The 72,089-nt window shown below is 36.9% G+C and overlaps 2 protein-coding genes, 1 non-coding gene and 1 pseudogene across 5 annotated transcripts; 1 reads left to right on the plus strand and 3 right to left on the minus strand.

Moving 5' to 3' along the window:
* Nucleotides 1–16,270: 16,270 nt before the first annotated feature.
* On the minus strand, nucleotides 16,271–16,430 carry LOC113300950 (annotated as a pseudogene).
* Nucleotides 16,431–17,831: 1,401 nt separating this feature from the next.
* On the plus strand, nucleotides 17,832–21,573 carry LOC113299745. Of its 3 annotated transcripts, none has more exons than XR_003335170.1 (8): nucleotides 17,832–18,225; nucleotides 18,786–18,915; nucleotides 19,577–19,658; nucleotides 19,892–19,938; nucleotides 20,109–20,197; nucleotides 20,452–20,538; nucleotides 20,635–20,690; nucleotides 21,113–21,573. XR_003335170.1 is itself a non-coding variant. In XM_026548820.1 (6 exons), exons 1-5 carry the CDS (start codon nucleotides 19,619–19,621, stop codon nucleotides 20,682–20,684), a joined length of 309 nt encoding a protein of 102 aa, XP_026404605.1. In that variant the 5' UTR covers nucleotides 18,922–19,618; the 3' UTR covers nucleotides 20,685–20,690; nucleotides 21,113–21,573. The 3 variants fall into 3 exon arrangements, 1 of the variants encoding a protein (XP_026404605.1); XR_003335171.1 differs by lacking the exon at nucleotides 17,832–18,225 and adding an exon at nucleotides 18,245–18,658; XM_026548820.1 differs by lacking the exons at nucleotides 17,832–18,225; nucleotides 18,786–18,915 and having other exon boundaries at nucleotides 18,922–19,658; nucleotides 19,896–19,938.
* A 3,209-nt stretch (nucleotides 21,574–24,782) lies between these two features.
* Nucleotides 24,783–24,980, minus strand: LOC113300877. Its single transcript, XR_003335983.1, has one exon. It is a non-coding gene; the product is annotated as a U2 spliceosomal RNA (small nuclear RNA).
* Nucleotides 24,981–25,520: 540 nt separating this feature from the next.
* On the minus strand, nucleotides 25,521–29,144 carry LOC113299746 (nudix hydrolase 20, chloroplastic-like). Its single transcript, XM_026548821.1, has 9 exons — nucleotides 28,743–29,144; nucleotides 28,603–28,667; nucleotides 28,317–28,506; nucleotides 27,959–28,039; nucleotides 27,435–27,560; nucleotides 26,450–26,529; nucleotides 26,178–26,293; nucleotides 25,863–25,983; nucleotides 25,521–25,766 (listed from the first exon to the last, which is right to left on the minus strand). The coding sequence occupies exons 1-9, from the start codon at nucleotides 28,995–28,997 to the stop codon at nucleotides 25,697–25,699; spliced, it is 1,104 nt and encodes a 367-aa protein (XP_026404606.1). The 5' UTR covers nucleotides 28,998–29,144; the 3' UTR covers nucleotides 25,521–25,696.
* Between the last annotated feature and the right edge of the window lie 42,945 nt (nucleotides 29,145–72,089).

Raw genomic sequence — 72,089 nt, forward strand, 5'->3', positions numbered from 1 at the left:
TACTTTTGAGTTGAAATTTCATCCTGATTTCTACAGTGTTTACATATCAGTTACTCAGGTAAATTTTTGGATATGAAGAATAAAATCCAGGTAATGAAAAGTATGTTGGAAAACCACCGGTTTTATGTGAATTAAAATTTAGTATAAAACGGTTTTTCAAAATAATTAAAATACGTTCCAAATTTATCTCTTAGATTTTTACGGGATAAATTTACCTTATATATTTTGGATTTGTGTTAGGGTTTTGTATGAAGAAAAACCCCTCTTGTATCCGTGTGTCTTGAGAACTTTTTCTTCTTCGTTTTTCTATGATTGATACAAGGGTTTAAGTGCTAACAATTCCATGAGTTTTCCGCTGCCAAGTTCTAAAAGGACAAGTTTGAATGTGCTATTCAAACTTGTTAAGATTGTTGTATCTTGGAGGCAGATGTACCCGTAGCGCTATAGCATCATCTTTTCAGAGTGTATCCGGGCATTCTTGTCTTAAGGACAGTATGTTGAACATGCGCCTCAATCTACCATTACAAGTTTCTTCTCTCTATGTTGTTTAACAGGGATATTCATTACATCAACAATTGCAGGAGATGACACAAAAATCAGATAAGTGCCTCTTATATTAATTACTTGTTTGATTTATTGAATTTTAATTTTTATTCCCCGATAATCTTAAGACAAGAAATTTTTTTATAATAATAGTTAAAATTGGGAATTAGGTTTAATAACTAAGACCAGTAAAGCTAAGTGTCGGACTTGTTTTTTTTTTTACAAATCTAAAGATGTTTTTTTTAAACCCTAAGAAGAACATATCATTGCCATGTACCTGCATACAGTGGGTGATTATCATCTCATTATTAATTGAAGTTTAATATATATCGAGTATTTTTTGCATCGTTGTTTGGACAATATTATCATACATGTTACGTAGGTGATAAGTTACCAAAACTTGTGTCAAGTAGTTGTTCGATCCCTTTCCTATGAGAAATTGTTTAGTCATACCAATTTGAAACCATAAAATTTATTTTTGGATGGCTTAATTGGTATGTCATAAAATTTCTGACCAGTTTTCATGATATTATTTGTCAGTCCGTTCAATCAAATAATGTACTTGCATCTGTCGGTCGATTAGGTGCTCGATTCCTTGGTTAGCAAAAAGTGACAAGATGTCTGCTACCGTCAAAAGTGTATCAACATTTCGAATTGATACTTGAGAGAGAGCTGACGGTATCAAAGGAATCAGCTGGCGTTTGCAGTAGCAAGGGTCTTTCTTTTTTTCCTTCACTTCTATAGGCTTTATTCAGAACGTTTTTAATGTTTTATTTTGGAGTTACATCGAAGACAATCATAGGGTCGTGATTGATGTGGGGGATTTATGTTAAATATATGTCGGGATGAATCAGAGGTTGTAACCTTATCAGCTGGGCAAGCATTCTGATGTAGATCTACTGGTAGAGATGAAGTAGTAGTTCGGAAGTTGGCTGTGTAACCTTATTAAAAAACATCTTAAATTCTGGATTTTATACTGGCGATCATTTCTTTTTCTCCTTCATTGATTTAGTTCAGCAGTTGGTTGTGTGGCGATACTACTGGTAACTATTTAGGAGAATGTGTTCGTAGTTGGTTTATTGAATTTAAGAGTTTTCTCTAAACAGTGAATGGGAAAGCTAGAGATGAAGTGTATAGGATGCTATTGGATAGTTTAGCTTTCACGGCAGGGATCTCCATACAGGACCTAATGACGTGCATATAAGGATGGTTAATGGCAGTGAAGCTCTGGTAGTATAAGTTCGAGCTAAAAGGCTTGTTGGCTGTTAGCAACGAAGAAAGGAGGAAATTGTTGTTTGGCAGTGACAGAAAGCTAAGCTATGACCAGAGTTAGAGACAGAGATAGAAAATGCAGAGCTGGACTGAGTTTAAAACTCAGAAGAAAATAGTTCTCACGGCAACCAGACTGTCCGCAGAAGTATTTGGGGAGTTGAGCAAGACAGAAATAAGTAATGATACTTGATGTTGCCGGTGTTTGAGATGGAGTTCAAGTAAGAGGAAAACCTCGGAAACATTTAGTTTTCACGGAGAGCCTGGTATTTGTGGGTTTGGACATACCTTAAAATGTGAGGCATTTTTTGATTTTGTAGCATATTCTTGTTTTTTATCACTAACTTTGGTTATGAGTATAAGTTAATCAGGTAAACAACTATATGTACATGCATATATGAGGTGGTGGATGCGGGAATAGCAACACCAGATTGTGCGAATCAAAAATTGCATTCTACCTCAACAATATCTTGCAAAGGTACCGCGGAGCTCGACGACATGAGTAAGTTAATATGCAAATGTACAGTGGAACTTGTTTCAGGTACCAACCCCATCTAAAGAGATGTCTTTGATGGCATTTTTATTTTGAGACTATGTGAATCTTTTCTTGAAGTAATAATTGATAACGTAGTGTTAATAGTCCTAATGCAAGTCTTGTTTGTGGCCTTTATAACAATACTCCTTAGAACAATAACATTCTAAGTTGTACTGAGATTTTCAACTGGACAAGGGATGAGCGTCATCTTGCCATGATTAGTTATTGTAGTTGCTCTTTTTCAAAGCAAGAACTAAGTTTTAAATAGTTTTTAAGACATTTTTTCAGATGTGGGGATAAGATCTTTTGAAAAGATGATCTCTAGGGTGTCTATCTTACTAGAGAAACCTAGATGTTTCCCAAGGAAAACGCTGTTTTAGCTCTCTTTGTATTTTTGAAGAAGAGAGGAAGTCGGTATTGAGACTTGACTTAAAGAGTATCGTTGAAGTCGAACTTTAGACTAATTTTGAGACTCCATTAACTCAGGTAGAGTGAGTTCTGGACAGTAAAGCATATTATCATAATTCCTTAAAATCACATTACTTTAATTATGTGTAACTGTGTAATGATACATAACTAGATGTTGAGAAAGTATCCTTTAATTATGTGTAACTGTGTAATGATACATAACTAGGTTAATCAGATTTGAGACAAACTAAAAGGTTTGGGGAAAATGAAGTGTACCTGATATAATTTGATTTTACATATATATTTGTATATATTTAGATACTAATCTTATTGATTGCCTCCATTGTGATATATCTTTTGATATGATAAACATGTTTTACATCTACTAATAAATCGATGTTACTTAAGATTTGACATGAAACTAATATGCAGATGACGTGGTCTAAAGTATCAATAGGTAACCAAAAGAAATTTTGAGGATATAGTTTCCATCTAACGTGTTTAGTACGTGTTGTAAAACAGATATGCATGTCCGCGTTTACCCTGGGAAATCACAGGGATACTCTGACTAAAGGATCAGAGATTGGAATGCATGAGGTACATATTTAATTTCACATATGTGATATATATTGCACTAACCTTAATCTTGAGGAAGATGTAAAGAATGTACTACTGAATAGTACATGCATTTTTTATATGCTTTACAACCACCTATGAAATATGTGATATTTATGATTTGACTGAAAGACCAAGTTAGTTGATATGATCTAGAGGATCGAAGGGAACCAGAAGATATTCTGAAGGAAATGGTCTTTGTCAAACTCGATGCATTTAACGTGTGTTGTAAACGTGCAGTATATCAAATGTATACAAATACCCTTGTATCGTGTCTCAAGAGAAGTATTGGGATGATCTGATTAAAGATTTGCCATACTTGAGGTACATCTTAAATTGTGTATGTAATACATAATGTACTGACCTTAAGAGATGTTGTTGTTTCAGGCTATGTAAAAATCTTAGCCTATGTGTGTATCCTCTTAAGGAGTGTCTGTCTAAGGAAGTCCTTAAAACAGACAAGATGAACTTGTATATTGAAGAAATCAAAGTTCGTGTGCTTTAATTCAAGCATAAGAGAAAGACGAATGATTACTAAGATGCTTCTTAGAAGATATTCCTCTGTGACCGAAGCCTGTGGCCATCATTGCAGAAACTCAATTGACTATGTGAGTCTAAAGTAAATGAGCAATGACAAAGTCTAGACATACTCGGAGAAGGCTAATTCGGTAAGACAACTATACTCTTTAATGAAGTAATTTTAGTTGATTCTTGAAGTCAAAAAGAGGTCTCAGTAGACATGTAAAGTCAAAAGAGAACCTCATAGACTTAGGGAAGTCAACAGAAAAATTAGTGGTCCTTTGACGAAAGGATTTTCTAAAGAGATAGTTCGTAATTATACATCGAGGGGGAATGGGATTTAAGCTCATATAAAATAAACTTTCCATGAAGGATACTCAACCTTGCTGACTGGAGATCCCAAGATCAAGGTTTCGAATGAGACAACTAATTTATGGCGGGTAAAGGTAAACACTATCATAGAATTATATTCTCTGTCCCTTCCCTATGGTGTAGATGTGATAATGTGACTGCATGTGAAGGATGACTTTTAATAAGTCTTAATGAGTTCTATAGTTTCAATTTAAGATTGAAGTGGGGTGTAGCAGTGAACAATCTTAATGGAACTCACCTATCTGAATGAGGAAGTGGGTCGCTTCCTATGAGAATATGAGCTGATTCTCTAGAGCATTCCGAGAAACAAGACGTCCAGGGCCAAAATGGACACAACGGCGGAGCTTGGCAGCAACCTTGGAGATATCATGCGTGGTTGTTATCGCGAATTACACCAAATGTTAGACAGTTCAAGACCTTATGGACACTGGCTAATAAGTAGTTCATGTAACCTCTCACTAAGCAAAGGTTCAAGACCTCATGGCCACCTATGCATATTCGTGATATTTCCTGTTTTCCATGTTTTATCGTATTTTCATTCATGTGGGGGATTGTTGGAAAACCACCGGTTTTATGTGAATTAAAATTTAGTATAAAACGGTTTTTCAAAATAATTAAAATACGTTCCAAATTTATCTCTTAGATTTTTACGGGATAAATTTACCTTATATATTTTGGATTTGTGTTAGGGTTTTGTATGAAGAAAAACCCCTCTTGTATCCGTGTGTTTTGAGAACTTTTTCTTCTTCGTTTTTCTATGATTGATACAAGGGTTTAAGTGCTAACAATTCCATGAGTTTTCCGCTGCCAAGTTCTAAAAGGACAAGTTTGAATGTGATATTCAAACTTGTTAAGATTGTTGTATCTTGGAGGCAGATGTACCCGTAGGGCTATAGCATCATTTTTTCAGAGTGTAGCCGGGCATTCTTGTCTTAAGGACAGTATGTTGAACATGCGCCTCAATCTACCATTACAAGTTTCTTCTCTCTATGTTGTTTAACATGGATGTTCATTACATCAACAATTGCAGGAGACGACACAAAAATCAGATAAGTGTCTCTTATATTAATTAGTTGTTTGATTTATTGAATTTTAATTGTTATTCCCCAACAAAGTATGGTGAAATCTAATTATAACTAAAATTCTTTGTAAATACACTGCTAACTACTTGCAGGTATACTAAAAAAACAAGAATGTCTGATTAATTTTTTTTTCTTAAATTGACTGTATAGTTCTGGTTTCATTTTAGTAAAACTCTAAACCGAAAAAGGATTGATACAAAACATCCAAAGAGATACTTACTGGTGGATTAAGAGAGTGGGTGTACAGGTGTGTTTTGATTAATTACATGAAACAATTTGATTTGTTAAATTTTTTCCTTTCGAACATTTTGTTTTTGCTGAATGGTATTTTTCTTTTGCTATGTTTTATGACAAATCTCAGACAAGCAGCGATATACCAACCACTTATGGCTCCAAAAGAACCATTAACGATGATTATTTTTCTGTCCTTGCAATCTAATTCGAAGTTCTGGGGTACCTACTGGAGTAATACAACATGAAATCAATATGGACTAGCCGAATATACAGTATCGTCCGTAACGTACAAACTGTACAGTCTGCGCTTGGTTAGCGAGCATTTTCTGTTGCTTTATAATTTTCATGACTCATGGACTACTAAGTCACTTACAGTGCAGATAATGAAGGGTAATGTAATTTACATACCAAGGGGGAAAAATCCTAATTATGTGATTCAATTTTGTTTTTGTTCTACTGAATAATACTTTTTTTTTGTTAACTGTTGTTTCTGGATGAACCTTTAAAAACCTGGCGTTTTTAGGGGCCATCCCAAAGGATTTAGGGGCCATCAATTTATACCCAGCCAAAGACTCTAGTTAAGGGGTACCCTATATGATATTGAAGTTACATAAATGCCCTTCTGGTAAAACTGTATAAAAACCAAATTAAAAACAATTCTACTCATTTCAACTCTTCTTCTTCCAGTTTCATATTATCTTCCGATTGTGGAAGAAAAAAAGATTTTCCTCGTTCAACCGAAACATCGCCGCGAATCGTAAAATCAAAACATCGTCGATTCGATTATAAAACAATGGATAAGAGAAATGAAACCCACAGACCTAGAACCAAAAATGTTGCTCGGGGTATCGATCCAAACATTGGAATTTTAGCAAGAAATAAAGAAATTCTTGCTGCAAATGAAGAAGAACGCGAAGAACGCGAAGAACAAGTACCCGGCAATGTAGTCGGTGGTGGCGATTCCGAGACTCAAACACTTCGTCAACTTCAAATGGCCCCAATTAGGTAAGAATCTATCATTTTTGGGGTTTATTTCGCTTTAATTCGTCGAATCGAGAAAAAAAATTTCTAGGGTTTTCGGTTATTTATCCAGATTCGGACGATATGCACGCTCATTTACTTCCGAATGTAGTCGTGTTCTTCATTTTTCAAGAACATCGACAGTATTCGGGAGAAAGATTTGATGATTATCTGCCGAATATTGGTGGCCATATCTTCCTGGATACAAACTGCTAATAATCGGTAGTTTAATGAATTTTTTGGCTACCGAATATATTTAAGTAGACACAAAGTATTCGGAAGAACACTCACTACCGAATGTATATATTGAAAAAATCTCAAAATTTATGATATAGGAAAAATCCCATTTTGGGGCCAGTATTTATTCGGAAGACAATATAATGTTTTATACCTCCGATTGTGTAGGATAAAATTTTAGAGTTTCTGAACTCCAGTTGATGAATATTCGGTTGTAAACGTGTTTAGTTATATTCCGATTGTTTTTCATTCGAAAAAAATATGTGTCTTCTTACTTCCGAATTTGTACATTCGGGTTATAGAGGTGCACTTTTTCTTCCGATTGTGTAGGATGAAAAATTTACAGCTTCTGAACTCCAATTGATGTATATTCGGTTGCAAATATGTTTAGTTAGCTTCCGATTGTTTTGTATTCGGGAACAATATGTGTATTCGTAGGTCCGAATGTGTACATTCGGGTTATATTTCCATACTTTGTCTTCCGATTGTATAGTTTGTAAATATTGTTCCTTTCTTTATTGTTTAGACAAAGTCGAGAAGGGAGGAAGAAAGTGACAGCTAGTGCTAGGAGGGAAAGGAGTGCCAAAGATAATTCAGGTGCTCAACAAAGCGAACAAGAACAAAGAAGTCAACAAGGAGTGCAACCAACTGTTGAACAACAAGGCAGTGAACAAGGGGTGCGACCAAGTGTTGAACAAGCCGCTCAACAAAGTGCAGGACCAAGTGTTGAACCAGTTGATCCAGTGGCAAGAGTAGAAGAAGAAGGACAACCAAGTGGTACCCAAAAAGCCAAAAAAGGAAAAGATGTTGTAAGGAAGGATATTGCTAAGAAAGCATCACATCTTGTCCCTCAGCACTTGAAGAAGAAGGGTATTCCAGCAGGCACAATCCTTGGACTACCAGCGGATGGAGGAAAATTGCTATTTGGATACAAAGACTCATGGGCCAGAGAAATATATGAAACCGAGGTAATAAAATTACTATTTTTTATTAATGTATTGTCTATGTGTTATATCGTAATACTTGTATTAAGGATTTTTTTATGTACTTTAATAGGATCATCAAGATGCGGTCCGTCTACTCAAACCTACCGCCGCACCAACAAAAATGCTTGCGTGGCCTTTATCCGGTGAATGTGAAAGGTTCAAGACAATTGTTGCCAACTCGGGGTTAGCTAATGCCGCCGAGAATTCATTGTTGGAACATGATCGTGTGGCCATATCGGCGTTCGTGGAGAGAATGTATCCTGAGACCGATACTTTCCATATGCCGTTTGGGGAGATGACGATCACCCCGGATGATGTTGTGCAGATTCTTAACCTTCCCGACCAAGGCACAGCTGTGAAGTTTAACTACACAAAGCAGTTAAGTTGGGCACAACTTTATTCTCTAACTAACAAGTGCTTAGGTTGGGATGAAGAGACAACAACACAGAGTTTAGGAGGCATGCCAGTTATAGAACAAGACAGATCAACATTACAGCTTTGATGAATATGTTCCGAGGCACCTTGGAGAAGGAAAAGAATGGAACGTTAACTGATGAGCAAGTGAACCACGCTGCCACTGCATATCTCCTTGTGTATTGGGATGTGTCATATTCCCCAATACTTCTGGCAACCGGATCGACGCCAACCTTATACAACTTTTGGATCCTCTCCATGAAGTCGGTGACTATTCTTGGGGCACGGCATGCCTAGCATTCTTGATGGAAGAGTTGAGAAAGGGTCGAGGCTAGGAACCTGCCAAGTTGCCGGGAACGTGGCTCTATTGCAGGTTTTTTCTTTAACTCTATAACTCACTCTATAGTTATTCGGTAGACAATACATATGATGCATATCATAACTCCAAAGGACGCATATTCATAACTCCAAAGACGCATATTCGGTAGGAATTGATCCATCTTATTTTCGAATGTTTGTTATTCGGTGGCTAGGTACTTAGTTTTATTTCCGATTATATATAATCGGAAATATGTTTTTGATATTACTACCGAATATACAGGCCAGAAAAACTAGAGGTTACTGAACTCCAAAGGACGCATATTCGGTAGGAATTGATCCATCTTATTTTCCGAATGTTTGTTATTCGGTGGCTAGGTACTTAGTTTATTTCCGATTATATATAATCGGAAATATTTTTTGATATTACTACCGAATATACAGGCCAAAAACTATAGGTTACTGAACTCCAAATGACGCATATTCGGTAGGAAATGATCCATATCTATTTCGAATTTGGTATTCGGTGGATAGGTACTCAGTTTTGTTTCCGATTATATATAATCGGAAATTATGTTTGGAAATTACTACCGAATATACACAATCTATTTACTAAAACTTGGTTTCTTATGTATATAGGCATGGATCTATGACCACTTCCCTATCCTGAAGTTGGCCGGAGAGAACCCGGGGTGGTGCAAAGGTACTCCTAGAGGAACAAAGTATATATTTGAAGACAACCGTTCTAGGACAAAAGAGCAGCAGTTGATTCGCATGAGGGAGATTTTGGACCAATTGAAGGCCTCGGACGTATGCTTTGATCCATACAAGGAAGATCGAGCCAGTGGGCATATAAATGTTCGGTCGGACTTGTCCCTTTATTTTGGACCATTGTGGCACCCCACAGGATATGTGATGTATAACCCCTCTAGGGTGATGCGACAACACGGGTATATACAACACAACCTCTGGAGAAAATGGGGGATTACTACAAATTGGAGTTGGAGTTGTGCTCTTCTAGTGGTGATAATCTCAATTGTTCACACAGGCCCACCTACTGTTCTTGATAACTGGGATAAGAGGAATGACTTCATTATCGACACTGGTAGACGAACCACCGAGGTGATGAAAATTCTCCAGACTATATGAGTTGGTATAACAAGGTATCACATCCTTTGGTTATCCGTGAAAAAATCCAACACTACTGCGGCGGGTTCAAGTTATAATTGTATCATCAAAGACAAACCAGCTGGTTATGATAGACTGGTGCGTGTTCTTTATTTTTGTTCATTTTATATTATTCCTATAAATCTTAGGTAATTACCGTTTGATGTTATGTCATTACGTATAAAAAACAGGTGAATAGGTTCAAGCGTGTTTCCAAAATGTTAACTGCATGCTGAAGAGCGGAGATCCCATGCCAGCTGAGAAGATCAAAGAGGCTAGAGATCTAGTTGATAATATGGATAACGAAGATTATGCTGCCCAGTTTGGGGAGAAAGTCACGAAGAGGCATCAGCCCAAGGTGGCAGTATCAAAGACGGGTAAAAGAACTCGAGCTTCATCGAGCGCTGAAGCTCCTGAAGCTGCTCCAACTGAAGGTGCTCAACTGAAGGTGCTCAAACCCGTGGTCGTGCAGGACTGGGAGGTAGTCACGGTCGTAAAGTAAAGAAGAGCAGATAAATGACAATGATTTTTGTTGTACATTCGGAAATTTGTTTGGGTAACTAAGTTAGACAAGTTCAAATGACAATGATTTGTGTGGTATATTCGGAAGTTTTGGTAACTAATTTAACTTCCGATTATTTCAAAGACAAAATTTGAAAAGTATAAGTTTTTCCAAATTCTGATTTTTGGGCCATCGTACATTCGGAACTTTATAAAAAACCTATCCTCCGAATATCACAAGTTCAAAACAAACCACGCCATGGCTCCAGGTGGTTCCAAGGGCCAATATTGAAGGTTAGACATCCCATATTCGGAAGTTTTGGTAACTAATTTAACGTCCGATTATTTCAAAGACAAAATTTGAAAAGTATAAGTTTTTCCAAATTCTGATTTTTGGGCCATCGTACATTCGGAACTTTATAAAAAACCTATCCTCCGAATATCACAAGTTCAAAACAAACCACGCCATGGCTCCAGGTGGTTCCAAGGCCAATATTGAAGGTTAGACATCCCATATTCGGAAGTTTTGGTAACTAATTTAACTTCGATTATTTCAAAGACAAAATTTGAAAAGTATAAGTTTTTCCAAATTCTGATTTTTGGGCCATCGTACATTCGGAACTTTATAAAAAAACCTATCCTCCGAATATCACAAGTTCAAAACAAACCACGCCATGGCTCCAGGTGGTTCCAAGGGCCAATATTGAAGGTTAGACACCCATATTCGGAAGTTTTGGTAACTAATTTAACTTCCGATTATTTCAAAGACAAAATTTGAAAAGTATAAGTTTTTCCAAATTCTGATTTTTGGGCCATCGTACATTCGGAACTTTAAAAAAACCTATCCTCCGAATATCACAAGTTCAAAACAAACCACGCCATGGCTCCAGGTGGTTCCAAGGGCCAATATTGAAGGTTAGACATCCCATATTCGGAAGTTTTGGTAACTAATTTAACTTCCGATTATTTCAAAGACAAAATTTGAAAAGTATAAGTTTTTCCAAATTCTGATTTTTGGGCCATCGTACATTCGGAACTTTATAAAAAAACCTATCCTCCGAATATCACAAGTTCAAAACAAACCACGCCATGGCTCCAGGTGGTTCCAAGGGCCAATATTGAAGGTTAGACATCCCATATTCGGAAGTTTTGGTAACTAATTTAACTTCCGATTATTTCAAAGAAAAATTTGAAAAGTATAAGTTTTTCCAAATTCTGATTTTTGGGCCATCGTACATTCGGAACTTTAAAAAAACCTATCCTCCGAATATCACAAGTTCAAAACAAACCACGCCATGGCTCCAGGTGGTTCCAAGGGCCAATATTGAAGGTTAGACATCCCATATTCGGAAGTTTTGGTAACTAATTTAACGTCCGATTATTTCAAAGACAAAATTTGAAAAGTATAAGTTTTTCCAAATTCTGATTTTTGGGCCATCGTACATTCGGAACTTTAAAAACCTATCCTCCGAATATCACAAGTTCAAAACAAACCACGCCATGGCTCCAGGTGGTTCCAAGGGCCAATATTGAAGGTTAGACATCCCATATTCGGAAGTTTTGGTAACTAATTTAACGTCCGATTATTTCAAAGACAAAATTTGAAAAGTATAAGTTTTTCCAAATTTTGATTTTTGGGTCATCGTACATTCGGAACTTTATAAAAAACCTATCCTCCGAATATCACAAGTTCAAAACAAACCACGCCATGGCTCCAGGTGGTTCCAAGGGCCAATATTGAAGGTTAGACATCCCATATTCGGAAGTTTTGGCAACTAATTTAACGTCCGATTATTTCAAAGACAAAATTTGAAAAGTATAAGTTTTTCCAAATTCTGATTTTTGGGCCATCGTACATTCGGAACTTTATAAAAAACCTATCCTCCGAATATCACAAGTTCAAAACAAACCACGCCATGGCTCCAGGTGGTTCCAAGGGCCAATATTGAAGGTTAGACATCCCATATTCGGAAGTTTTGGTAACTAATTTAACGTCCGATTATTTCAAAGACAAAATTTGAAAAGTATAAGTTTTTCCAAATTCTGATTTTTGGGCCATCGTACATTCGGAACTTTATAAAAAACCTATCCTCCGAATATCACAAGTTCAAAACAAACCACGCCATGGCTCCAGGTGGTTCCAAGGGCCCATATTGAAGGTTAGACATCCCATATTCGGAAGTTTTGGTAATTAATTTAACTTCCGATTATTTCAAAGACAAAATTTGAAAAGTATAAGTTTTTCCAAATTCTGATTTTTGGGCCATCGTACATTCGGAACTTTATAAAAAACCTATCCTCCGAATATCACAAGTTCAAAACAAACCACGCCATGGCTCCAGGTGGTTCCAAGGGCCAATATTGAAGGTTAGACATCCCATATTCGGAAGTTTTGGTAACTAATTTAACGCCCGATTATTTCAAAGACAAAATTTGAAAAGTATAAGTTTTCCCAAATTCTGATTTTTGGGCCATCGTACATTCAGAACTTTATAAAAAACCTATCCTCCGAATATCACAAGTTCAAAACAAACCACGCCATGGCTCCAGGTGGTTCCAAGGGCCAATATTGAAGGTTAGAAATCCCATATTCGGAAGTTTTGGTAACTAATTTAACGTCCGATTATTTCAAAGACAAAATTTGAAAAGTATAAGTTTTTCCAAATTCTGATTTTTGGGCCATCGTACATTCGGAACTTTATAAAAAACCTATCCTCCGAATATCACAAGTTCAAAACAAACCACGCCATGGATCCAGGTGGTTCCAAGGGCCCATATTGAAGGTTAGACAGCCCAAATTCGGAAGTTTTGGTAACTAATTTAACGTCCGATTAATTCAAAGACAAAATTTGAAAAGTATAAGTTTTTCCAAATTCTGATTTTTGGGCCATCGTACATTCGGAACTTTATAAAAAACCTATCCTCCGAATATCACAAGTTCAAAACAAACCACGCCATGGCTCCAGGTGGTTCCAAGGGACCATATTGAAGGTTAGACATCCCATATTCGGAAGTTTTGGTAACTAATTTAACGTCCGATTATTTCAAAGACAAAATTTGAAAAGTATAAGTTTTTCCAAATTCTGATTTTTGGGCCATCGTACATTCGGAACTTTACAAAAACATTATCCTTCGAATATTACAAGTTCAAAAAAAACTGTTTCCTGGAACCAAACAACACCATAATCGGAAAGAAAGTTGACTCATAAAATAACCGAATATTACAATCGGTAGGTTGTTTAACAAAATAATCTACCGATTTCGTATAATCGACTAGTTTTTATATTAATAATACTCCGATTACATCCATTACATAAAGTTCAAACGGCCTTAACCTTACAATTTCGTCAAAAGCACCTAAATCCATACTCCTAATTGACCATAAAAGTATTAAAACAGATCATAACTTCCAGTGACCATAGAAATTGTCCCTCTTGATTTTGTAGCATCCTTCATGTTCAAATCGTTTCCCGTAGAGGTCCACATACCGGCGATCCGCAAGATTTCTCTGAAATTACGAATGAGTAACAAGTTAGTACTAACTTTTGTTAATGTGAATTGGAGTTACAGAGATACTTACTCGTTTTTCATACGTCCACCAAGGAAAAGCGTTCCTAACAAACCGTTCCTCATCTTAAAGTTTGTCAATCTCCTTATATAGCGCATTCTTTCTCATCTTAATGTCATTGGATGATCTTCGAATTCGATTACCATCTAAGGCCTCAAATACCATTAAGATACGGTTCCATATCTGCTCTTCGGATTCCGATTTGTGGAGCTTGTGAACAAGATCATGAGTAGTTACCACAACCCACGCTCTATAAATAGCACAATCTTCTTCTTCGGCAAAAGCAATATCCATGTTTTTTGTTATGAAAATTAAAACTTAAGAGAGGAAAGAGTTTGGTGCAATTGGGGTGATAGATATGAGTTTCTTTATATAGGTTTAGGGTCCAACGGCTCTTTTTGTTTTTCCCAAAAACTCCAACGGCTAATTTGACGAAAGTTGAATGTGGAGAAACCAATAATCGGTAGGTATTGGATTTAGCATATCTACCGATTATGGTAGCTTTCAAAATTTGAATTTGCGGCAACTTATAATCGGTAGGTTTTGTAATATATTTAACTCCCGATTAATGCTGAATCCAAAACACGAACCAAGAAATACTGCACCTCGTATAATCGGAAGTATGGGAACGATTTTGGCTTCCGATTGCATTCGGAGGGTAACAATGTTATCATATCCTCCGAATATATAAGGGTAATTTCGCCATTACGAATTACGCGAGATAAGGGCTGGCTACATTTTCCCTTTGGGTGACCTTTTTTGTTTTATTGTTGGCCCCTAAATCCTTTTGAGTGGCCCCTAAAAACGCCAGGTTTAAAAAGGGATTTAAGAAAATAAATAATAAGTCATAACGTCTATACTACATATTTCGGGTGCAAAAATATACAAGGTGGATATATATACAAGGTTCACGTGGGAATATGAATATAGAGGTTACAAATAACATACAAAAAGTGCACGAGCAAAAGAGAAATAATGTAGTCTGGAATTCTGTTCTACCGAGTCAACTCAGTAATTCAGATCTCTCTGACGATTCAGACCGTCTGACTCGGTACCTAACTAAGGTCCAATTGACCGTTAAGTTTTGACTGTTTGTTGCAACGATGACTGTTAGCGACTCAAGTGTCTGGACAGCAGAATTCAGGCGGTTTTCTGGCCGGATTCTGGTGATTCCAAAGATTTTCCGACGACCAAACTCGGTGATATCAACTCAAAAATGCATCCGGACGAGAGGCGAGGCGAAGCCGAGCCACACCAAATCGAAAAATGCATCGCGACGAGACAAGCTGAAGACGAGCCACACCAAATTAAAAATGCATTGGGACGGGGGCGAGGCGAAGCCGAGCCACACGAAATCAAAAATGCATTGCGACAGGACGAGGCCAAGCCGAGCCACACCAAATAAAAAATGCGACAGGGCGAAGTAAAGTCCTGCGACACTAAATCAAAAATGCACGATGGGACGAGATGAAGCCACATCACACTAAACTAAAAATATGGTTAAACGGAAAAAATGACGGTAGATGATTTTCGGGTTTGCCCAGTGCGTAGCACGGGCACAAAATCTAGTTATAATTTTAAAGCCATGTCTCAGAAATGAAAAGTTTCGTTTTGAAAATTATTGGGGTTCCTGAAGTCTCCAAAAAACAAGTGTACCCCCATATAATCAGCACCACATGGTATTCTAAGGTGGAAGAATAATTCGCTTTTGTGCTTACTGCCTATGCAGAAAATAGGCGTATGCCGCTTGTACAAACAAAGCTTGATTTTCTGGACTTGCTAACCAAATGCGCTTTAAAGTTCCTAAATGTACTTATTCTGCTTCCAAGGTGACAGTGAAATAAACGTTACCTTCCTAATAATTCAGCACCGGAAGTTCAATTCATGAGGTATAGCTAGAACCTAAAAAAAAGACTCGAGATAAATATTATAAGATTTTGATTCCACCACTGTTTCACCATATGGTCAAATTCCCTTTGATTCTTCCCCATTGTTTGTCTTTTCCGCCCAGGTATTCTCATGCCTATTCCTCACCATAGAGTCGAAGTTCTAACACATGAAGTAGTTTTCTTCTTCGTACTGGGAAGGTTAGTGCAAGTCTGTAATGGGTTTTGTTAGTAATAATTGGAAAATCGAACCATTCAGCAACAGTGGTCTAGTGGTAGAATAGTACCCTACCATGTTACAGACCCGGGTTCGATTCCCCGGATGGTGCATTCTTTTTTAAACTTTTTCTTTCTTTTTTTGTCTCTCTCTGATTTTTTGGACGATTTGTTCCTGAAATTCTACAAAAAGCTGAGCACAAGGTTGTATTGCAGCTTGTTGTGAGCCTAACTGTAAGCTAATCCAAGTTAAATGAATCTAGGCGTCATAGAATTTGTTCAGTTTCCAATTTAGTTCATTTATTCCCAGAAGTTAAGTTTATCATTTGGTAGGTGGGCGCCAGGCCTACTGACTACTGAGATGAGAACTTTCCCATAAAATAAATTCAGGCCTTTGCAATGCACGCCAGGCCTCCTGTAACACTCCCGTGCAAAATAAAAATCAAAAAATAATATCGTGCAGCATATCAGATATTAAACTGACAAGAACATAATCATAGATGTTACATTTGATCTTTGCCAAAAGGCTGAGAAAGGTATGCCTCATATCCAACTTCTCTTTTTGTACCGTCTTGTTTCAGTTCCTCTGCTTTAATCGGTATATATGGGAGTCAGACTAAATCTTAACTTCGCTGCCTTGGACAAGTTGAGTTTTCCTGGGACAATCCATCTAGCTCCTTTAAAATCCTAAGACATGCGAGGCCACGCGTCGCGCGGTGGGAAAACCTCCCTCCTCCTTCGATGGTGACCCTCACCCACTCATAGAATTGTTCCGTTCAACTTTTCTTTGAAGAAGAGAAAATAAAGGCTTTTGCTAACAAAATAAAGTAATTTATTTATTTATTTACGCAGTCTTTCCCGGAAAAAAAAGAAGAAAAATCTCGACTAAACCTAAAACAAAACTACTCTTCCATTATTCGATCTATCTCCGCATCCACCTTCTTCTCCACCATCTACACATCTGTATCATCCTAATATATTCACCGCTCTTCTTTTCTTTGTTGATTTACCTTCAGGTATCATATCTGTCTATGTTTGCATTTGTGGTGGATTTGATTATTTTGATCAATGATGAGCCCAAGGCTTATCAATCAAGCATCAATGGTGAAATAAGAAGAATTAACAGATAAAGAAGGGATGAAATCAGATAAGGAACAGAAGAACATCATAGAAACAGAGAGAAGATATCACAGATACAAGAAGATCAATACATTTCTATTTATTAACCTCATAATAGTGCATACAGACACATATATATATAGTAATCTACTGCAACCATACAAACTGCCCTAACTGCCTACCTTAACCATACCTACAAATCCATAACACAACCAACACACATACCTACCTAACAATACAACACCTAAAGCAAACACAAGTGGACGTATCATTCCCACCCCCTTCAGAACAACCTTGTCCTCAAGGTTGTGTACAAACTTGAAATAACATTTACAAAGAGAAAACAATGAAACAATAAAATGCATAACATATGGACATTTGCCACTTGATTCGTGAAACATGTTATGATGCACCGTGGAAAAACAGCAATGCGCCCTCGAAATCTTCCCGCATATTGGCTAAACTTGAATGCCAAAAAAGAGAAGTTAACTTCTGTTTCATCAATGGAAGCAAGGAATAGTATGTAGGGTTCCTTACTTTGTGGCTTGTGAACCGGTACTTCAGTCTCTTTAGATTTTCATTGAAAATTGGATAGCAATCAACAATGTTGAAATCAGAAGAACCAACTTCATTTTCAGAAAACATGATACAATCTTCTTCTTCAACTGCCACTGAAATGTTCGATGAGATGCGTGAAACAATGGTCTTAATTTCATCCATTATTTATTTTATTCTCCGTTAAGAACTTTGATTTCACGGTTGAGAGCTACTCGGTCTTCATGTTGCTCTAAAAGAGTAGAAACCACAGTTTTGATACTTTCTATAACATCATTACGCCAATCCATTTGTATATGGCAGGAACCGTCCAACAAGATCGAACGGCTCTGATTACCAATTGATGAGCCCAAGGCTTATCAATCAAGCATCAATGGTGAAATAAGAAGAATTAACAGATAAGAATGGATGAAATCAGACAAGGAACAGAAGAACATCATAGAAACAGAGAGAAGATATCACAGATATAAGAATGGTGCATACAGACACATATATATATATATAGGAATCTACTGCAACCATACAAACTTCCTTAACTGCCTACCTTAACCATACGTACAAATCCATAACACAACCAACACACATACCTACCTAACCATACAATACCTAAAGCAAACATAAGTGTACGTATCAATCAACTAGGGTTTTCTATCTGTTGCAGGTAATAAGTCTCTCTGTTTTCCTTTTTAGGGTTTACCCTAAGCCTGATAATGATTGATCTAAATTGCAGAATCATGCAAAAGGAATTTAAGAGTTTCTCATTTGATTTTTAGGTTTTCTATTTGATTCTCTCTTTATACTGTTCTTATTGTTGGTTTTTTCTTTTAATAATTGTTTGTCCAGTTTATTTACAGATGTGATTTTGGCTGAAGCTTTATTTACATGATTGTTAAGTCTAACCCTTTTTTGTGTTCCTGCTTCTTCCCCATTCTCAACTATAAAGAAACTGTAGCATTCCTATAAAAAGTTTTGATTTTCATATGACTCTCGAAAGAGCTATAAGGGTAAACCAAGGCCAATTGAATACCAATTGACTCTATAGTTCCAATTAAAGTTTCATCAATTTTCCAACATGTCAATTTCTCGAGTTTCAGGTAGTTTTTTAGAAATTTATTTTGCTTAGGGTTTTTGAATCTGATTACTTTTATATGGTTTAGTGTTCCGTGCCTTTTCTTTTACTTTTGCACTGATTGTTCTTTTTTTTTTCCGTTGAATCTGTAGGTGATGCAATCAAGTGTGATTTGGGGGTTTAATGGATTTAACTCTTACAACAACATATACTTCAATGCTTGATATAGCCTTTTCTCTGTCCAATATTGTGCCTTCGGTTGTTTAGGATGTATTCATCTTGGTGAGAATACTAGACCTTGGATTTTTATTCATTAAGATAAGGGAAAAGAATAGGGTTCACAACTAATCAATATGGATTATTTACAGATGTGATTTTACAACTAATCCTAAATATGGTTATACGTTAAAGAATTTTAGACCTTGGATTTTCTTTCCTCCTGAGATATAACTGGATTGTTTACGTCATGTTAAATCAGCACTAACTTTACTTTGTCCGAGTTTAGGTCATATATGGTTTGCTCGTAAAAATGTCTAATAGATAAGGGAATAAAATTAAGGGAAAATTTGTCTAATTGTCTAGGAAAATTAATTAGTAAATTTTGGAAGTTTATCTATCTTTGTTTTAGTGTTGGACAGAAGTTTTAGGGAAGAGCTAGATGAACTCAGTTAGTATTGCCAAATTTCAAAAATTTTGCACCTCATGTTTTTCTCGGTGTTTAATTAGGTGCAATTAGTGGGAGTTAACTGGGTTCAGAAATGTTGTTATCTAATTTATACTCCTTGGATGAAAACATGGGTCTACAGCGAGAGTTAGTTCTGTTCAATGTCATATGAGCCCAGAAAAAACTTAAATGTATATGATTCCATTTTGCATCAACTTTATATTCGAATTGTTTCTTAGTTTATTTGGATCTGATTTGAAATTTTAAGAATAATTTCAGAAAAGGGTCGACCAACCATGGACTAGAGTCTGGACCAAAAGGATGAAAATGATTTTGAGTACTTGGTACTCTTATTCGACAGGTACGTTGCAATAATCAGAGCATAAAGTTAAGAGGTAAAATAATGCCAGTGTTAGAGATTGGGTTGATGATGCCAGGTTGGCCTCCTAATCGTTTTGGTTTTGTCCTGATTGTTTTTGGGTTTATTTTGTTCAACTTTATGAAATAGTACGAAAGCTAAGAACATTATACATATAGTATGGGGTTCTTATGCTGTTAACACCAGATTGTTTGACAAAGTTTTTCTTTTTGCAGACAGTCACTCTGAAGGCGACCTTTTTTTCTTCCACTTCTTCAAAGAGGTAAACTTGCAACTTCATTTGCATATTAGATCCTAGCTTCCATCTAACAGCTCAAACCCTTTTGTGGATTGAAATTCATTAGCTCGTTTTTGTTTTATTGAAACTGTTCTTTTTGTTTCTGTGATTCTAGAGTTTTATTGAACATTTGCACTTCGGCCTTTTCTCTACAGGTCTGCAGAGTTGTGTATGCTTGGACTTACTATTGGAGCAGCACTAGGTACTGAGCTAGGGAAAATGTCAAGACCAGCAAGGAGGGGAGGTAAAACAACTGTACATTTAGGCCGAGCGAGAATACAAGTCCCTTAGATATGGACCATTCTTGAGAATGCTTCAAGTAGTTAGACATAATAGTATATGCATGTCTAATTAATTAGTCATTTTTTTTTATCTGCTTGAGGCTTCCTAGAAATGAAGGGAAGTTGTGGCATCACCTTGAAGTCGCTCACAATTTATTTACGATGTTGCTATCTAGGTTTAATTAATATGTTTTAGTTATGTGAGTTTTTTTCGCAGCAATATTGAACCTCAATTCGCAACTGTCAAGTAATGGCTTTGTTGTCCTTCAGTTTGGTCTTTGCAGCTATAGAATCCCCTGTCCAGGTAACCGAACGAACTTTTGTTTCTCACCAAACTTTCGGCCAGTGTTGTTTTTCCTGTTAACATTTTTTCAAAACCCAATTTTCATCCGTGTGCCAGATGCTTTGGTCATGCTACCACATGTTGCTCCAGATGCGCAAGCCTGTTAGATACTGGTAATTTTTTGGTTTAGTTTTTTTTTTTTTTTTTCCAATATGTGATGTTACAATGCCATACAATAATATCATCACATTCATTGTCATTTGATTTTTTCTGAACAATTCCAATGTTCTGTTGTGTTCAGGCGCTGGACAAAAAGTTTTATGTGAATTGGAAATATAAGAACTAAAATGAGAAATCCCATAGCATATATAACATTGATTTAAGATGCACGTACATTAACAATTTTCATTGTTAACCAAAGCTCTAGAATTATTAATGTGCAATTGAATATTTGGTATCACTTTTTGTTACTGCTGAGACACATATTCACATTCTAACTTTTTGACATGCTTTAATTGATGACTTTCGATTAGGAAGTTAATTAGGAAGCATAAATTCTGTTTGCCTAATATGTATTCTTGGGTGAAATTTGCAGGAGTGTTCCATATATTATAGCGTTGAAGTATAAGTGTTGGGCATGTAGAAGAGTCCAGGGAGAACTATGACAAGCTAAAATGCATATTCAAGCAGATGTGTAAGTGCTAGGCATTTTTCATTGCTCATGTCCCCTGTAGCCTTCCATTTCACAAACTATATCTGTGGAGGCTAAAATCAAGTGATCAAGTGAGAAATAAGAGAGAATCGAAAGTCTGTATACAAAAGTGGTAGAGGAAGTTGTGCATGCCGTCAGTAACTGGACCAGCAGAAGCTCCACCAGATTTGAATGATCCTAAACCAAAGGCTAAGTCTGATTACTGAGAAACTATGAAGAGCTTCTTCTGTTAAAGTCGTAGTAGCTCCCAACAGTACAAAACAGTGGATGCTGAAACTATATTTGTACTCCAGATAATTGGTAGCTTAAATTGAATAAAAATTCCAAGCTTTATAGTTAGCAAATAAGTAGAGTTTCAGGTTACATGTTAATTTGAATTTCCAAAGCCCATTTAGCTAGAGCTCATAGACCTTATGTAATAAGTTTGTTGAAATAACAAGTCTTGCATGTTGCACTGTTGCAAGTCTTCAGATGCTAATTGGTAGTATTTTGATTTTAATTAATCTTTTAACTAAGTAGAACAATAAGGCATCATATGTCAGGCTCGATTGACTTTGGCTTTAAGCTTGATCAATTAGTTAAATAATGTTTACTTTTTAGAATCGTGATGGGTGGGCGAGGCGAAGTCGAGTGACACCATATCAATAATCCTAAGCAACGGGGCGAGGCTAAGCCGAGCCACACCAAATAAAAAATGCATCGCGACGAGGCGAGGCGAAGCCGAGCCACAGCACGTCAAAAATGCATTTGGACAAGACGAGGAGGCGTGCGGAGCTATATCACGTCAAATGAATAATATGGTTAAAAGAAAAAGATGAGTTTACCAAATCAAATCGGGACGGGGCGAGACGAAGCCGAGCTTTACCAAATCAAATCGGGACGGGATGAGGCGAAGCCACTCCTAATAAAAAAGGATCACGATGGGTGGGGCGAAACCGTGCAGCACCAAATCAAAAATACAACGGGACGGGGCTGGGCGAGGCGAAGCCGATACCGAGTCACACCTAATAAAAATGTATCGTGATGGGGAGGGACAAAATCCCACGACCCCTAATAAAAAGTATGGCTAAAAGAACAAAAATGCCGAGCGTACCACGGGCACAAAATCTAGTTTTATTTATTTCTGAAGCATGGGTCAGTCAATGGTGATAGGAGGAGTTCAGTTTACATAGAGCAGAATATTTGGTTTCATACTTTGTGTGCTGATCAATTGACTTGTTTATTCCGTGAATTTTAAATTTTAATGTGTACCATCAAAATCTTGTTTATCTACTCCTCAATTTTTTGTCCTGCATATCTAATTAGACTATAAAGTTACGACATTTTTACAAAATGTCTCTAAATACTGGAGGTATACTAACCCTGTTTTATTTGGATACAACCTCGCTCAAAAAATAAAAATCCGCGTACTCGATCAGACAAAAAATCACCCAACAGTTGAATTAGTTACAAGGCCATTTACAACAGAACTATGATGCCTGAAATCTTATGTACAATGTTCAAATTACTAGTGACAACAATAAAATGTTTAATGTAGAACAATACTAATCAGTACTGGAGATCGATGTGCGATGACTATATGAGGATAATCAACAACACCATTGGGCTATTATGGGAGCACACAAGCATATTAGACATACGAGGATAATCAACAAAACTGGCAATCCGATGAAAATGCTGAGGAGAGTAACTAGGAGAATTTCCTTTCGATTATCTGCAAAACCAAAACAAATTAATGTCAGCCGAGAAACTAACAGGGGGTTAGTTGTCGGAGAGTTCGAGAGATTTTAATGTATTTAGATTTTCTCCTGTTAGTCGTGGGGGAGTTTGAGGGAGTCTCTTCAAATCCCCGTTAGTCGTGGGGGAGTTTAGAGGAGTCTCCTAAACTCCCTAGAAAATATCTGTTAGTCGCTGGGGAGTTTAAAAAAAGCTCTTGAACTCCCTATTAATGTCAGCCGAGAAACTAAATTATAATTTTTCAAGCCAGCATAAGCTTCACTCATGGAATTAATATTACTAAGGAAATACTTCAGAAAATGTACAGGAAATATTCGGTGTTGCGCAGGCATTTTACGTCCTTCGAGGCGCCGTAAGTATCTGATTTGCAGCTAAAGAACGAATTATTCATATATGTGATACCAAAGAAAGGGGTGCCGGAAAGATTCAACTGGTTTAGAAAACGCCTATCGTGAAGTTGTATCTCGTTATTATTACTATCATAGTTGATATGTTTGACGACGAATTGTCCAGAAAAAGGCAGCTCTAGAACTGTTTTGTTCATATTATTGCAGGTAAGATCAAAACCTGGGTAACCACATCCCTCGTCTTGACGGCCTTTAATTCTGAAAGGATATGAGATAACAGGCTCATCCTTGCTACACCGATTACTCAGACAATTTTCGGCACTTAAATTATAATGTGGAAAACAAATGAAACAGATCAACAAGAAAGGAAGGTTAAATTATATTGAAGTTCACATTTAGTAAATTGCAGATACATTTTCTTGCTCTTACCTAAATTATATACACAAAATTGGTTAAAAAGACCAAAATCAACAATTCCTGGGTGAAATGGACAGTTAGATTTTGATACTGTTTAAATGGACAAAAATGTAAAAATAGTCAGGTTGTAACCAGTTTCATCGTGCCCATTTTCAAATATTTTTTCTTATTTTTAATTTATACAGGATGTATCCAGTTTCATCCTTGCTATTTTTTAAATTTAAGCTAGGATGAAACCGGTTTCATCCGTACTATTTTTTTTTTGGCCATTTCACCCAAACTATTTTTTACTCGTCCATTTGAACCGTGATTTAAAAATATTTGGACAAATGACCAATTTTCCGTTAAATTTATTTATTTTTTATTTTTGGAAGTAGCTGACATAAATATGATTATAGTGTATCTGCAAACAGACGCATATTCTCAGTTCAGACTTCATACAGCTGACAGTTACTAAGTAGCTTGCGAACTAAATAAATGATTATTTGCTTAATCAGGCAATGCAAAGAAAAGGAGAAACTTCGAATTAGGAGAAGAAAATGTATTACGAGGTGTTGGCTTCAAATGTGGTGGTTTGGCAACTGGCACTTCTTGGAAGATTCAGAATTATCTTATGTATTTCATCTCTCCTTGCTGAAATCATGGGCGTGAAGACCATTCCTGTCACGCAAATTGTAGGGGTGATAGCCTTTTATGAGAAATTCGCAGGAGAAAAAATAATAACCTGTGAATCGTTCTTTTTTTTCTAGCTTCTACTACCACTGGTAATTATACGTGCCCTTCGGATATAAAGAGTGTTTGGCAACAGATATCAAGAAGTCTAAATGGCCTTTGCAACGCCTTTAGTAGTCAAAATGGCCTTTGCAGTCGGGCATTTGCAGTGGTCAAAATTTATGCATTGCCCCGGCATTTGCAGTTGTCAAAATTTAAAATTTAGAATTGGTAGGGTGCGCCAGGCCTCTGCAGTAGTGCAACACAAGAACGACGCGTGAGTCAAAATTTATGCATTGCGCCGGCATTTACGGTTGTCAAAATTTAAAACTTAGAATTGGTGGGGGTGCGCCAGGCCTCTGCATTAGTGCAACGCAAGGGCGATGCGTGAGAACCCCAACAGCAAGCTGCTGTGACGGGAACTCTCCCATGAAAAAAATTAATTTAATATCGTACCATCCGATGGATGGCATATCAAATATTAAACTGATAAGAACAGATACTACACTTGATCTTAGCCAAAAGGCCGAGAAAGGTATGCTTGTTCCCCTCGACAACTTCGCTTTTTATACAACTCATTTTAACCATCTTCCTCATTCATTTATTTGCTTTCAAAGAACAGTGGTGCTAGACTCACTGTGATTTTATCACGGTGATATCACCGAATGAGAGTAATCCTTGGGACCCACCAGGAAAAAAAGGGAGGCTGATTTTTTATTTGCGATGGGTCCACCAATTTTTGTTTCACGCGGTGATATCACCGTAAATTTTTCACGATGAATCTATACTTATTGTTCAACAGTGGTGCTACACTCACCGTGACTTTATCACGGCGATATCACCGAGTGAGAGTAACCCCGGGACCCACCAGGAGAAAAAGGGGGCTGGTTTTTATTTGCGGTGGGTCCCTCAGTTTTTGTTTCAAGCCGTGATATCAGTATATCACCGTGAAGAAATCTCAGTTTTTTATTTGCGGCGGGTCCCTTATGTGCTGAGGCGGACCACCTCCAGTAATGGTGCACTGATAAGAAATCTCAAAGTGCAGATTATGTAAGATTCGAAAAAGAAGAGTAAAAGCATAGCGAAAACCATGGTTTTGCGATATTAATACGACTGCACAGAACTGTAGATGAAAATTCAAACATGACAGGGAATTAAAATGTGGTTTAATTGTACTACAGGGACGGACCAAGACCAACACATTGGAAAACATCGGCCAGAAGGAGAATGAATGAACCAGGAGGACATTTACATTTCAGGAACAATCTCCACTTCTCAAGCTTTGTAACAGGTTTAGGTAACCTGGATCTTCCGGACAGATATAGCTGCACAATTTTTAGGAATCAAAATGGAACAGATTAGACTTTTGAAACAATAGGAAGCAACGATTGAGGTAAGTCTAAGAGTAGGAAAATTGGTACCCGTGTCTAAATAAGAAATCAATGATGACGAGACAACAGTTAGCCTTGAAAAACTCGGTCCTCCGTATGATATTTGCAACGTCTTTCACCGGAATCAACCTAAAACTCTCAACCTCCCCATCTGTAACATGTGATTCACACTGAATAAATCCAATTGAAGAGCAACTTCAAAAGTTCAAAGGACAAATAAGAAATCAACAAAGGATGAAATGGGGGACATATTTTTGGATATGTGATAGACAAGTATCAACCGCCTCATAGATTTCTGAGAGAACTACTGCAGAAATGAATAGTTTGAAAAGGATAATCTTATACCTTCATTTGTAGGAACAAAGTCAGCAGGAAGCTTCAAATCATAACAAAAGAGAACATCTCTCTTATAGCTATACCCATTGACGTCGATATATGAAACAGCTCCAACTGGGACAGCACTGTATTCAAGCAAAGGAGGAGGAATTGGATTAAATTTAACAAGAAACCCTACAATACATGTTGATTTTCCAGTTTTAATAACTCCATTCAACAAGCTAAACACATAGATTGAGTTTTGAAGAATATGTGGGATAACGCATTGGAAAGAAAAATACCCATTCGAGATGGATCGTGGTATTCCTGCTTCCTCTTGGCATTCTTTCATTACATTCTCTTTACATGTGATACCATGTGGCTGCCAATAACAGTATTACAAACATATTCAGTCTACAAATACTAAATGAACTTTTTTGGGGACAAAACATTAAATGATATTGTTGCTTAAGTAGCGCAAAAGGATAACAAACTCAAACTCGGTAAGGATAAGTTTAATGAAAACAGCATGGATAAGTTTACTAACATTCAATTGTAGGATTCACCGAGTTTGGAAAGTTTAAACCTAACTCAAAATGCTCTCTGGACCCTCTCAAGCTTGCTATACACTGACACCAAATGTAAGCCACCTATAAATAATATCGGCAGCTCAAATAGTACAGTCCGACAAGTACATACAATGATTTTAACACATTTAAAATAGAAGAGGTGAAATTAGTAAGTTAACAAATTATGATTGCTCAGCGGCATAGGACCCATATCTAGCAGTCCATTGTCTGGATCACAGCTGTTAACTTATTATATTGGTTTCTACAAACAACCTCCATATGTGGAACAGAAAATTTTCACGGTCAAATTAATGATACACTAAGTTTACGATCTTTCTATCATGGATTATGCTCAGACCAATGCTCTAAGTTGATGATTACATCATATGTCCAGTAAAACTCAAGTTCATTTGCTTTCTTTGGCAGGAAATACTTGCTCAGTCAAAACAAGAAACCGCTTTTAAAAATATGCTTTTGTACACTACTTGGTTTTTCCAGGATACGCCCCTTGAGTATATCCTCGATGGAATCTTTTCCAGAGAGAAGAGCATCCTCCAAAGTCCAAATAGCATAATTCCAGATACAGTTTTGAAGGTTGAATGGTTCATTGTAAGACAATTGTAGACGGTCAGCAAACCATGGGACTCATAAAAATCAACGACACAGAAAACAAAATAAAGGACTTGCAGTTGATATAAGTTTCAGGTTTATTACATACCAGTCCTCCAGCAGCTAAATGATCAAGCATTCCAGAGAAAGTAGGCTTCATGTCGCTTCTCTTTCCTATCCACAAAGATTTCTCACCATCCCTATCGACATAGCCAATCAAGTGGATGCCATAAGCCTATTCTCAAAGTACATAAAAAAGGAGTTTATCACTCAGCGGTAGGAACAATATATTTATATTCACCCATCACAGGTGGCTCATAAAACACAAAAAGGCCAAAGAAGCTTTTAGATAATATACAAAGCTGTGAGAAAACGCTATAGCCTACACATCCAATTACATTGGTGCCTAAGTTAGTTAAAGAGAAAAAAGTTTACTACAGACCGAGGATTCCCAAACCTGAACGTGACTTTGGGGGTGAACAATGAGGATATATGAAGATACAACACTAAAAACTTATGATCTGCATCAACTTTTCTGTTTGGAAATAGTACTTCGCCAAAGTGATTAATCACCATGCTATTTAATTATTGTTGATTAAGAAACAGATAGCTTGAGAGGAGGATATTCCAAACCTTAATTCCGAAGAATGGAGCAGCTGCACGTTCCAGAGAAAAGTATGCTGGCACCCCATATGATGTTGTCACAGGGTAAAGCTAAAAATAATTGAAAAAGTCAAAAAACCATCATTAGCAAACTGAAGGACAGATGGACAATTTTTTTAGGCTGAACTAGTACTCTAGTACATCTTTAAACTCAGTAAAGCTGCTCAGTTCGGTAACACAACAATCTGATTTCAAGACAAAATCATTAATCAAAATCAACCAAATACGTCCAGGTCTACCTGAGTGCCGGTCGAGTAATGAATTAGTTATCCAAGAAATACCATAAACCAAAGATACTGCTTCAAACCAAAACAATAGTAAGAAGTACCTCATTTCGTATACCTGGTATGACTCCTTCACCCAAGCACTTAATAACATCCCCAACTGCCTTTGTCCTGTCCTCTGGTGATTTAAGTGATGGGTTCAATATAACATAGCCACCACCACCACCATTACCAAACAAATTATCCTCAGGAAATGCAAAAACATCCTGGAATTTCCTTAGATGGCTGGCGAACCTACATTAGGTTCAATAGTACTATCTATAAAAAGTCGAATTCATGACCAATTTACGACAATCAAACAGTGTAAGAGAAGTTTAAGAATTTACATACTGATTATGAACATATCCAGCAATTTGTTCCTCGATAATGAACGGAAGGAATTCAGATTTCATTTCCTGCATAGGTTTTACACAAAAATCAAATAATTTCAAATTTTGGTAAGCAAACGATAAATTAAGATAGAGAATTACAAATCCACGGTTACAAGTTTTGATTCTTTGGAAAAACCCATCGAGTTTTGATGAATGTGAGGTTGAATTATCTGGTTTAGAAATTACTCCATAAACATCATCCCAGCTGAAACTACTGGTAGTGGTACTATAACTAGCATTCAATACTACAGGAGAACAACAGCTGAATCGTAGCTTTAATGATTTTCTTGAAACGAATTTGATTCGAAGAAGAGGAGACAGAAAAGGGGAGTAAGAAGAGAGAGGCATGGCCATTAGAGTCTCGTTTTTGAGCTCCACGCCTCCACCAATAACCACACCCAATTTATGCCTGCTAATGGGGGCACCAGTATAGTATACAGTAGAGGCTGAAATCCCAACAAGACGCTTGATACCCTCCCAGTAAATTGGCACCTTTAGCGATGTTGTAATTTCACATCAACTTTAGACGTGCCTATTAAGCTTAGCCAAATGCTTGAATGCAATTCTGAATCAACTCTGTGGCGTCAAATAATTCGGCACTCAAGAAATTACATTTCGGGCGCCAACTGATTTGGCGCAACAAATCTGAGTCATAAATTATAAATTATATTTTGGTGGAACTTTAAATCCAATGGTTATGCTAATTATTGGGTGCTTCTATTATAAACCGTCAGATTTAATGCTTCTAATTTTCTGCGTTAAACTATCTGGCGCTTCCTTGAAATGCATGTCTATTAAAAGAAATAAGATAAGATAAAGATGACATTAATAATTCAACATTAGAGGAGTAATAAAGTGCATGTTTGTTAAAAAAAAATAACCTGAGTAATCACACCAGTTGGAGTTACAAAGCGGTGGAGAATGTAGAAGGGTAGAGAAGAGGTTGTAAAGATGGTGGTATAAAAGGAGTGTGGGGATCCACCAAAAACTTATATTATAACACACTCTTGTCTTCGATCTCAATCAATAGGGACTTAAACTATTTAGATTGATCACGTACTACTTGTGCTAATCATTATAGAGATAAAACAATACAATGTCAAAAGGGAAAAACACAAAATACCAAAAGTTTTGTTAACGTGGAAAATGACACCTGCATAAAAATCTCGGGACCTCGCCTAGCTTTTAACACCAAACTGTATTAAGCCACTATGGACACTAGCCTACTATCAAACTTCGAACTGAAATGTAGTTGAGACCAACCCTCTAAGCAATCATCTATAGTCGTGCTCCTTATGTTTCTTGAACGTCACAAGGCTCTACGCAGTCAACTGATTTTCTTAGCTGGCGTCATTTACAGTCTAAGAGTTGCTTCAACCTAAGTGGAGACTTTTAATACCAATCTTCCTCTAACAGATAAGCCTATTTGATTTCCGTTTGATCTTTCGATCTAGGTTTGGAAATCTGTTTGCAATAGACAAAGTCCAGCAAACGTAAATAAGCTGGAACACTTACATTCAGTTAGCTGAGAAGTCTGAATTACTAACCACCTCTCATGAACAATCTAAATAAATGTAAGAAGAAGAGTTTTACATATCTATCTCGAGGAATCACAAAGTCTGAGATGAAGAGAACTTTGCGATTTCTATCTATCTGGTTTCCGATTGGAGATTACAAAAACCTCGACGATTTGTAAGAACAAGATCGGGTTAAAAGAACTATCAGGTAAAAGATAGTCTTACATGGCTTTACGAATCCCTAAGTGAACTCTTTAAATCTTAACCTAATTATGTTTCTCAGGGAAAACATATGTCATAAAGGACGACTCTAGTTTGCAACTATGACACAAAAGTGTCAGGGATTGAGATATCATGTTGTATGAGTCTCTTTATTTATAGATTTGCAAGGATCTACGGAGCTTGGAATTTAAGCTATGATAACTTGAGATTCGAGCAAACACTTTGTCAGTTTAGATGAAACTCTTATTAAGAATTCATGTAAGCATGTAAAAAATCCGCCTTGAAATTACACAGAAGAATATATATGGTCCAGGGTTATGGAACCGTGTACAATGATATTTCGTATTTGCAAATATGATTTACGAACTTTCAAGTATAAGTCATGTTCATTAACACTCGAGACTTAAACCATGATTCACAAACACATAATGATTTAGTAAACAAGGTTGTCTTAGATGTGTGTATGACAGTTGTAGCAATGCCAATCTGCTTAGTTCGATACTAGCTAGGTATGTGTAGGGGTACACATACCTATGGACCAGTCCGTGTGAAAAAGTGGGGGTCTAACAACCACACCCAATATTTCGCTTAGCAATCTGTATGGACAAACTTCAATATACTTTTAAGAGAATCAACTAGACAGTCATACTTAATCTTAATAAAAGTATATCAAAAGAGTTATATTTCACCTTCTCGATTCAATACTTACTCAAGCAAATAGAAATCTGCGAGTCTAATTGAATACAAGAGAAATCACTTGAACGGTACCAAAGACCAATGTTCAAGGATCAATCAATTTCAATCAACAACCAAAGGTTGTATTTCCCAATTGATCGATTCAACGCACAACCTGTGATATTTCAATGATATAACAAAATATAACGCGTAAATAAATAACACAGACACCAGAATTGTTAATGAGGAAACCGCAAATGCAGAAAAACCCCGGGACCTAGTCCAGATTGAACACACACTGTATTAAGACGCTACAAACACTATCCTATTACAAACTAACTTCGGTCTAGACTGTAGTTGAACCCCAATCAATATCACACTGATCCAAGGTACAGTTGTGCTCCTTACGTCTCTGATCCCGGCAGGATACTACGCACATGATTCCATTAGCTCATCTCACCCACAACTAAGAGTTGCTACGACCCAAAGTCGAAGACTTTAATAAACAAATTTGTATTACACAAAAAGTCTACGGTAATAGATAGATCTGTCTCCCACAGAAATACCTACGAGTTTTTGTTCCGTCTTTTGATAAATCAAGGTGAATATGAACCAATTGATAACCCGAACTTATATTCCCGAAGAACATCCTAGAATTATCAATCACCTCACAATAATCTTAATCGACTAGCGAAACAAGATATTGTGGAATCACAAACAATGAGAAGAAGGTGTTTGTGACTTCTTTTATATCTTGCCTATCGAAGAAATTAATCTCAAGCCAATCTTACGATTGTACTCAAATACGATAGAAACAACAAGATCAGATCACGCAACTACATAGAAAATAGTTGGGTCTGGCTTCACAATCCCAATGAAGTCTTCAAGTCGTTAACCTACAGGGTCTCGGTATAAACCTAAGGTTAAAGGATAATCGACTCTAGATAATACAACTAGTATCACACATGAGGTGTGGGGATTAGGTTTCCCAGTTGCTAGAGTTCTCCCTTATATAGTCTTTCAAATCAGGGTTTGCAATCAATGTTAGCTTAGTAACAGAGCATTCAATATTCACTGTTAGATGAAAACCTGATTAGATTCGAGCTAATATCTTTCAACCGTTAGATCGAACTTAATTAGCTTGTTACACACAAATGAAATGCACGTTTATTTAGGTTTGTGTAACCGTACCCAAACATGTACACTTAGTTGGTTCAACAGTAGTTAACTAAATGGTTAGCCATATGAGCACTTTCATATCAACCATATTCATATTAACCATAACTAGTTCAAATGACTCAAGAGAACTAGTTAGAGAGTTGTTCAATTGCTTAGATCTCATAGAAGTATATAAGACACAGTCGAAGCAAAAATGATTTGATTCACTCGAATCAATTCATGAACTTTATAGCCACGGTTTGCAAGTATGCATTCCTTAGTTTATATAAGTTTAAGTTCACAAATAATCGTTTTGGAAACTAACCCACTTAAGTACGCATACTGGTACGCGGACTTAAGTACCCGTAATAAGTTTGTTTTTAGTTCACAAACTCCAGCAGAAATTCACGGGATGAGTTATCGCACAATGTTTATATCCTTTCAAGGTTATATTCTAAACTCTTATTTCAGTCATTGAAATATTCTTAGAGGACGTTATATAGTTGTTGTTCACAAGCTATTTTTCGTCAAAGCGATTTTCAAGTAATTGAAACTAATATGACTTTCGTCACTAGTAAAGATGAACTTGGCTAAAGCGAAAGCTTACCAACACATATTTCGAGAAATAGATAAGCGAGATAAACTCGGCTCGAAATAGCAAATGTGTATAATCATAGTCTATATAGCAATACGACTTTTGTCTCAAGATAGAAGATAAAGTATATAGACTTTTGAGTGATCGATAGATAAGTTCAAGTCTCCATATACCTTTTAGTCGATAAAGTTCCACGAGTTCCTTGAGTAGTTCTTCGTCTTTGTATGGAGTCTAGAGCTCAACTACACTTTTTATCCTAGTCCGAGACTTAGCTAATAGTAGACTAGAAATCAAGCCTTATAGTTTTGATCACTAACATTGAAAAACATGCTTGAGATAGAAACGCATGCGAGTTCGACCGAGCAGTGCTCTAACACCGTGAACTCAGGTTGGTGGGGTATGCGTACTTGGTATACATACATTTAGTCATTCGCAAACTCAGGCCATTGGCGTACGCGTACTAGGTATGCGTACCTTCCGATATTCATGAACTCAGAACCTCAGGGTACTGGATGTGCGTACCAATCCATATTATGGAACTCATATCACTAGGGTATGCGTATTGGGTGTACGTACCTATCATGTGTCCAAAATTTCATATAGTTCTGAAAACTCTCTTTAAGTAATTTGAAACATTCCCAATCGTCATATATATAGATAATAAATATTATTGCTTGGGCTATTTCCAAATGATCAACTTGAAATAAAAACAATTCGTGAATAATAAATTGTTATTAACCAAGATTGTCAAGGTTCTACGAACATCCATTGCTTGAGTCATATTTCGAGAGATTTATCAAGACAAGCTTGACTCGAAATTTCTCCTTTGCGATATTAAATCTACTAAAATCATACGACATAGTCTCATAAGATAGAATGGTAAATGCCTTGAGTAAATAGGATGGTTCAGTCTCCACATATATCTTTGTCGATGAAGTTCTCCAAATATCTTCGTTTGATTTCCAGTCTTCAATCTTCGAGGGTTATTCAGTGATGTTTGATACTCAACTTCCATACTTTAATCCTAATCCTAGTCCGAGACTTAACGTTAGTAAACTAGAAATCAAGATATATTTTTGTGCATTTAACATTAACAACAAGATTGAGATAAAAAAAAAAAAAAACTTTCAAGTTCGACCGGATAATGCTCTAACAACAAGTGGCTGGAAATGGATACCAAAGGATGTCTCCATATTATTTTTGAAAAAGAGGAAATAAGAAAAACTTCAACTCTGCGGCATCCACTGTACAACCTTTGTATCTTGATGACAGTTTGTTTTATGATAACTTTAGTGATTATAAAGAGTAGACATAATAAAATGATGAGAGTACCAAGTACAACATAATCTTTTCGATATCTGATACAGATACACCTTGTATGATTTTACCGAAAGAATAAAGAACAAAATATTATTTACATGGAGATAAACAATATCAAAATAAATCACAAATACTATGGAAATATTTACCTCAATTGTAAAGATAAAATATAATATAGAAGTAATGTAAATTGCACAAACACAAGATTTTTTTTAACGAGGAAAACTGTCTGGCAGAAAAAAACAGAAACCTATACCACTTTTGAATACTCTCATAATTAACTTGTTATACAAATTGACTAGCGCAACTTCGTACAATTAAGGCCGAGTAATACTCTTTCATCACTCAGTTTCTTTAATATCCCTGCACTTAAAACCAATCAGGTTTCCGTATGTGAATTCCAAGAGAAAGTCCACTATCTGGAGTTGTTTCCCCGTTGTGAATACTTCCGCTCTCAACTCCTTTGGATCGTAACCTGAACAACAAATAACTAACTATTTTAGTAACCAACTCATTTTTAAATCTCACAAATTAATCTTTAGATCATAGATAAAATAGATTAAAGGCACTTCCATTTAATTAATATAAACTTTTTTGGTCAAAGATCAAACCAAGGCATTGATTACCTAAATAATCAATCTCAGTGAACAAGCTTTATCCAAGAAACTTAACAAAAAGAAGACAATAGATAGTTTGTTCGATATTTACATAGGGTTATGTCTATCAAGATAGACTACTTGTTGAATCCCAGATAATCAAGCGTGCAAGAAGAATCACAAAGATCTGAAGAAAAAAAGCTTTCAAGTTTTCAATTTTCAAAGTAACCACTATAATCAACTTGATTCCACTATTGATCAACACATACCGAATGGAGTTTATTAACGCTGATTGATCAACAACTCTATCAACGGATCTTAGATCACGAGATATGTTATATTCAAATCCTCAAACAAACTTGAATGGCCTTATATCATAAATGAAGGAAAATAGAATAAGAAAGTTTGATTAATCAAGGATAACTATACCGTTATTTCTATATCAAATTAATTAATAGAGAAACTAAAATGACAATACGATATAGTTTCCAACCAACGGTACTATTAAAAGCTTTTTGATCCCAAAGAAGACTTTAAACGAACACAACGCAAGATGGTTCACCTAATTAGATTACTCATATCTCTTAACAAGTTGGCTTTCCACACGATCAATCAAGATGTATGTCAAATGATGAGTTTGTAAGAATACAAGCTCCATCATTTATAGTGTTATGAGCAAGACTTACCAATTCCCAAAATCCTTAAGATATGTTCGATATTAATATATTTTTGAAACTAACAAATACCAATTGTATTCCAACTATCAAAACAATATGTTTCATAGATGACAACTAATATTAGCTAGCACACATCCATGTACTTTACTAATATAGAGATATGCAAACCTTTGGGATGTAGTAAGCATATAATTTCGACATCTAAATATTGAAAAATCGATTTTCGGGATCACGAGTATAAAAGGAAAATACATGTTCAAATCAATGTGTCAACATTTATGAACATTCCCAATTTAACTTATATATATCGGTATTTGCAAAAACCTAAAGCTAGCAAACATATCGAAAATAGACCAAGCTAAACATTTGTCAGGATCGGTCTTTGCCACGAGGAGTCGGTCTTGAATTCAGATTTCAACTACGAGACAAGTTTCGCAAGTCTAATATTATGTTTCTTAAATTGCTTTTAAACATTAATCCACCTCCCAAACATCTCAAAGAAACATACCAGAGATAGGTTAAGGGGAAAAAATAGAAAACAAAAAAGTATATTTATATATAAAAAACCAGAGGTTTTTCTAAATCTCTCAAACAAACTTATCAGAAACAACTTAAGGAGAAAAAATTAGAGAAATAAGATGTTTTTAATAACAAAATCACTGAAAATAAAGAAACTGGACAGCAAAATCTCCGAGAATAAATATTAAGAACTTTCTAGGTAATTATATTTTTTAACTAAATCAAAAAACATGGTAATAACGTTTTTTCGGAACTTAAATACAATAAAATAACATCTACAAGTTACGCGTCCAGCTTCAAACTGTCGTTAGTCCATCAACAAGTAAAATATAAAACCAAAAAAAAATCAGAAATGTTTCCTTAAACGTGAAATTTCGGTTGCGGCATCATTTTATATTCAAATATAAGGGTGTAATTTTCAAAACAACTAACCATCTTAAAGTTGCTTCATAATTGTCAAAACAACTAACCAATAATCTTCTTCCATTTTCTCTCATATTCTTTTCACTCCTTTGTTTTTGTTTCTGGCATGAGTAGAGCATAAGAACAAGATGAGTAACACCTCCTGATTTATAAAATTTGTACCTATTTGTTGTTTGCATTCCATTTCATTTATATGTAATTTTTAAGATATTTTTAAGATTTTAAGTAAAGTATGTTAGTGTTTTCTTTGATTTTGGTTTGACTTTTTTTTTTTTGTATTCGCTAACCGGTAGACTTGAGTGATAGAATCTTTGACTAACAAACCAGAGTGTGATGGACTTATGATAGTTTGAAGCTGGATCCATAATTGTAGATTTTTTTATTCAAGTTGTTTTCAGAAAATAAATGTTATATTTGGTAGTATAATTTTTTTAGAAAAAAAAAAGAGTAAAGTTAGTGCCACGATTTTTGAGTTGGTTAGAAATTGCATCTATATAGAAAAATTATCTTTCTCAGCCCAATAGTTAAATCTTTCACCATAATACATATAAATTAGCAATCCAGATACCACAAACATTGTCTGTTTATGTTCTTTTCACCACTAAAATTCACATTTACTACCAGATCAACATCGACTATATCAACTCAGCATAATAATGCTAGATCAACACTCGACAATATCATTTAAATAAGCATAACAATACCAGAGAACTACCAGATCAACACTAACTGAATCATCGGTATCTACAGAGATTTATACGTGTCATTCAACTTTAGATATTTCATCAAAATCGATCATCGGGAATATGATAATGCATCAAACAATCATGCACTAAAGAATCACTGACTATATCATCAAAACCATGCATTCATCAAACAAAACAAATCAATACCCATACAACAATAACTCGATCATTCATCAAGCGAAACAAATCAATACCCATACAACAGTCGGTAAATCATTTATCAAACTTAAAATCTATACCCATAAAACAATGATTAATCAAACTTAGTATATATACCCATACAACAATTAATCTATCATTCATAAAACTTAAAATTGTAGGATGTCTTAAAAATTATACCTCATGTCCAGATTTTTTATCACCAGATCCAGTTTTTTCATCATTATTTTTGCTCTCCAATGGGATCATGAATTTGACAAACCCTAGCAGACAAAATTAAAGATATCTCTCATCAAAGTTTTTTTTTGTTTTTTTTGATTTTACAAAATGTTTTGTTAATAATTATCTTCTAATCCCCAAATTCAGTTTTGATTGCAATTTGTTTTTAATTCCTTAATTTTATAATATGTATTAAAAGATTAATAAACATGATCGTATGGTGTCGTTGTTTTTCATGGAACAACTAATTTAATCGTGACTGCGAAAAAAGGTAATGTATAAATGAATATTTTCATCAAGATTATTGTCTCATGCTTCTAATCCTTTTATGATATAAATATATCAGATGTTGAACCAACATTTAACTTCTCTGGAATGTGCCGAGTGCACTCGTGACTACCAAAATGATGAGACATACTTCTCTAAAGGAGAAGAAGAAGAATCTGAATCTTCAGATGTGTTTGATCCCAAGGCAGAAGATTGCAGGATCATCTTTGTGTCTCACCAGTTCGATCCAACCACACGTGTAAGAGTATTTATGCTTAACTTTTTTATTTGTATGATTTAACCTCTTTTATTTTGTCTGGGAAGTTTTGTTATGTTTTCAGACTATGGTTCCCAAACTAGCCTATGGAGATAAGGATGAAGATTGTGAAATTATGGAACCATTTTTTACCGTGTTGGGTCTCGGAAGAAAACTGCTGAGAAAGATCTAAGGAGAGAACCATGTCCAAGCTTGTCTAATATGATAATTTTGATTTTTATGACTTTTTTTTTGTAGGTTCTTTTATATTGTTTGTTCATCATCTTCTAAGGGTTTTGTATTTGTTTTTTTGGCTAAGGTTTTTATTATTATTTTTGTTGTTTTCATATTTTTTTTAATTCTTTTGGGTTTCGTATTTGTTGGTTAATCAGAGTGTTGGCTTGCTAAAGTTGACTAATTGACTAAAGACGGTTTGAAACTAGATCCGTAACTTGGTGATATTTTTTTTGTTTTATTGTATGTAATTTTCTCCGAAAAAAATGTTATTACGTACCATGTCTTTTGAGTTGGTTAGAAAACGCTTTTTCCTTACCTATAAACTTTTTAATCTTTATTTTTTGATATTTTGTTATTAGAAAACCTTTTTTTTCTTCTTTTTTCTTTTTTTATTTTCTACTTAAGTTGTCTGTTTGTTTGAGAGATTTGGAGGACCTCTTTATATATATATATATAATTTTGTTGGTTCTATGTATTCTTAACTTTTTTTCCTTGACCGGTTTTTGATATGTTTATTTGAGATATTTGGGAGGTGGATCTATTGGATTCGCAATTCCCGGCTGCTATGAAGTAGGAATCCGATGGGATCATGAATTTGACAAACCCTATCAGACAAAATTAAAAGATATCTCTCATCAAAGTTTTGTTTGGTTTTTCTGATATTAGAAAATGTTTTGTTAACAATTTTCTTCTAATCCCCAAGTTTGAGTCGCTAAACCCTAGTTCCTGATCTTGAAGGATATAACATTTTCCTTATTTTTCCAAATATTTGCCAACATCTAGTGAGTTCAGTTTAATAGATGTTTTTCGGGGCTAACCGAACTTACTGTTTGTCTATGAAAACAATTTCGGTCAAGAAAATTTTCCTTAAAAAAAAATGTTCTTAGACTCAATAAAGTTTGGTTAAGAAATTTAGGATTTTCTGAAAATCCTTAACCGAACTACCTCATGTAACTTCAATTTTTAACCTAATTTGATGACTACAACTCAATTCTTTTGACAAATAATGACTCAGAGGAATGGGTATGATAAAAATTACCTTCGGACTCGCATATTGCTCGAATCAGGGTTCTTTTTTCCTCTTTGAAGATTTGTTGGAAAAATGATTCACGCGGGAAACGTGATTCCAGGGATTTGGGCAACCAAATGTACCAAGAGAAACGTAATTCCATCGAATTCTCTAGACCCATAAATCCTAACTTTAAAATCTTATATCCAAACCCACCACAAATACTTTCCAAAAGTTAGCACTCTCTTGGAACCAATTCAAAACCTACTAGCTCTTGGATTTGGAAACGTATTCAGAAAGGCCTCTCAATAATAGAAGCTAACTCAACTTGGGAAGTTGGGAAGGGATCATAATTCATATTCAGGAGGATTATTGGGTTCCCAACAATATAAACCATTTAGTCAGACCTATAGACACTATGAACTGTAACTATGTGAGTGATCTTAACGGAGAGTGTGATTTGATTTTTCAATATATTAATACTCCCCAAATTGCAAATCTTTGTAAAGGGAGCCTTCTCTTTTTCTAAGACAACTAGGGGTTTAAGGCAACGAGATTCTTCATCTCCTTCTCTTTTTCTTATACGCATGGAAGGATTGTTTAGACTTATAGGTAGAGCTGAAAAAGGAAAGAAAATATTGGGCGTGAAATGTTTTAAAAGGAGCCCTTACATTAGTCATCTTCTTTTTGCTGATAATTGTCTCATCTTTGCGAAAGCTACCTTGTAGGCACTAAAAATTTGTTGGATTTGTTAAATAATTTTGGATTAGCTTCAGGTCAGGAATTTTCCCATTAAGGGTTTTTCTAATAGATTTGGTAAAATAATAATGAAAATTTAAGGATGTTCTCACTAAAAACAATGGCAGATAACTACTTAAGGATGCTTGTTTTCACAAATCAATCTAAAGTGCTTAACAAAAATCAATCTAAAGTCAAATGCTTTTACTCGCTAATAGCAATATTTAAAGTTCCTCAGCTTCATGGTCACCAGAAATGGCATTGGGGTCGATCCTACAAAGGTCAGGGCCATACTTGATATGCCACCTCCGACCTGCAAGAAAGATATTCAAACGCTGACTGGGAAGCTAGTCGCACTAAACAGGTTCGTCTCTTGACTATCTAACAAGTGCAAAACTTTCTTCAATGTACCTGCACAAATAACTTGATTCCCTTATGATCAATCACGCACTCAGTATAGTTTTTTAATATGGATGATCACAAGCCTATCTTCAAATTTAAAAACAGAATTGAACTTTGTTGATCCTTAATCTAGTTCGAGTGTTATGATATCAAAAGAGAAGGATCACAAAATAAACAAACTGGTGATTATTAAGGTTCAACTACCGTTGCTCAACCAAATCAATAATCAATACTAAAATAATAATAGGATTCTAGTTTTCCACCAATGGTACTTCTAGTCGCTTCTTGATCCCACAAAAATATTTAAACAAGTGGACTAAGAGATTTCGCCTAATTAGGTTACTCTCCTCTCCAAGTAAGTATTACGAATAACACTATTAGTCTGCTATCACACTGACTATAAAATGAAATGCGTGTATCGGGATAAGTTTGGAAGAATCGAAGAACAAACATTACTATTTATAGTTCAAGGTAGTTTGGACACCAAGGAATTTTCTTAACCGAAAATATCAAAAGATATGCAATACATACTAATTCTCGGTTTGTCTAATTCCGGCTAATATACCAAAATCTTTCATGGATAACAACTCGATATTTAGCTAGTATACAAGTATATTTTACTAATATATTACCAAGATATATCTTTACTTATTGAGAAAGCAAAAACATATAAATCAAAAAAATGAATAAAAGATTCTCAAAAATTTCGGTTTCGGATCTCATCTTGAGTATCAAGGTATATATTCGAACAATAAATAAATAAAATTTTAGTGCATGTCCAGACACTCAGAATGAAGACATTGTGAACTTTCTTGATAGAAACTTATATTACGAAATCTATATAAACCTTAAAGAGTATATAAAATACGGGAACACAATTGCTTTTGGGGATCGGTCCTGCAAGAGATCCCCAGGGTAAAGATCGGTCCTGCTAGAGATCCCCAATAGGAATCAGACCATCTAATAAATCTCTTTGATCCCTTTCAACTACGAAATAATTTTCGCAAGTCTACTTCCTTAAAGTCATATATTTAAACATAGTTTTTAGGCATGAAATCAACTCGAAGTTCAACACACAGTCCAATAAAAGACTAAAAAGATAGGTGATAAATGCGTAATTCATATGATTTTAGTGTTCATTCCATACTTGTTTTAGATATTATTCTTGCATGTTTTCTCGTAATTACTCTTGTTTTCTCTTATTTGTTCCTATTAGGTGAATCATTCAAAAAGGAGATATAAAGTGCTAACAAGAGAAGTATTTTAAGTATCCAAGTGCCCAAGCCTAAGAGAAGTGAAAGAAGTGCGACGAAACGGAGTAAAAGTGCTCAAAATCAAGAGACGGGCCAAAGACCAAGATTAACTCATCCAAATTCAGGATTTCTCATCAACATCTTAAAGAGAATTCAATTACAGAGAGAATACAAAAATAACGAGGATGTTCCGAGTTCACGAAGAAGTTATGGGCAAAACAAGTTTATTGAATACCGAAGACAAGAGGGTACGAAAACTGATACATGTACCATCGTAACTCAGGAATTTCGTGGACATAGGGGTTTGCATACCTGTTACACATACCAAAAAGTTCCTGGACACTTTTCTAAAAGATGGTATGCATACCTGGTACGTGTACCATGAATGCCGAAATTCACGAACTATCTTTTAGGTCTTTCTTTCATAGCTTAGGGTTGGGTTCCTTAACCGTCTTAATTAGATACTTGAAGGCCAAGCAATGTAAACCTAAATAAATAGGTATTATGCCATGTAGATAGGGGTGAAGAAATTGTAAGTATTGGAGAGGAGAAATAACACATGGAACGAAAACTAGGGTTTCAGAGCGGTTCCCCTTTCGTAATGTTATCTCTTTACTTTTCTTTTATGTATAGCATGGATGTTTTTACATCCATAAGTAGATAAACATCTATGATTGAGGATGAATTCTAAGTTGTAAATAAGATTTAATTTAGTATGTGAATCTATTTTGATTTCTTCATATGATTATCGTTTTTGTTTACTATTAAAAATTCTTATGATTGATTGATAGATTAATTGTTTAGGTGGCCTACTGAATATATTTATTGATTTATCTATTGCTTGTAAGGGTTAGGATATCCATAATTGTTGAATAATTCCTTACACAAGTAGAGAACGTGAGACCTTGCAGAGGGATTTTGTAAAGCAATCGCGTGTAAACACAACACTAGCAAGTAGACTGGGCGTACTGAGTCTAGCTACTAGGATCAAATCTAAATTCACAAACCCTAAAATATTCGACTGAATTACATCTTGTAAGCGTACATCATGGTGGTTCAGACAGATATATTCTGGTGACTAAGCGTACATGTTATCCAGTGATTTACGGAATTCTAAAGAATAGCTAAGGATATCTGTTATTCAGCGGTTGGTGATAATATATGATTCATGACGAATAGATGAATATATTATTTCAATGAATATTTATTAACGAAGAAGTATTCGTCAATCATATCTCTCTCTATTGCATACAACCTAATCTTTTCTATTGTTTTTTTATCTTTTTTTAAAAATCTAAAACAAAACCCCCCTTGGTGACATATTTGAAATAAGTGATTTAAGTTGATTGCACTTACGACAGCCATCAATAAGGTTAAATCGCATATACTTAGTTCAAAAGATAAATGTTATACTTCGTATTCTAATATACCAAAGTTTTAAAACAACTTGTACATTCTTCTTTGATACTTTGATCATACTTTAATGATCAGTCATCACTACTAGTGTTAGAGCACTGCTCGGTCGAACTCGCAAGCTTTGATATCTCAAGCTTGTTTGTGAAGTTTAGTTGCCAAAACTATACGTCTTGATTTCTAGTCTACTTATAGCTAAGTCTCGGATTAGGATAGAAAGTGTAATTGAGCTTTAGATTCCACGACGTTCATCGATTGAAGACGAAGAACTACTAAGGGGAGCTTGTGGAACTTCATTAACAAAAGGTATGTGGAGACTTGAACTCATATGTCACTCAAAAATCTATCTACTATGTATCATATTTGAGACAAAAGTCGTATAGCTAGATAGACTTCGATTATACGTATTTGATATTTCAAGCTGAGTTTAACTGGCTTACATATTTCTCGAAATATGTGTTGGCATGCTTTTGATTTAACCAAGTTCATCCTATATCCTTGACGAAATTCAAAATATGATCATGTGAAAATTGTCTGGTAACATCTTACGTGATTTGTGCGAGACAGTCATTTGATGTAGACTCGGAATGTTTCGTATTGATCATTCAATCACTTGAAATTTGCTTTGAAGCCAATAATTTGTGTGAGACAACTATTCCCATCCTCTAAGAATGTTTCAGTGATTGAAATGGGAGTTTAGAACAATTAACCATGATTGGATATAACACAGTATGCATGCTTGTATGCTAACTGTTGCAAGTTATTCCAAGTCCGGGAACCATAGTATGCATACCCTTATGCGTACGGTTTGGTTAGTTGAAAGTCCGGGAACTTAGTATGCATACCCGTATGCGTATCGGCGTAAGTTTAAGTCCGGGAATTCAACTAAGTTTTGTGGTGTACGATAGTATGCGTATCCATTCGCATACTGGCGAACCCAGACCATGTCCGGCCACTTAGGTATGCGTACTCGTTTGCATACTTGAGTAGGTTATGTTCTAAAATCTGTTTGTTCATGAACTGATACATTTGTAAATTAAGGAATGCAATCTTTTGAAAACCGTGGCTATAATGTTCATGAATTGATTCGAGTGAATCAAAATCGATTTTACTTCAATTGTGTCTTGTATACTTATATGAGAATATAAACAAGTGAACAACTTTATAACTAGTTTCATTTGAGTCATTTGGACTAGTTGTGTTAAGATGAGGAAGGTTGATATGAAAGTGTTCATATGGCTAACTTATGTTAACTATTGTTAAGGCAACAAGGTGTACACATTTAGGTACGGTTACCTGCTAGGTGTCTAAAACACCTAATTTTACATCTAGTATTTATATTTTCTTTGCGAGTTTTCTTGTAAAATATGTATCTTATGATTGTTTTTGAGTTTATTAGGTGTTTGGAGTCATTTGACGAAAAAGAAGAAGAAATCGAACAAATCATTTAACAGGCAGGTGTTACCTGGATTCCAGTCGAGGATAAGGGACAACCATTTGGAGTTTAAGAGGAATTATTAAAAACACCCATGGGTGTTGATAGCCATCCCATACTAATAGACCTAGTTAGGTCGAACTTAGCTGTTTCAGACAGCATTTCACTTCTTCTCTTCAGCTGCAAATATCATGAATTGTTGCTGGTGATTTTGGTCCGAGTTTGGGAACAGTGGATCTGTGATTATGGAGAAGATTCAGAAGGAATGGCTCGAATTACTTGAGGGTCTGTGACAAGTTTGTAGAAATTTCAAGCTAGGGTTTGATGGAGATAGTGATTCAGAGATGAGAAAGAAATTTAGGGGTCGAATCTGGGACGAATTACAAGATGGGTGTGCTATGAATGATTGTCAGGGGTTAATGAAGTTGTGTTTGTAGCTGGTTCAAGAAATTAGAGAAGAAAGGCTGCTGCAATTGATTCACAGATGAAGAACTCAGTGAGAAGATATAAATGGGGGTTTCTGAGTCTGTGATTAGTTGGAGAAGGGACTTCTGCTGTGTTTAATGAGAGAAGAAACAGTGTTTATTGCTGTTGAGGTAATGGACCGGAGCTTGAATTGCAGGCCTGGTGGATGATAATGGAGATGGATGTGAGTATTGTGGGTGATGAATCTGAGAAGGTTGAATGAGTTGTTTTTACAGCAAGAGCAGCTGCAGTTGGAAATTGAAGTTGTTGAAGTTGCAGGTGCAAATGCAAGTGCAATGGAGGAACTCGAATCTGGAGAATTTGGCAGTGATAATGGAACTTGCCGTTTTGGTGATTGCAGCTGTGTGTTTTGTTGCTGCAATGGAAGAGATGCAACTGCAGGTGATGCTGCCATTGAGAATTGCAGTTGGTGATGCAGATTTGTATGATGATGGCCTAATAAAGAAGCAGAAATTCAGATGAGGAAGAGATAATCTTGTTGATGATTAATTGAAACTGTAAAGAAATGGGTATCTGTGAAATGGGTTTAATTGAGTTGTTGTTGGTATGTGAGATGGAAGTATTGGTGGTATGAATTGAATGGTTGGTGATTTGTGTCTGAGATGGAGATGGGTTTGTTGAAGAATCTGTTGCTGTTTCTGGGTTTTGGTAGGAATCGTGTTGCAGCAGTGGTGAATAAGAAGGAGATAGTGGTGCTATTGATGGTTCAGGATGGCTAGAGATGAGCTGCTCTTGCAGAGATTTCAGTCAAGGATGTGGCAGGATGAAGCTGAGTAAAGAAGGGAAAGTGCTGCAACTGGTGCAACAATGGCTGATGTAGGAGCTGCAGATGGAGATGAATATGGAAGGAAGAGCAGATGCTGATGCTGAGAAGAATGAGTAGGCTGGGGAGATATCAGTTGAGCAGGTTCTGCAATTGGAACAAGGAAATTATTTGAGATGATGATGTGTATGTGAAGCCGCAGGTGATGGTTTTGAGAAATGGCTCGAGTCACTGGGGTTTTTTGCAGTGAAGAATGTAAGAAGAAGCTGAGAATGAGTCGTTGCAGAGATGGTGAACTGGAACTAGATGGTTAAGGCTCTGGCTTGAATTGCAGTTGAAGTCGCAGGAATGCAATGATACTGTTGATGCTGAGTAGAAGAGGGTTGTAATCATAGTGCAAGAAGGGGATTGTGCTACTGCTAGTATTGAAGGTTGAGCTGAATTCTAGATACAGGGTTAGGTTGTAGTGGTCTTGTTTGCAATGAGGTCAGGCAGATACTGATGTAGCAAGGAAAGATAATAGTGTGCAGTGTAGTTGGCTTATGAAGCTGCATTGTAGGTTTTGATATGAACTGGTGGTGATGCTATGAGGCAAGCAAGGAAGAGCTACAGAATGGGAATTTGAGTTCGCTAGATGAAGATTAAGGAAGAACGGCAGTAATGGGTTTGACATAAGAATGGATTGTGCTGGATGGAAGCTGCAGAGCGGTTCGAGATTGATGGGGTTTTGATTTTTTTTTGTGATGGCAGTGAATGAGATGAAACTGAGAAGCTGCTGGGACTGAGTTGCTAAGAAGTATTGTGCTGCAGGAATTGAGAAAGTTTAGATGGGTTTTGGTTGCCACTGCCATGGGAAGAAGGTTGTGTTAACTGCAATGCTGGTGGTACTGAGATTACAGTAAAGTTGCAACTACAGTATGGGTTCTTGGTATTGAGGCTGAGGTACTGGTGGCTGATTCATACAGGGAAGAAATGCGGCAAAACGAGGAGATGGAATGATGCAGTTATGCTGGTGTCAAGCAAATGGTTGGTGCTTATGGGTCTATGATGAGCTGAACCGGTTGTCTAGCTTGTGGTGGTTCTGTTGTGCTACTGGTGGGTGCATAGTATGATAAAGGATGATCTGAAATGAAGCATTAGTTGTATGCTTAGGAACGTTATAGGGAATGGTTGTGTGCAGGTATACATGAGCCAAGAAAGGGAGCTACAATTGCAGTGCCTCTGGTGTTCAGTGAGAGATGGTGGAACTGTGAATAGGAGCTGATAGTGTTAGCAACTGAATCCAAAATGCAGCATGGCAGCTGAGCTGAAGTGCGCAACTGGAAGTTGTGAGATTGCTCATGGTGGTGGTCTGAGTTAATGTCACAGGAATTGCAGCTAGATTGGGGGAATGGCCTGAATTGGAGTTGGGTTGATTGCAGAAGTGCTTGAAGCTATAATGAATGCCTGACTGTGAACGGTGGAATGCTTAAGAGGTTAAATGAACTATCAGTTCCCAAAACTGAGGATTGAGTGAAAATTAGTCTGTCAGTTCTATAAAACTGATAAGCCAATATTCAATAAGCTAATGGGATTGGACTGGATTGTTAGGAGCTGTGGGCCGAGTTAAGTATGTGGTCGAGTTTTAAACGTGACCAGTGGAAGTGGAGAAAGAAAACAAGTCTATAAAGGGTTTTTGATTCTATTTTATCCGGATGATATCTTCTCTTCTATTTTTGTTCTAGGGTTTGTGAAAATGATAGATTTATTTTTTCTTTGGATGAACTCCATGAACATGAACTAGATTATTATTATTGGTCATGGAATAATTGGATTTCACATAATATGCTTTTTGATATGATAAATTAGTTTTGTCTCCATGCTTCGTTTATGATTCACTATTGATATTGTCTTACGATTTGAATACTTGTTTGATCGAGTCGCAAATCGGTTGATTTTGTGTTCATCTGCATTGCTAGATTAGGATTTATTATACGCAAAAGTGATAGATTTCTGATTACAAATAGCATAATTGTGATTGTTGCTTGTAGTGATACATCTTAGTAGTGACATGTGAGTCATAACCTTTGTTAAATCGGATTAGTGTTGTTACACGTTCGATTGCTTTGATTGACCCGATTTCATAAAACTTAATGCATCTAGGAAATTAAACTTGATTAGTGCTTTTACACGTTAGGTTGTTCTCTTAGGTAGAATTCATATTCGCATCTTTTAATGTGTTTGTTGATGATAAGAGGAATTTAGCGGGATATTCTTGCGATCAAGGTATCCTAGGGCCTTTGATAAAAGTTGAGATTAAAATATCAACTCTAGTTATTATGACAAGAGCATGTTAGTGAATGAAAACGAAATCCTTAACCAATACTTTCGCATACTTAATTTGATTTGTTTTATTTGTTTCTTTGCTTTTATATTTGTCTAGTTTATTAAAAATCAGAGAACCCACCCTTGTTACCTTTAGGAAAACGAAAAATATATTGGCAACCTAGTCCTCTCTGTGGGAACGATCCTTTCTTGCCCTTGCTATATTATATATTTTGAGTAGTGAGAAAGTAATTTATTTTTGACGCATACGACGTCGATCAAATTTTGGCGCCGCTGCCGGGGAGGCAGCGGTTGTCACTTGTTTTTGGTTTCTTTTTTTTTTTTCTTTTTTTTTAGGTTTTTAATCTTGTTTTGAGAATCGTGTTTCAGGTACTTATTTCTCATGGATGGAGCATATTGGAACAATGGATACGGTTTCCAACAATCTCAATAACATGACAACTTCCAACCATTCCATGTGTATAATCAAAACCAATTTATTGGCTATGATCAATATCCTATGGAATATTGTAGTCCTCATACGTATCAACAACCTTATGGCGGGTATGTGTGTGATCAACCACAAGGATTGGAAGATTATTATGCTCGTGAACAACAAGTCTCTAACTTATTGGACAAATTTTCCAACTTTGTACAACAAGAGTTTCAAAAAGCTAAAGAAACTACAGATGAGCAACTCCAAGAACTTCGTGAAGGTATTGCTAACTTACAAATAGATATTGATCAATATAAAGAAGAAAGGTATGAAGAAGAACTTTGTTTTCAAAACAATAACTATTCTAATGTGCTTGTGGTTTGTGATGAATATTTGATTGATGCTAATGTTGAAAAAGGCCAACCTTTGGGGGTCTTTCATTGATAATTGTGTAGTTAACTCAATTCTTGATCTTAATAATGATCATTCACCTATTCAAAAGGATGAGTTTGAGACTAGCAACACTAAATTCAGTGAGAACCAATCTTATGTTAACTATGAAAGTGATGATGATTATGAAGATACATCGCTTGAACCAACTCATGGTGACATTTCCCAAAGGTGTACCGCATAATCTTTTTGGGATCAAGATGAAGACGAAGAATATTATGATGACACTTCTGTAGATAACTCAAGCATTGTTCTTAATAATGATCAAGAGCCTATTCAAAGGGTGGAGTTTGAGGATGATGCATTTTTGAGTCTTCTAAAAAAGTTCCTTATAGCGAAATTTGGAGCCGCAAAAGAGTATGTGCCTTACAACGAAGAGGAGTGTGTTGAGAATGAAACCGATATGACCAATATTGTGGAAGACCCAATTGAGCTTGCAAAGGATTGTAATGATGATGTTTATGTCGAGACTTTGGTTAAGGCAAAAACGGACGAAGAATGGTTGCAAGGTTTGATAGAGGACCATGATATAAAAGAGGTGAATAATTCACTTGAGTTTTTCAAGGATGAAGAAGATTACGTAATACAAGAGATTGTGCAAGGTTTGTCTAACCCGTTGCATATTGTTTCTTCTCCTTTACCTCTTATTGGTTTGAATGTATGTGCTTCGAGAATATTGTTGAATGACTTTGTTTCTCGATATCCTCCATTAGAGATGCTTGATTCTCATACTATGCAGGTTTTGGAACAAGAAACCGTGGAAGTTCCCGAATTCTATATTCTTTATACACTTTCAAGTGTGGACAAGAATAAGTGTGGGGGGAACTTTTATCGGTTAATAGCTTCATTTCTGTTTTCTATTAATAATATTTGTGTGAAGCTAGTGTTTGCAAAACAGGTTCTATGGAAGGATCCCCAACTTTTCAGATTGTTGGTATAAGGGGAATGACTCTTGCAAGGATATAGTCGGGATGACGACTTTAAACCAAGCGCTAAATGGGAGGCAACTCACTGGTTTTGTGTATCTATCTCTATCTTTTTATTTCTCAAGTCTTTTATCTTTATTTTCTTATTTCGGATATTTGCATATCAAAACTCCAACTTTTAGAGATTTTTGAACAATTTAGAATAAACACTAGCCTTTCTAAGTACATGGAATTTTTTCTTGACGATGAGGTATATATTGGCTGAGTTGAGATTAGATGTCAACTAAATAGCTTGTTTAGTATTTATCCTCTATTGTTCAGAAATAGCTATGAGTGGAGTATCCTTTTTTATTATGCATTTTATTTTCTTATTGTGCATATATATCATGTTATGAATTTCCCATCTTGAACTTTACTTTGAATGACTTGATAAGCACGAAAGTGCTACATTTTATACCCATATTTATATTAGGTAGGACTCAATATTTTGACTAATGACACTATTTTAGTGCTTTTGCATAAAGTACAAGTGATTTCGATCATCCAGCGAATAAACATCAAAATGTGAGACTTAATGGTGAAGCGAGTCGATGTCAGCACACTAATGCCACCGAAGATTGGTCAAGAGTGACTTTATTATTGTTAGCATAAGAATGGAAGAATATCACCTCCATGACCACGTGCAAATGAAGAAAAAGGAAAGATTAATATATTTTGTCCTTACATAAGTTCTCTTGCTATATTTATATAAAGAATCTGAAGGAATATTTGAACCCAACTGACGTCATTTTGCAAAAACAGTTAAGGTGGGACCCAGCACATGCAAGAAAATATCATGCTTTCTAAATGAAATTTCATATACTATGGAAAGTGGAGATTCGGTGATACTTTACAATGTCTCGTCATATTATGACACGCGGCACAACATCATTGGGTGAATTTATATTTTCATGACATGTGGCAGACTTCTATTGGGAGGTGATGTGGCGACGAAGAAGAAAAACGTGAATTCATTTGTGAGCTATATTTATGTGTTGTTTCAAAATATAGGAGGGGGGCGCCCGGCCACATAGCTGGAAGAGAAACAGTTAGAATAAAAGACCTCACTGATGAAGTTTTGAAACTTAAGACCTCACTGATGAAAAAAAAACATAATGTCTCACTAGTACTTGAGGACAATGTAAAGTTTAAGTGTGGGGGAGTGTTCTCATATACAGTTTTTAGTCTTGTTAGTTTTACCTTGTCTTTATAAAAAAAAGTAGAAAAAGTAGAAAAACTAAAACAAGAAAGGAAAAAAAAAAGATGATAAACTCCTAAGTCTAGAAACTTGTGCCTTACACTAATGGAAACATCGTGGTTTTAGGAGTTGAGGAACCCATTAGTAAAGTTTATTCATATGAAAACGAACAAAATATAAGAATAAATAACATGTTGTCACCATATCTCGGAGTATTCACCATATCACGTTCTATTTTTATTTTTCCATATTTATCTATTGTTTCTCAAAGTGATTTGGTGGGACACCAGCATCGAATTGTTATCACTGCTAGGATAAAATAGAGCGATTGAGTTACTACAAAAAAAAAAAAAAACCAGACCAATTTGACCAAACGGTGTACATATTAAAAAAAAAAAGATTGACACTTGGATAGCAATATGTGTGTGTTCTTCCTGTCTCCGTCGCCTAAGCAAGCGTGGAATGCAGGATCCATGGGAATTACCATGTAATCTGCTGACAAGAATCATGCGCTTGGATCCAAAAGATCCAATCATGCTGTCGATTTGGAAAAAAAAAATTATTATTATTGTGTTGAATAAAATCGATCACTGGTTCCCTTGTATATGTCAATTAATTGGTCTGCAATTAAGTTTGTCGACCGCTGGTTCCCTTGTATATGCCAGTCGTGTTGATATTAGTATTCAGACGAGTAGCTCAATCCAATAGGATTTTTAGGTTTGTTTTGCAGTGACCTTCAGACAGATGTGGGAAACACCGTTCACCTTAGTCAACAGTCCGCCACTGTTAGAGCATAGCTCGGTCAACCTCGCATGCGTTGCTATCTCAAGAATGTTTGTCAATGTTAGTGATCAAAACTATGAGTGTTGATAGCCTACATATCTAAGTCTCGAACTAGGATAGGAAAAGTGTAGTTAGCTCAAGGACTTCATGGCGATTCATCATACAACGACGAAGATCTATACAAGGAACCGTGGAACTTCAACAACAAAAAGGTATGTGGAGACTTGAACTTATCTATCACTCAAAAGTCTATCTATTCTATATCCTACTTCTTATGAGACAAAAGTCGTATGCTATATAGACTAGATCATACACACTTGACATTTCGAGCTGAGCATTCATTGCTTATCTCGAAATTGTGTGTTGGTAAAGCGTTTCGCTTTGATCAAGTTTATCTTCACCTAGTGACGAAAGTCATGAAAGTTTCAATCACTTTGGGAATTGCTCTGACGTGAATCAGTCTATGAATAACGACTACATAGCGTCCTCTGAGAATGTCTCAATGATTTAAATGAGAGTTTAGATTACATAACCATGTATTCCTTGAACCGAAGTTTTCGAACTTTGTTGATCAAGAGAAATCGGGAGGATTGTGGAATTGACTTGCCAAGTCCGCGAATTCAGTCCGCGAACTGTCGGAAGTTCTCGACCGAGAAATTCTGTTGGATTTTCCAAAACTCGTTTGTGTGCTTAGTCCGCGAACTGGCGGAAGTTATCTTTCCGAGAATTTCTGCTGAGTTTGGAAAACTCAACCGATTAACTTAAGTCCGCGAACTTGTTTGTGAACTTAAGAGGTTATGATCTAAAGATGTGCTCTGAACATGAAATATTAAATTACTAAGGAATGCTTTATGCAAACCGTGGCTATAATGTTCATGAGCCGATTCAATAGAATCAAATCATCTTTGTTTCATTTGTGTCTTGTGTAGTTACATAAGATCTCATAGCAATTGAACAACTCTCTAACTAGTTCATTTGAGTCAATTGAACTAGTTATGGTGAAGAAGAACAATGTTAATATGAAATGCTCATATGGTTAACCTTTTGGGTTACTATGTTGAACCAACATACACGTACACGTTTGGGCATGGTTTTCACGAACCCAGTAAACGTTTACCAAGTGTGTGTGACAAGCTAAGTTTTCGATCTAACGGTTGAGAAATATTAGCTTGAATCTAAATCAGGTTTTCATCTAACGGTGAATAAAGATTGCTTTGTAACTAAAACAAAACCCTGATTTGAAGGTTATATAAAGGAGACATCTAGCATTGAGCAAACCTAATCCCCACACGTCTATGTGCTACTAGTGCGCTCGCTAGAGTTGATCACCATTAACCTTTGATTTTCTTCTCTAAAATCATGTTAACGACTTAAAGACTTCATTGGGATTGTGAAGCCAGGCCGATACTACTTTATCATAGTTGTGTGATCTGATCTTGCATCTTCTATCGTACGATTACAATCTATTGATTGGATTGAGATCGTGAGAGTTCTCCGATAGGAAAGATAAAGAAGTCACAAACATCTTCGTCTCACTGTTTGTAATTCCTCGACAATCCGCTTGTGTAGTCAGGAAGGATTGTAGAGAGATGATTAATTAATCTAGGTTGTTCTTCGGGAATATAAGATCGGATTATCAATTAGTTCTTGTTCACCTTGATTTTATATCTTAAGACGGAACAAAACCTAGGGTTTATCTGTGGGAGACAGATTTATCCTTTGATAGACTTTTCTGTGTGAGACAGCTCTGTTTATAATCAAGTCTGTGATTTTGGGTTGCAGCAACTCTTGGTCGTGAGTGAGATCAGCTAAGGGAATCAAGTGCGCAGTATCCTGCTAGGATCAGAGGTGTAGGAGTACAACTGTACCTTGTATCAGTGGGAGATTGATAGGGGTTCAACTATAGTCCAGTCCGAAGTTAGCTTGGAGTAGGCTAGTGTCTGTAGCGGCTTAATACAATGTGTATTCAATCTGTACTAGGTCCCGGGGTTTTTCTTGATTTGCGGTTTCGTGGTTAACAAAATTTATGGTGTCTGTGTTATTTATTTTCCACATTATATTTGTTATATAATTGAAATAATACAGGTTGTGCGTTCGTGATCATCAATTGGAAATCCAACCTTTGGTTGTTGATTTATATTGATTGATCCTTGGACATTGGTCTTTGGTACCGTCCAAGTTATCTCTCTTTGATAAAGACTCGCATAGTTCTATTTGCTTGAGTAAAGATCAAATCGAGAGATTGAGATATAAACTCTTTGATATATCTTTTTATTGATTGAATCTGACTGTCTAGTTGATTCTCATAAAAAGTATATTGGAGTTTGTCCATACAGATTGCTAATCGAATTATTGGGTGGTGTTGTTAGACCCCCGCTTTTTCAATTGGTATCAGAGCAGGCAAACACGTTTAAGACCTCAAAAGTCTATGTTTGTGGCGATCTGACTATATGGACCGTAATGTCTCAATTGACGCTTCACCAGGTTTAAAAAATAACCGTAATAAAAGGTCTGATATACTGGTTAATCTTCATAAGATATTGGAAGAACAAATCTGGATCTATTCTGGTCTTGTTGCGGAAATTGCAACTCTTAAGGATTTGATATCCAGTAAAAATCTCTCATTGATTCTGAGAGAATCCAGTTGTTCCTTTCTAAAGAATTGTCATCTTTCAGATAATGCTCAACGATCATTTATTGAGAAAACTGATGTGACTAGGAACTATTTAGAAAAATGCCAAGGGGCTGGCGTTTATGGATGCTCATCTGATCATCCTCGATGACCCTGTACGTCGTCTTTAAAGAGTCTGAAGGCTGCAAGTAATCCTTGTAAGAATACTGTGCAACCTTATGTTACTCAAAAGGGACGTACAATCTATCAGGAAATTATGTACAGAAAAGTACCGATGGTATAGGCAGTCTTACTTCTTGTCCTACTTCCTCTCTTTGATGGTGTAGTGACAGTCGTTGTGGGCCTTTTCTACATGTGTTAGGCGATTCCTCATTGTGTATATCTTCTATCATCTCCAAACTTGAAAATGACTATACAACCAAGACAGAAGGATATCTTTCAATTGGTTGTTATTTGTCTCATTCAGAACCAGGAAACATTGATGTAACTCTGAGCAACTTCTCTTGGAAAAAATCAATGAATGATGAGTTAGATCAACTTCATAGAAAAGTTGTGTGGAACCCTGTATCACGCAAGTCCAATGTCTATAATGAAGGTTCTAAATGGGTATCCAGGAATGAGGGAGATTTTTTAAACACCTTCAGAAATAATCTCAGGCTCATTTCTCAAGGACACTCATGTGTTAAGAACTTGAGTTTAAGGAAACGATAGTTCCTATGGAATGTTTTTTAGCGTTTCAGCCTACTTATAGTTGTCGCAGGTCCTACGTGAAAAGTGCTTCAGGGAACAAAAGAAGAAGAATCTCTGCACATGTGCCTTACGTTAGAAAGTCACTACGGGATAAACAAGGGGAGATTTTTGATCCCATCATGTCTTCCTAACCCTAGGCGTTCGCGTCCCCATGTTTGTCTTGAGAAAATGGGGATTTGGTCTTTTGGCTCAAGAAGTGTATTTTTGTTTTTTTTTGTTTTTTTATCTATATAAATCTCTAAAAATACAAAAGTTTTTATTTGTCCAGGGTTTCAGTCATTCACGAACGGTGTATCTCAAAAGCTTCTGTGCCATGACACCTGTTACTAGATGCATCCCAAGCAGGAATGCAACTCTGGCAGCGAACGTACGTCGGTGTACTGGGATCCCCTCCACAAAGTTGAAGAAAGTGAAGGCTACAATTAACGGTAAAAATCCTTCCTCAAACTGGTTCTTATCGTCTTATCAAAGTAATGAAAACTTCAGGAACCTGTAAAAAGAATTCATCAGCAAAAGAAACAACTTAAAGTCTCGGATCTCTGCATCCTTAGATGATATAATGAACGAATGTTGTCTCAATCTATAAACATTGTACGAAAGCTGGAAAAAGAACTTAGTAAGATGACAATGTTTTCAAAAGATTTGGAGGAGTTGAATGATCCCATTGTCAATGGATTCTTCAATAACGAGAAAGAGTTCTCTGAAGAAGCTTTAAAAGATATTTTTGTCGCCTAGTATGTCTTCTTTTTGGATTAGTTGGAAGAATAACTAGTTCTTTGAATAAAGATGATTGTGACTACACATAGCTATTTTTGTTTTCATCTTCTTATGTTATTTTTTAGGTTTATTGGTATTAAATTCTAAAAATATTTGGAGGATGATGTTATTGCAGTATTTTAATGGTTTGATATATTGCAATATTTTTATGGGATATGTATTGTTTGCGTCCGTGAACTTGAAGGTCCCGTATTGCGGTAAAAATTAAAGTTGTTCATGAATTAGTATTCGTATTGATGAAAGGACGAATGGACTTTTGGCAAATACAAAAGTTACGCCTTTGCAGTCATGTATTTGATGAAAAATAGGATAAAATCTTTTGTTCGATAGGGATAAAGTCTATTATATCGTTATGATGGAAAATAGAATAGATCCTTGTATGATATCCACGGTATTGATCTTCATTGATCCATTTTATTATGTTTTACCGTGAAGGGTCTATTGTGTGTCTTATGTTGAGCACGATACAACTAAGTCGATTTTTCTTATTGGCTTGTTGGTTGTACCATAAGATGCTATATGTTGAGCATTAGAAACTAATTTAATCAACTAGTTTGGTTATTTAGTTTGTACTCCATAAGTTTTCTGATGAGTGCCAAATATTGTATATATTTATCCCTTTTTGTTGGCATTTTAACTCATCTTTTGTGCATTAATTCTACATTTTATCCCATATTCTGTATTTTCATTGTTTTCAAGAATAAATATTTTTCTTACTTAATTTTGCATTTTTAGGTAATAAATAAAGTTCGGATGAGTCGCGGAGCGAAAAGAGCAGAAAAGTAGTGAAAAGCCGGGAGAAATCACGCAAGGAAGCCGCGAAGAATGGTGCGCACAACCTCATTTTCTACACACAAAAGCGCCTCCGTTCTCAGCCATCAGATCAGTTCTCAGAAGCATCCGACGGTCGCTCCTTTATAGATCATCAAAATCTGATGTCTCTGCCGAGCACCACAGCGCTGAAATTCCAAGCCTTCAGATTAGATGGTAGTTGAATCCAACGGTCGCCCCCTTGCTGTTCATCAACGTTTGATATCTCCGCCTTACACTACAACACCTAACCCCATCTAGAGCCGTTAACTTCGTTGTATCAAAAAATCTGACGGTCGCTACCAACCTCTTCAGGGGGAACCATCCGATCCACCTACCAGCTTCGCATCCAGTGACTCAGCGTCGCAGAACATCAAACTCGATACGCCCGCCTAACACCCTAGCAACCGAATCATTTAACCTCAACCAAACATCTCCTCCTTCCTCTCCATCGACCTCACCCCCTCTGCAGAGACACCATGTCCTGCCACCACCAGAACACCACCTCTGCCACTGCCGCTTCACCACCACACCTCCACCATCATCACCCCTATCCTCCACCATCATTACCCCCTTTGTTCTAGCCTCCTATTATATAGTTTTCTCCCCTAATTTCTCTCTAAAAACCTAGGGAAGAAATCAATAAAATAGGACGAGTTGGAAAGACGTAATTGAAGCATGGGAATGGAGCAGGAGACTGAGGAGAAGAATGGGTCGAGAGAAGACTCGTCAAATCACATGTTAGGTGAGTTTAATTTCAAGCCCTAATTTCTCTGTAATTTGGGGGTTTTTTTCTAGAAACCCTAATTCATGTTGGAACCGTACCAGGAGAGAATTAGAGTAGGGGAATGGGCTCAATTAGACCCATGACATTAGATAAACAGTAAACCTAATTGTACTGTTATATTGGGGATTTTTGGGTGAAAATGGGTAGAACCCTAATTGTGTTGTGGGTATAAATATGTAGTGTGGGTGTGTTGTAAAAACCATGCCTGGATTAGCCAGTGTGTCCAGAACCAAGTTCTGTTAATGATCATTTTTGTGCTGTTCATGTTGTGTTCATGTTTAGTGTAATATCCTGTTGTGTTCTGTGTGTGATGTTTGTTCCTGTGATGTTTTGTATCCATCTGTCATGTTATGTTTGTGTTAATTAGCATGTTTGTATTGTTTCTACACATGATCATGTATTTTCCCTGTTTAAATCTCAGAGAAGCCAACTGAACCATGATGGTTAGCTATTAGGATGGTTTTTGTTGAACTCAAAATAGCTTAGGCTAGTTAGATTCCTAAAAGCCCAACTGATTTGTGATTAGTGGTGCTGTAAGAAGACCACTAATGCTAGGAGTCAGTGGTGGCTCTAAGGAGTTAATCAGCTACATTAGTTAGTAAGCCACTGCCTAGTTAGTCTGTGATTGGTTGTGCTTTAAACAGACAGCCAATACTAGGGGTTAGCTAAGGCTGTAAGGTTAGTTAACTAGACATATGACAAAAACTTAACCTAGGTGAACTAGCTAGGTGAAGGGAATTCTCATCCATCTCCTTACACTTCCCATCCACAATTTCTTTTCCATGTTTTGTTTTGGTTAAGTTGTTCTTAGTTTTTCTTATTCTTTGCCACTGCCTTTGGCTCACTGCCACTGAATTTTCTTTGTTTCTTTGTCTCTTAACTTCACTGCCTGTCACTAGCTCAGACTATCTAGGAAACTTCAATACACCCCAAGTCTCTGTGGAATGATCCCTTGCTTACTCTCTATACTAAAACTTGGCCTTGTATACTTGCAAGAGTTTTTGTGTGTTTTCCAACCACACCAAGTTTTTGGCACCGCTGCCGGGGACTTGGCGTTGTGTTTTCGAAGCATTCTTATTTGCTGTTCTCCTTGCATTTAGTTCATCTAGCCTCACTTGCATATTCATCTTGCATATTCTCTGCACTGCATATCTTGCATCATGCATTGCATTCTTGCATCTTAGATTAACTTGCTGTTTTAGTAGCTGCTGTGTAGTGCAGCTGAAAGAAACTGATCTTTGCTGAGTCCAGGTACCTGCTGTGAAGCCCAAATAGAGCTGAGCTGCTTCTCCTGCTGCTTCTCCTGATCCTGCTGCTGCTCCTGATCCTGCTGCTGCTATTGCTGCTGTGCTCCTGTTGCTATTCCCTGCTGCTGCTGCCTGCTGAAGCTGATGTAAGAAAAGCCCAACTGGGCTGTAAGCTGCAGAAGGAGAGGAAATTGAACCAAGCCCAACTGGGCTGTAAGCTGCAGAAGGAGAAGAAATTGAACCAAGCCCAACTGGGCATTGAGTGTTGAATCCAAAGCTTAGGATGATCCAAAGCCCAACTGGGCTTTTGCAACCTAACTGAGCAGCTGGGCTGTGCTTTATAGGTAAGCCTAAACCCATTAAGAGAACCCAACCTGTGGGCTTCCATTTTTAATTTGTGGGCTTGTAATAATTTTTTCCATTTTTTTTGTTGGGCTTGTAATTTAAGTTAACTTTTGGGTTTGTATTTGAGCATTAACTGTGGGATTGTCCCTATCAAAATTTTGGGTTTCAAAAACCCAACAAACAACCTAAATAAGGTTAACTGAACCTACCAACTCAGCTGGGCTTCATTAGTTTCTGGGCTTGCTGAAGTCGTTAGTGGGCCGTGTACCCAAACTCTAGGCCGAAAGTTGGGCTCTGTTTCACAACAGTTCCCCAAACCCATTGCCTCACCAAAGCACAACCAAAACAGTGGGCTTATCCCCATAAAAACCAAATGTTTCCCATCAAAAACCAAATGTTTTTCATTCCCACAAAAAACCAAATTTTTCCCAAAAATCCAAACCCATTAAAAACCAAATTTTGGGCTTTGTAACATAGTTACTTAGCTTTTGAGCCCAATCATGTCTAGATCTTGGTCTACAGTTGGGGAATACAACAAATCCCTTAGAGAACTTGCGTGTGGACATACTTCACGTTATGAACCTCCCATAGACCATGATGTCAATAGTCATAGGAATTATTATGGATATTTTCAAAGTCCCGAGCCTCAATACTTGAACCCTAATGACTATTCACACATGCATCATTCGCCACAACGTGAAAATGAACATTTTGCTAGTGCCTCACCCACACAATCATCACTGATCGATCAATTAGAAGCTCGAATCGCAGCTTTAGAAATGCAATCACATGAGGAATCTCTCACATCTAAGTTTCTTAGGCAACCTGAAATCTATGCATGTCCCGCATGTGATGGCTTAGACCACACTATTGCGAATTGCTATATTTTCCATGAATTTAGGCGGACTGGAGAAATTCCAAGGTTTGTAGAACCTACAGATTATTATGATGATGGTTATTGGGACCATAATCAACCTTTTCAAGGTTGCGATCAACCATTTATAGACCCTAACGACCATGCACCCATGTATCAATCACCACAAGGGGAGGACGAACAATTTCACATGAGCCCTTGTATGCAATCTATAATGGAAAACATCAATCTCCTCAAAAAAAACACTGCTAGTTTAGAAATGCATACATTGAATGATCATAGCAGCATTTTTATCCCTAATGAAATTAATTATCAAAATAGTGTTTTTAACCCTACTCATGATAGTCATATTGAACATGAACCTAATCTAGAGGTAAATGAGTGGAATAGAAACACTATAGTTTTTAGGGAAGGACACTCTTGTTTTGTTGAGGATGATAATAATTATGATATTATATTAGAAGAACATGTCTATACTGATGATGTTGTGGAACCTTTGGGTTCAAATACATTAGGCTTCTCTGCCCAGACCTTAATGAATGATATCTCTTCTAGTATTCCATATGATGTTTCCATTGAATTGCCGATGCATGAGGACAAATCTGTTGATGATGTTGATGATTCTGATTGTGAACTTGCTAATTTGATTGATGATTGTGAGCATGATGTGACATGTGTAGATGATTTAGGAGATTTTGATTTGATTGATAATGACGTGCCTATTCTCCTACATGAGTCACAATCTGATGGCCTTCCACCCAACCTAGATTTGGTTTGTACCAATATTGTAAAACCAATTTTTCTGAGAATGCCTAATCTAGGTTTGGAACTGTGTGCTTCCCAAGTCCTCTTGGACAATCTTGCATTTAAATATAATATCTTGGAGTAACCACAGTCGGAAATTGCATGTTTGCCCGTCCATAGCAAAGTACACTTTGAGTTAGATCTTGTGCATGATGAACCCCCAAAACTGCGCGATTTTGTTTTCAAAATTATATCTTCTGTAAAATCCAGGTTTGGGGGTAGCTCATTTGGTTTCACAGCTTCACGTGCTTTTCTTTCATGTGTGAAGTTGTTGAAACCGCTACACTTTGTCTTTTGGGTTGATCCTCAACTCTTTAGACTTTTGGTGTATGGTGAATTTTTTGTATATAATCCAGTAGATAAATTTTAAAACTTTTTGGTTTCTTTTGTATATATTTTTGCTAATCCAATATAATCTAAGTTGAAAATGTTGGATTCTAGCCGGTGAATAATGGAGTTCGGTTCGTGTTTTCGACGAATCGGGTATTCTCTCTCCTTTTACTCTACTTAGCATGTTCCTCTTCATATGTTGCATTATAATTTTGTTATCTTTTGAAACATTGAGGACAATGTTTAGTTTAGGTTTGGGGGTATGGAATGGATACCATGATAATATGCTATAATTGAAAACGAACTCCTTCTTCTTTTGAAAAAATCGAAAAAATTCAAAAAAATTAAAAACTAAAAAATTAAAAAAACATAAAAAATGGAGCTCATTTACCTTGAAATGTTGACTCTTGTGCAAATATGTAATTATTAGGAGTCTTAGTCTAGATATTTAGGCACCCTGATTCTAGCACAATTCACATAGTGATAAGAAATTTGCACGCGCACGATCTACCAATACATGTATGGCCTCGATCTTCAAGGTGTTTGATAGGAAGTTACGATTGCCAATCACTTTAGAATACTGAACGAAACTTGACTAGCTTGTTCTTTGGTTGGTTGGGATAGAAGGTGGAGGTTACATTAAGAAAAACAACCATCGAATTTAACTGGGTGCATCAAAAATGGCTACCTCTTGCAAAGTGTCATGTAATCTTTTGTTTCCTTTTGTATTTGTATCAAAAGTTGTTTCTTTTCAAAAAAAAAAAAATCAATCAAGTATTTATCAATTCCATCCTCTCTTGTTCCAAAAATAAAAGAGAGTAGTCAATGTAAATAAGAGTCATGTAAATAGTCATTTTGTTGTTTCATTGTAATAAGCAAGGAGGGTGTATGCCATTGATGTACAACGCGAGTAATTGTGAAATACCTCCAACTCATTCACAATTCTCGTAAAGTCCGGACAGCTAGCTAGATTTCGACCTCAGTTCTTAGCCTGAGAAACTATCTCTTGGTGATTAGTAGTCATAACTTCAGATCTTTCTTTACACATGTGTAGATACACTTTACACTCTTATCACATGTCTTTTTTGTTATCAGTGCTAGGATTGTGCCTTCGATAGCTAGATTGACATCTCCATTTTGCTGTGAGCTTAACTGACTTGCACATGTCACATTTGATGGAATCTGAGCTTATATTTTGACCTAGAACTTTGTAGGTACGTTCTAAGCAAACCTTCACGAGACTTCAACTCGTCCCCTAGGGACACTTAGTGGTTTAAAAGGCTTAGTGCATACGCTAAATGCATTCGAGAGACCAGCGACAGTGGTATAGTTAGGATTTCCTTAGTTTTGTTTTACTTGAGGACAAGTAAAATTCAGGTTTGGGGGTATTTGATGAGTGCTAAAAAGTGCATATTTCTATATATTTTTCTTGACATTTAACTCATCTTTTGTGCATTAATTCTACATTTTATCCCATATTCTGTATTTTCATTGTTTTCAAGAATAAATATTTTTCTTACTTAATTTTGCATTTTTAGGTAATAAATAAAGATTGGATGAGTTGCGGAGCAAAAAGAGCAGAAAAGTAGTGAAAAGCCAGGAGGAATTACGCAAGGAAGCCGCGAAGAGTGATGTGCGGAAGACCAAAAAAAGGATAGAAATGGGCTTGAAGAAGAAAGTTGTTCTTAAAGAAGAAGTGGGCTCAAGGTTTTCCAAGCCCAAACTCATTTCCCAAACCCATATTCTATACCCAAAAGCCTAAAACTCAAATCCATACCCGCTTGCGTCTTCAGCCGTCAGATCAGTTCTCAGAAGCATCCGACGGTCGCTCCCTTGCTGTGCATCGAAGTTTGATATCTCCGCCTTACACTACAGTACCTAACTCCATCAAGTACCGTTCGTTTCGTTGTATCTCTTCATCCGACGGTCGCTCATCGCCTGCCGCCGCATCGCCGTCAGATCCACCTACCATCTTCCCATCCATCGCTCCTTGTCGCAGATCATCAAACCTCGCTGCACCCGCCACACACTGGAGCACCCGAACCCTATGACCTAACCAAACAGCCCCTACCCTAACCCATATCGACCTCTCCTCCCTCACCTCCCTCTGCAGAACCACCTTCTTCACCTGCCGCACCACCATCATCGCCACCACTCCCTGACGCCACCAAACACCACCAAACCACTCTACCTTTTCCATAAAATCAAAACCCATCATCATCCCCTCTTTCTAGCCCCCTATTTGATTGATATTTCTTCTCACGGCTCTCTGAAACCCTAGAAGAAAAATCAATCGATTAGGCGAGTCTAGAGTAGCAATTGACACATGGGAATGGAGCAGGAGAGTCAGAGGAAGAATGGGTCGACGCATGGGGGAGAGATTGTGCCATCAAATTAGGTAAAGTCGAACCCTAATTTCAACTGCCAATTTGGGGGAAAATTGTAAACCCTAAAATTTGGGTATAAATAGGATGTATGTTGTGTTGTAGAGGGCATGCTGGACTAGCCAGTGTCAAAATTGGGAGAATTGGACTAGCCAGTTCTCCAACTGTGTAGTTTTTTTTTATGTTCAGTTCTTTGTTTCACTTTCAATTCCAAGTTCAATTACTGCCTAATTCAATCTATTGTTATCTTCAAATGTTATTTATGTTCTAAATCCACCACTAGGGTGAGAGGACCCTTGAACCATGATGGTTAGCCATTAGGATAGTTTTTGTTGAACTCAAAATAGCTTAGGCTAGTTAGATTCCTAAAAGCCCAACTGACTTGTGATTAGTGGTGCTGTAAGAAGACCACTAATGCTAGGGGTCAGTGGTGGTTCTAAGGGGTTAATCAGCTATATTAGTTAGTAATCCACTGCCTAGTTGACCTGTGATTGCCTGTGCCTTAAACAGACAGCCAATACTAGGGGTTAGCTAAGGCTGTAAGGTTAGTTAACTAGCCATATGACAAAAACTTAACCTAGGTGAACTAGCTAGGTGAAGGGGAAATCTTAACCCTAGAATCACACCTTCATTCCCACTGTCACTTAGTTTAGGAAATTAGTTAGGAAATTTAGGAAAACAACAATAGCTCCCTCCAAGTCCCTGTGGACAAACCCCTGCTTATTCACTTTCTACTTTAGATCCTGTGCACTTGCAGGTTAGGATAAAACGTAGTTTTAGGACATATTCCTTTTGCTATCAAGTTTTTGGCGCCGCTGCCGGGGACTCGGTACCATAGTTTTAGGTTTAATTCCTTAGCTATCAAGTTTTTGGCGCCGCTGCCGGGGACTCGGTAGCGGCGCTGTTGCTGTTTGCTCTTTATCTTTGCTCTTATTTTCTGCATTTTACTGCATACTTTTCATTGTCACTGCATATTTGCACTTTCATTGCATATCTTGCACATAACCTCATTCTTGCATCTTCATCTGTCACTCTTGCTGTCACTCTTACAAGTTATTTCCCTTTGCTCATTTGCTGCTCACTTGCTCTTCTAGCTTGCTGTGTAGTCTCTCCTGTACATATGCATTTTTAGCTCAATCTTCACTGTTGCCATTCTTTTGCATTGCATTCCATTCCTGTAGCATAATTCATAACTGCATACCACTATATCTTAAATTTGAATTTTTAGTCTAGCTGCATACCATCGTCATCTTAAACTAATTCTGCATTTCATTCACTTTAGCATCTTGCTCTGTAGCCTCAGCCTTCATCTCTTCCTGTAACTTAGCTCTTGTAATGATAGCTATGCATTGTCGTTTTCAGCAACTTCTTAAACTGCATGTTCTCAGCAACTTTATATTCTGCATTCTGTAAGCATTTTCTCCATCTGCAATTGCACAACTGCATTGCAGTTCTTCAACTTTGCTTACTTTGCCCATGTTCTTTGTGTATTGATCACACACATTTAAGTGTGCAGGTAACTGGTGCTGCTGTTGGTTGTTGCCTTGCTTGCCAGAGCTGCTGGTGGGCTGTAGGTACACTTTGCTTACCTAGCTGCTGGGCTAGAAGAACCTTGCTGTTGGGCTGTAAGCTGCAGAGGGAGAGGAAATTGAACCAAGCCCAACTGGGCCTTGAGTGTTGAAGCCAAAGCTTAGGATGATCCAAAGCCCAACTGGGCTTTTGCAACCAAACTGAACAGCTGGGCTGTGCTTCAAAGCCGGTGAATAATGGAGTTCGGTTCGTGTTTTCGACGAATCGGGTATTCTCTCTCCTTTTACTCTACTTAGCATGTTCCTCTTCATATGTTGCATTATAATTTTGTTATCTTTTGAAACATTGAGGACAATGTTTAGTTTAGGTTTGGGGGTATGGAATGGATACCATGATAATATGCTATAATTGAAAACGAACTCCTTCTTCTTTTGAAAAAATCGAAAAAATTAAAAAATAAAAAATTGAAAAAAACATAAAAATGGAGCTCATTTACCTTGAAATGTTGACTCTTGTGCAAATATGTAATTATTAGGAGTCTTAGTCTAGATATTTAGGCACCCTGATTCTAGCACAATTCACATAGTGATAAGAAATTTGCACGCGCACGATCTACCAATACATGTATGGCCTCGATCTTCAAGGTGTTTGATAGGAAGTTACGATTGCCAATCACTTTAGAATACTGAACGAAACTTGACTAGCTTGTTCTTTGGTTGGTTGGGATAGAAGGTGGAGGTTACATTAAGAAAGACAACCATCGAATTTAACTGGGTGCATCAAAAAGGGCTACCTCTTGCAAAGTGTCATGTAATATTTTGTTTCCTTTTGTATATGTATCAAAAGTGTTTCCTTATCAATCAAAAAAAAAAAAAAACGATGTATTTATTCAGAAGAAAAAAAAAATATATCAGAAAAATACAAAAAAAATCAAGTATTTATCAATTTCATCATCTCTTGTTCCAAAAATAAAAAGAGAGTAGTCAATGTAAATAAGAGTCATGTAAATAGTCATTTTGTTGTTTCATTGTAATAAGCAAGGAGGGTGTATGCCATTGATGTACAACGCGAGTAATTGTGAAATACCTCCAACTCATTCACAATTATCGTAAAGTCCGGACAGCTAGCTAGATTTCGACCTTGGTTCTTAGCCTGAGAAACTATCTCTTGGTGATTAGTAGTCATAACTTCAGATCTTTCTTTACACATGTGTAGATACACTTTACACTCTTATCACATGTCTTTATTTATTATCAGTGCTAGGATTGTGCCTTCGATAGCTAGATTGACATCTCCATTTTGCTGTGAGCTTAAACTGTTTTGCACATGTCACGTTTGATGGAATCTGAGCTCATATTTTGTCCTTAGGTTTTGTAGGCACACCTCTGGTAAACCTTCACGAGACTTCAACTCGTCCACTAGGGACACTTAGTGGTTTAAAAGGCTTAGTGCATACGCTAAATGCATTCGAGAGACCAGCGACAGTGGTATAGTTAGGATTTCCTTAGTTTTGTTTTACTTGAGGACAAGTAAAATTCAGGTTTGGGGGTATTTGATGAGTGCCAAATATTGTATATATTTATCCCTTTTTGTTGGCATTTTAACTCATCTTTTGTGCATTAATTCTACATTTTATCCCATATTCTGTATTTTCATTGTTTTCAAGAATAAATATTTTTCTTACTTAATTTTGCATTTTTAGGTAATAAATAAAGTTCGGATGAGTCGCGGAGCGAAAAGAGCAGAAAAGTAGTGAAAAGCCGGGAGAAATCACGCAAGGAAGCCGCGAAGAATGGTGCGCACAACCTCATTTTCTACACACAAAAGCGCCTCCGTTCTCAGCCATCAGATCAGTTCTCAGAAGCATCCGACGGTCGCTCCTTTATAGATCATCAAAATCTGATGTCTCTGCCGAGCACCACAGCGCTGAAATTCCAAGCCTTCAGATTAGATGGTAGTTGAATCCAACGGTCGCCCCCTTGCTGTTCATCAACGTTTGATATCTCCGCCTTACACTACAACACCTAACCCCATCTAGAGCCGTTAACTTCGTTGTATCAAAAAATCTGACGGTCGCTACCAACCTCTTCAGGGGGAACCATCCGATCCACCTACCAGCTTCGCATCCAGTGACTCAGCGTCGCAGAACATCAAACTCGATACGCCCGCCTAACACCCTAGCAACCGAATCATTTAACCTCAACCAAACATCTCCTCCTTCCTCTCCATCGACCTCACCCCCTCTGCAGAGACACCATGTCCTGCCACCACCAGAACACCACCTCTGCCACTGCCGCTTCACCACCACACCTCCACCATCATCACCCCTATCCTCCACCATCATTACCCCCTTTGTTCTAGCCTCCTATTATATAGTTTTCTCCCCTAATTTCTCTCTAAAAACCTAGGGAAGAAATCAATAAAATAGGACGAGTTGGAAAGACGTAATTGAAGCATGGGAATGGAGCAGGAGACTGAGGAGAAGAATGGGTCGAGAGAAGACTCGTCAAATCACATGTTAGGTGAGTTTAATTTCAAGCCCTAATTTCTCTGTAATTTGGGGGTTTTTTTCTAGAAACCCTAATTCATGTTGGAACCGTACCAGGAGAGAATTAGAGTAGGGGAATGGGCTCAATTAGACCCATGACATTAGATAAACAGTAAACCTAATTGTACTGTTATATTGGGGATTTTTGGGTGAAAATGGGTAGAACCCTAATTGTGTTGTGGGTATAAATATGTAGTGTGGGTGTGTTGTAAAAACCATGCCTGGATTAGCCAGTGTGTCCAGAACCAAGTTCTGTTAATGATCATTTTTGTGCTGTTCATGTTGTGTTCATGTTTAGTGTAATATCCTGTTGTGTTCTGTGTGTGATGTTTGTTCCTGTGATGTTTTGTATCCATCTGTCATGTTATGTTTGTGTTAATTAGCATGTTTGTATTGTTTCTACACATGATCATGTATTTTCCCTGTTTAAATCTCAGAGAAGCCAACTGAACCATGATGGTTAGCTATTAGGATGGTTTTTGTTGAACTCAAAATAGCTTAGGCTAGTTAGATTCCTAAAAGCCCAACTGATTTGTGATTAGTGGTGCTGTAAGAAGACCACTAATGCTAGGAGTCAGTGGTGGCTCTAAGGAGTTAATCAGCTACATTAGTTAGTAAGCCACTGCCTAGTTAGTCTGTGATTGGTTGTGCTTTAAACAGACAGCCAATACTAGGGGTTAGCTAAGGCTGTAAGGTTAGTTAACTAGACATATGACAAAAACTTAACCTAGGTGAACTAGCTAGGTGAAGGGAATTCTCATCCATCTCCTTACACTTCCCATCCACAATTTCTTTTCCATGTTTTGTTTTGGTTAAGTTGTTCTTAGTTTTTCTTATTCTTTGCCACTGCCTTTGGCTCACTGCCACTGAATTTTCTTTGTTTCTTTGTCTCTTAACTTCACTGCCTGTCACTAGCTCATACTATCTAGGAAACTTCAATACACCCCAAGTCTCTGTGGAATGATCCCTTGCTTACTCTCTATACTAAAACTTGGCCTTGTATACTTGCAAGAGTTTTTGTGTGTTTTCCAACCACACCAAGTTTTTGGCACCGCTGCCGGGGACTTGGCGTTGTGTTTTCGAAGCATTCTTATTTGCTGTTCTCCTTGCATTTAGTTCATCTAGCCTCACTTGCATATTCATCTTGCATATTCTCTGCACTGCATATCTTGCATCATGCATTGCATTCTTGCATCTTAGATTAACTTGCTGTTTTAGTAGCTGCTGTGTAGTGCAGCTGAAAGAAACTGATCTTTGCTGAGTCCAGGTACCTGCTGTGAAGCCCAAATAGAGCTGAGCTGCTTCTCCTGCTGCTTCTCCTGATCCTGCTGCTGCTCCTGATCCTGCTGCTGCTATTGCTGCTGTGCTCCTGTTGCTATTCCCTGCTGCTGCTGCCTGCTGAAGCTGATGTAAGAAAAGCCCAACTGGGCTGTAAGCTGCAGAAGGAGAGGAAATTGAACCAAGCCCAACTGGGCTGTAAGCTGCAGAAGGAGAAGAAATTGAACCAAGCCCAACTGGGCATTGAGTGTTGAATCCAAAGCTTAGGATGATCCAAAGCCCAACTGGGCTTTTGCAACCTAACTGAGCAGCTGGGCTGTGCTTTATAGGTAAGCCTAAACCCATTAAGAGAACCCAACCTGTGGGCTTCCATTTTTAATTTGTGGGCTTGTAATAATTTTTTCCATTTTTTTTGTTGGGCTTGTAATTTAAGTTAACTTTTGGGTTTGTATTTGAGCATTAACTGTGGGATTGTCCCTATCAAAATTTTGGGTTTCAAAAACCCAACAAACAACCTAAATAAGGTTAACTGAACCTACCAACTCAGCTGGGCTTCATTAGTTTCTGGGCTTGCTGAAGTCGTTAGTGGGCCGTGTACCCAAACTCTAGGCCGAAAGTTGGGCTCTGTTTCACAACAGTTCCCCAAACCCATTGCCTCACCAAAGCACAACCAAAACAGTGGGCTTATCCCCATAAAAACCAAATGTTTCCCATCAAAAACCAAATGTTTTTCATTCCCACAAAAAACCAAATGTTTTTCATTCCCACTTATGTTGAGCACTTTCAATTAAATTGATCACTTTTGTGGTTTGATTTAGTTGAGTATTCCAATTGAATTAATCATGAGTTTTCTTGTGATTAATTTGGTTTGAGTTTTGGATATAGAAAATTATTCTATGGTTTTTGGTGTCCGATTAAAAATCCTTCTTTTCTTTCGAAATTAAGGTCGCTCTTGTTGTTCTTTCGGGAATGACATCAAATGGGGAAGAGTTCTTTTGAACTTGTGCTTAATGGTAATATCTTGCGGGGAGTTCGGCTGTGGAATTTTATAGGGGTTGTCTTGTATCTTAAAACTCCTTGATGAATGCATTTAGCTTCGGCTTTATGATTGCATCTAAATTAAGTTGGTATGTATTTTTTATTTTAGTCTATGAAATGTCTCTTGTGGAAATTTCATTATGATCCCGTTCTTGTACCTTTGCCAATTTTATTGACAAAAAGAGGGAGAAATATTGTAGTTCACACTACAAATACATATGGTTTTCGGATCATTGTGTAAGGGGGAGTGGTTTCCATGATTGAGATGGAGTATTGACTAAGGGGGATTGATACATATCACCATAGTATTATTGTTAAAGTCGTGATACAATTGGACTTTGATGTTACATAATAGTACCATGACATTGTATAATAATGATCGAGAATCTCGATTTCTCTCATTATAGCTACAGATCTTCAACAACGGTGATGCTAAACTTACAACCTTTGGGATCATTGGAGTACTTGGAAGGACGAAGATTTCAGGGAACGTTGAAGATTAGACTATGAAATAGGAACTACTAAAGTTTATCTTTTTTGTATTCCATATGTTTAATAGTTTTGTCACTAAAATTGACAAAGGGGGAGATTGTTGGAGCATAGCTCAGTCAACCTCGCATGCGTTGCTATCTCAAGCATGTTTGTCAATGTTAGTGATCAAAACTATGAGTCTTGATTTCTATCCTACATAGCTAAGTCTCGGACTAGGATAGGAAAAGTGTAGTTAGCTCAAGGACCTCATGGCGATTCATCATACAACGACGAAGATCTATATAAGTGTTGATGGTGGATTTTCGTTTAAGGCTAAAATTGTAAAAGCCAAAACTATGCGCTAACATCCTGCAAAGGATAAAGCCACTGATAAAGTGGAGAATACTTATTCACTATAAAATTTATAGCATTACCAATTAATGCATGACCATCCTTGTATTTCATGTACCACTCCATTCTCATTATTGGTGCGGCATGACGACTGAGTGATCACTCTCAGCAGAGCAACACGAATCTCCAAGCATTAAATAAGGAGGCATGTACGAAATACCCGTACAGGCTACAACTCTTGGAGTGTTATACTATCCCGATCGAGCATCTGGACTGTCCGTATCAGTCTCAGAAACGATCACGACCATCCAAATTCACAGCATGATTGGATGGCTTAGATCGGAACCATAACCCCCAGGCAGGTATTGGAGTATTCACTACCGATCCAATGCGGGCCCCGCATGGTCGGCCTCCCCAAAAGGGTAGCATGGCTTGCCAAATCGTCCAGCCAAAGCAGCGCGGACGTGAAACCCTAATTTAGGGTCTGCGGCACATTACATGTGTCGCAAAGCAGTCTCAACCATCCATCTTCGCAGGCATAAATGGAGGGTGTAGATGTAGATTCAAAGGGCCCAAAGAATGTCAACACAATAACCGTGGGCCCGCCTACACACATGACCGATCGTGTAGTTGCAGGAAATCCAATACCGATCGTGTAGTTGCAGGGTGTAGATGGTGGATTTTCGTTTAAGGCTAAAATTGTAAAAGCCAAAACTATGCGCTAACATCCTGCAAAGGATAAAGCCACTGATAAAGTGGAGAATACTTCTTCACTATAAAATTTATAGCATTACCAATTAATGCATGACCATCCTTGTATTTCATGTACCACTCCATTCTCATTATTGGTGCGGCATGACGACTGAGTGATCACTCTCAGCAGAGCAACACGAATCTCCAAGCATTAAATAAGGAGGCATGTACGAAATACCCGTACAGGCTACAACTCTTGGAGTGTTATACTATCCCGATCGAGCATCTGGACTGTCCGTATCAGTCTCAGAAACGATCACGACCATCCAAATTCACAGCATGATTGGATGGCTTAGATCGGAACCATAACCCCCAGGCAGGTATTGGAGTATTCACTACCGATCCAATGCGGGCCCCGCATGGTCGGCCTCCCCAAAAGGGTAGCATGGCTTGCCAAATCGTCCAGCCAAAGCAGCGCGGACGTGAAACCCTAATTTAGGGTCTGGGGCACATTACATGTGTCGCAAAGCAGTCTCAACCATCCATCTTCGCAGGCATAAATGGAGGGTGTAGATG

The sequence above is a fragment of the Papaver somniferum genome, chromosome 7 (genome assembly GCF_003573695.1).
Source record: "Papaver somniferum cultivar HN1 chromosome 7, ASM357369v1, whole genome shotgun sequence".
NCBI lineage: Eukaryota > Viridiplantae > Streptophyta > Magnoliopsida > Ranunculales > Papaveraceae > Papaver > Papaver somniferum.

Coding starts and splice junctions, on each gene's coding strand:
- LOC113299745 (XM_026548820.1), top strand. CDS start 19,619: ATGAAAATGATTTTGAGTACTTGGTACTCTTATTCGACAG. Junction 19,659..19,895: donor TTGGTACTCTTATTCGACAG/GTACGTTGCAAT, acceptor TTTTGCAGACAG/TCACTCTGAAGGCGACCTTT. Junction 20,539..20,634: donor CTATAGAATCCCCTGTCCAG/GTAACCGAACGA, acceptor TCCGTGTGCCAG/ATGCTTTGGTCATGCTACCA.
- LOC113299746 (XM_026548821.1), bottom strand. CDS start 28,997: ATGGCCATGCCTCTCTCTTCTTACTCCCCTTTTCTGTCTCCTCTTCTT. Junction 28,507..28,602: donor GCTGGATATGTTCATAATCA/GTATGTAAATTC, acceptor AACCTAATGTAG/GTTCGCCAGCCATCTAAGGA. Junction 25,767..25,862: donor GATTTCTTATTTAGACACGG/GTACCAATTTTC, acceptor AAAATTGTGCAG/CTATATCTGTCCGGAAGATC.